Source organism: Glycine soja, chromosome 8 (genome assembly GCF_004193775.1).
Source record: "Glycine soja cultivar W05 chromosome 8, ASM419377v2, whole genome shotgun sequence".
Classification (NCBI taxonomy): Eukaryota; Viridiplantae; Streptophyta; class Magnoliopsida; order Fabales; family Fabaceae; genus Glycine; species Glycine soja.
Window position 1 is genome coordinate 40,121,134 of NC_041009.1, and position 57,096 is coordinate 40,178,229.

General features: G+C 32.2%; 5 protein-coding genes across 5 annotated transcripts; 2 read left to right on the top strand and 3 right to left on the bottom strand.

Moving 5' to 3' along the window:
• Nucleotides 1–6,482: 6,482 nt before the first annotated feature.
• LOC114424534 (uncharacterized protein At3g06530-like) lies at nt 6,483–15,573 on the bottom strand. Its single transcript, XM_028391392.1, has 14 exons — nt 15,474–15,573; nt 15,288–15,359; nt 15,061–15,116; nt 10,472–10,852; nt 10,134–10,228; nt 9,866–10,015; nt 9,581–9,737; nt 9,285–9,418; nt 9,005–9,086; nt 8,733–8,913; nt 7,258–7,329; nt 7,005–7,076; nt 6,795–6,863; nt 6,483–6,718 (listed from the first exon to the last, which is right to left on the bottom strand). The coding sequence occupies exons 4-14, from the start codon at nt 10,608–10,610 to the stop codon at nt 6,610–6,612; spliced, it is 1,260 nt and encodes a 419-aa protein (XP_028247193.1). The 5' UTR covers nt 10,611–10,852; nt 15,061–15,116; nt 15,288–15,359; nt 15,474–15,573; the 3' UTR covers nt 6,483–6,609.
• An 11,166-nt stretch (nt 15,574–26,739) lies between these two features.
• Nucleotides 26,740–27,782, bottom strand: LOC114422371. Its single transcript, XM_028388688.1, has 2 exons — nt 27,392–27,782; nt 26,740–27,319 (listed from the first exon to the last, which is right to left on the bottom strand). The coding sequence occupies exons 1-2, from the start codon at nt 27,668–27,670 to the stop codon at nt 27,062–27,064; spliced, it is 537 nt and encodes a 178-aa protein (XP_028244489.1). The 5' UTR covers nt 27,671–27,782; the 3' UTR covers nt 26,740–27,061.
• A 67-nt stretch (nt 27,783–27,849) lies between these two features.
• On the bottom strand, nt 27,850–29,386 carry LOC114424177 (protein ALP1-like). The gene is made up of 3 exons (XM_028391031.1): nt 29,285–29,386; nt 28,558–28,783; nt 27,850–28,479 (listed from the first exon to the last, which is right to left on the bottom strand). Exons 1-3 carry the CDS (start codon nt 29,384–29,386, stop codon nt 27,986–27,988), a joined length of 822 nt encoding a protein of 273 aa, XP_028246832.1. The 3' UTR covers nt 27,850–27,985.
• Nucleotides 29,387–37,147: 7,761 nt separating this feature from the next.
• Nucleotides 37,148–41,939, top strand: LOC114423160 (mediator of RNA polymerase II transcription subunit 4-like). The gene is made up of 3 exons (XM_028389790.1): nt 37,148–37,554; nt 39,066–40,558; nt 41,464–41,939. Exon 2 carries the CDS (start codon nt 39,349–39,351, stop codon nt 40,513–40,515), a length of 1,167 nt encoding a protein of 388 aa, XP_028245591.1. The 5' UTR covers nt 37,148–37,554; nt 39,066–39,348; the 3' UTR covers nt 40,516–40,558; nt 41,464–41,939.
• Nucleotides 41,940–48,879: 6,940 nt separating this feature from the next.
• Nucleotides 48,880–50,404, top strand: LOC114424168 (polygalacturonase 1 beta-like protein 3). Its single transcript, XM_028391021.1, has 2 exons — nt 48,880–49,114; nt 49,192–50,404. Exon 2 carries the CDS (start codon nt 49,324–49,326, stop codon nt 50,353–50,355), a length of 1,032 nt encoding a protein of 343 aa, XP_028246822.1. The 5' UTR covers nt 48,880–49,114; nt 49,192–49,323; the 3' UTR covers nt 50,356–50,404.
• The last annotated feature ends 6,692 nt before the right edge of the window (nt 50,405–57,096 follow it).

Consider the following 57,096-nt stretch of genomic DNA (forward strand, 5'->3'; position numbering starts at 1 on the left):
CTTCATTGATGTAATAATATGTCTCTTGTGTGTTTGTATGAACACACTCCATTAAATACTACCAAATCATTTCATTTCATGATTACATTTTCTTACTTCTTGACGTTTCTTAATGGAGGTTTGTTGTTGGTAGTTTGTATCAATGGAGATTCCTGAGAACCAAAGGTGGATGTATTAGAGGTTGGATGCTAATAAACGTTGGACAAATGAGTTTAGAGAATGAGTGTTTGAGTTTGTACAGTTTGTTACTGGTCAGGACATGTTTCAAATGCAAGGTGAACAAACAAGGTGTCCCTACAAGAAATGCTAATGTAAAGTTTTCATGTTTATGGATAATGTGATTAGGGATCTTTATGAGGAAGGGTTCATGCCAAATTATTATTGGTGGACAAACCACGGTGAAGAGTTACCACAATTTCCTCTAGTAGTGTTGCATGGTTCATACTACGAAAGTGGTGGGCATAGGGAAGAATTGAATCCTTATGAGCAAATGATCATGGATCATGCTGGACTATCAATTGGCCAATACATAGAACAAGAGGGTGTAATTAAGACAGAATGCATGAAGGAAAATCCTAATCCTAAGGCTCAAAAGTTCTTTGATATGCTTGCAATTGCGCAAGCACCATTGTAGGAGGGATGCGAACATCATTCAGAATTGTCAGCTTCTTTGGTTTGTCTTAGCTTGAAATCTGATTATAATATGTTAGAAGGGTGTTTTAATCGTATGGTTCAACTTATGGGCGACACCATGCCAAAAAACAATACTATGGTTAGTAATTTTTATCAAACTAAGAGGTCAGTGCAAAAATTGGGTCTCGGTTGTTTGAAAATTGATTATTGTCCAAATGGATGCATATTGTATTACAAAGAAAATTTAAATAAAAGCATAACTAATTGCTTTTTTTTTGGTAAAAGTGATCGATACTTGACAGTTAATAGGAGAGGGATTGAAAAGAAGTTTCCTGTTAAAAAAATGTGGTACTGGAACTCATTCCAAGACTAAAAAGATTGTACTCTTCAATGGCTATTGCATCTCACATGAGATGGCATAGTGAGAATCAGAGGGACCCGAATGTCATGTGTCATCCATCTGGTGGTAAAGCGTGGAAGTATTTTGATAGAATGCATCCAAAATTTAGTCGGGACCTTAGGAATGTCAGATTAGGGTTATGTTCATATGGGTTTAGTCCTTTTGGTCAATTTGGGAAGACTTACTCTTGTTGGTCGATTATCTTAACTCTATATAATCTTCCTCCTGGCATGTGCATGAAGAGAGAATTTATGTTTTTAATTGTCTTAATTCCAGGTCCATCAAATCCAAGGCACAAGATTGATGTGTACTTGCAACCACTCATAGATTTCATTCCCCGAATTGTTATCCTTAAGTTTATTATTGTTATTAAAAACATTGCTCTTATTTTTAGAAAAAAAAGGCTTTCTACCAAATTTATTTTTGTTAAACCCATGCTTTTTGAAGGATTTAGAGAAAGGTTTACTAGAGCTCTCAACAAGATAGGCCTTAGAGTGAAAATCAGATTTTTGCAAATATTTTTTAGATGAACAATGTTTATCCTCAATGCAGAGATAGACAAACAAATCATCAAAGGTGAAACTTTCATGTTTATGTTTTAAGATTCGAGCAAAATCAGTCCATGAAGGAGGCAATTTTGAAATCATGAAAGCCAAAAGCATAATGTCATGCAAAACAGTTCCTTTCAATTTCATGTCATAAACAATGTTTTCAAATTCATGGATCTGATCTGAAATAGATTTTCCATCAATCATTTGAAACTCAATCATTTTTTTCACAAGAGTATCGACTTAAATCTTTTTCAACAGATCCATATTTCAATTCAAGTGTTTCCCATAACTCAACAGAACTTTTAGTATGGCAAACAATTTTATATATGTTATCAGCCAAAGCACTTAAAATGCGTCCATGACATAAAATATCTTTATTAGAAACATCATGCTTAATGGTAGAAGATTTGGTAGCATCAATTTGAACTATATCAATAAAGGAAGTTGAAGTTTTTATTTCTCTTTTAGAAATCACAGTGTATAAATCCAATTCAGTAAGCCGGAATTTCATTTGTTGTTGCCAACAGAAAAAAAATTCACCCGTAAATTTTTCAGGAGGAACTTAATCATATCCATGACAGACATTTTGACAAAATAGAATGCTACTGCAGAAAATACTATACAAGAAGAAAGTGAATTTTTTCTCTAAGACTGTTAGAAAATTAAAAATAAAATAAAATAAATAAATGAGAAGAAAATGTGAAACCTTAAACTAAATAACAAAACAATAGTAATAAAGAACAGAACATGAATCAACAATGCAATATATCATACAATAAGCACAAAAGGAAATAATTTAAGGGAGAAATTTTAATTAGCTTGGACTGAAGCGCGCAAACGCTATCCTTAGAGAGCCCCAGTGCACTGGTAGAAAATTGTGATTGTGCTCCTCTCCCAATATACGACAACCCGTTGATTATGATTGTATGCAGCAAAAGGACCTCGAACCTTTTAAACACCAATGTTCTTACTCTCAAAAAGATAATTTTTATAAGAAAGTAAAAGACAAAATTTAGAGAAAATGAAAGCAAATTATTTTTTCTGCTTGTCTATTTTTGCTAGAGAGGAGGAGAGAGAGATATATAAGCATAGTCTCCCTTATGCAATAACAAAAAATCTCAAAATAAGACTACATGACCATTGGAAATCAACGTGTAGATCAAAACAAACGTAACAAACTGCATTGACTCACTAAAAGTAAAATCTTAAAAAGATAGGAAATCTAATTTTATGTAACATGTTTTAATTTTGTTGTGCATGTCTTTTTAATCTTTGTTTTTGTTTTTGAAAGGGACTTTAGTCCCTCACTCTCTAAAGTTCATAAGAGATTGGGTCGAAAGAAGTGAAGGAGATGGTTGAGAATGATGCCAATAGTTTAATGAGGAAGCTATATTTTTTATATGATCTGATTTTTTTACGAGTGCTTGCATTAACAAAGCAAGATGTGGAGATTCGACGAGAGGGCGATTGAGAAATAAGCCTTGAAAGCCTTCTTTTATGGGCATGCATGGGCCTTGAAGAATGGGAACAGGGAGATAATTTCTTTTCATAAAATATTCACTTTGTTTTATTCATTAATTGCAAGAATTTTCTGCTGAAACTTTGGTCTTTAGCAAAGATGGTTCTTAAGAAAGTTAAATGAATCTGTATAGCCAACTTCACACTTCCTAGAATTATACTTTGTTTTTGTTTTTGTAAGAATTTTCAGGTAAATTTAATTTTTAATTCTGGCCAACTTTTAAATTATGGCATGTACTAAAGTAGACGACTTATGTAAGTGTAACCACTATTTGTGAAATTGAGCGAGGAGATCTAAGCAATCAGTTAGGACAATGTCTGTGAAGATGCCATAATAAAAGGGAAAAAAACATTAAAATTCAATAAAATGTGCTTGCTTTATGTATTGTTATATTCTTAAGACTTAAAATGTTTAAGATTTTATGATAAATGACTGAATTTTGTTATAGATTTCTCATAATTTTTTTTGTTGTTTCGAATTTTTTATATATTAAAATTTTTATTTTGAATTTTTGTCATTAGTAAAATGATGATGTTTCACTTTACAAATTGTTATTTTCAACATTATTCACAGTCGTGATGATTTTACGTCATCACTTCAAAAATAACAATGATTCAACAAAAAATTTAATATATCATAAATTCAAAGCAATAAAAAAATTATTAAAAATTTAGAACAAAATTCGATCAATTTATTATGAATGTTAAACATATTTAAACTTATTTTTAGCAATTAAGATGCTTGTGATTTGAATCTATTCGGTGTGAGCATATATAGAGGAAAGCAAGCCATGATAAATGCAGGGTCCCGAGCTAGCTTAGACCATAAACAAAATAATCGCATGGTCATATATATAATGTATTCCTAGCCGTTAAGTACAAAAGAATACTGAATTTAAGTTAAATTTGTGATAAAACTTGTATGTGTAAGAGTTATAAATGACAATAAATAATATTTGTAATTTTGATAAATTAGTACAAACTTGATGGGTTGTTAAGAACCAGACATAATCTTGAGTTTGAGACAAATTAATATAATTTTTTGTATGTTTCCTTTTATTGCTTTACTTAATAAAGGACTTGAATTTATTTTTAGATCTTATATTTTGTTTTGATTTATCAAAAAAAATGTTTTTCTCATTGTCTGATAAAATTTGTATTAAAACCTTCTTTGTTTGTTTTTAGGTTTATCTACATCAAATAATAAACATGTTTTCAATCTTAGAAAAAGTTTTAAATTTTTAAAAACACAATTCAACTTCCTTCTTGTGTTATTTGTTTCTACAATACACACACATACAAGATTATTTTGGTAATTCTATGAGTAGCGGGTACTAAAATATTCACCCTCACCCCATTAACTAATGGATAGCTGAAATATCCGTATATGTGGGTAGCAAATATCCATATACACTACCCATTTCATATCCATTGAGGATTTTATCCACAACTAACTATCGATGCGGATTTTTTTGTCATCCCTACCTACAAGGTCCCAATCTGTACAACCCCCACTTAATATTGGGCCAGAGACGGCACTAGCCCAAGATCATAGTTTTTATCAACGGTCTAAAACATATATTTTTAATTTACTCGACAATGACTATGATTTAAGGATGACAAAACAAGTCCAACACAACATGCCAACTCACCAACCCATTTATTTTAATCAAGCCAAGTTAATATTTTCAACCTGTCAATCCACTTTAACCCGTCCCTTCTTGATATGTCAAAAATCAAGTTGAGGGAAAAACGGGGTGGGGCAACCCGTTTCTTTAAAAAATATTAATATATATATTTTTTGATATTTTATGCATATTATTAATTTTTATTCCATTTATTTTTTAGTCTAAATAAATTATTATTTAAAATTTAATGTAAGGGTAATAACGAGGGACAGCCGCACTTGGTAGTCTTCAATTTTATTACTAATATTTTTCTTTTTTTTCTTCATTCTTCCAATGCTTTTTTTTTTATTCTAATACTTCTTATATTGAGTTTCACTAGAGTTTTTCTTGGATATGCTTTTGAGATGTAGCATTTGTTTATTTTCCAATAATCCAAAAATGATTTTCTTTTTAATGGTTCTTGGCCATTATTGTGGTATAAAGATAATTTGGTGAGTGATATAAATCAATCTTAATTTTTTAATTATTAAGATTTTTTTTGTAAGAATTATGGTTAAAATATATAAATATAAATTTTTATTACAAATTTATGAGTATTCTTAGTGGTGAGTGCATGAAGCATAGATCAATTAATGTAGGGTCATTCAAATTTAACTTCTTAATTCCTGTGTTAAATATTAAAAGAAAGAAATTTATAATCCAATGGTGATATTATTCGGACAGCTTGACAAAAATTGTCGTCATTTAAAAATATTTGTGATTTTCACGCATACACACAAAATCTTTTTTCTTTTGTGACATATAAAATTGATTATTAACATTCATAATATTCACTCTTTAAAAAATTGTTTAGATTGTCTTATGTACAAATACATGTTTTTTTTATTATTTAGAAAAACATATAACCATGAATATTTAATATTAAATTTAACGGAAAATTAATTATTGAATTAACTCAGTTTATAGTTGTCCCCCAAGGTATCCCAACTCTATTTCTGGTAATGACTCATTCTCTCACATTCATGGAAAAGTGAAAAAAAAAAGGCTATTCAATATATTACAAAGATATTCCACCAATATGTGAAAATGTGGGTATCAGCAATGCAAAACTGAACCAAAATAGTGTGATGTTCTAACGGCCTTTCTACATCGGTTATGACGCGTGGTGGTAACCCGGGGTCGTTGAATCACAACATCGGTTTTATGACCGTCTTTGAAGGCCGGCTTTTCTACATCGGTTGTCTAGCTACAACCGATGTAGAATGGGTTGATATCTACATCGGTTATCAGTCAACCGATGTAGAAAGTGAAAGATTTCTACATCGGTTATAGTTCAACCGATGTAGAATGACTAGATATGGTACGTGGCTACATCGGTTATCAATCAACCGATGTAGAAAATAAAAGCTTTTTACATCGTTTATCATAAAACCGATGTAGTATGAGGAGATTTTCTACATCGTTTATCACCAAAACCGATGTAGTATGAGGATGTTTCTACATCGGTCTACAGTCAACCGATGTAGAATTTGAAGAGCTTTTACATCGTTTATCGCATAACCGATGTAGAATGAGGATATTTTCTACATCGTTTATAATTGAACCGATGTAGAATATGCTGATTTTTTTTTTAATTTTTGGAAATTTATAAACCCAGGTTAAATTAGTACAAGAAAAGCTATGAATTGAAATACAGTACAAATAATGAAATTCAACAAAATATTGAAAAGCTATGAATTGATCTATCTTGCTCACTCCTTTTAAGAATGTTTGTACCAATGATGTAAAAAAAATAAAATAAAAAAGACTGAATTTTTTTTACAAGGCTCTAATTTAAATCATGCCCCAAAGTTTAGACAAAAGTTTGATCTGCTCAAACCTACTTCTCATGGAGATCTTTGATTTGTTTTTCCAAATCACCATCAAGAACAAGTTTCTTCCTTCTCCTTAGAGCAATTTGAGATTCATATTCCATCAATTGCTCCCCACTGTTATGTCCAAGTAAACCAAGTATCAGAAACTATAAAATCTCAAGTAAAATTTGATGTCAAATTGTAAACGTACTTATGATCATCTTTGTCACTGTTAGTGCCAGAGGTAGGTGCAAAGCCTTTAATAACATCAAGCTTGTCTCTACAGAAGAAAGAAACAAAAATAAGAGTAGATTCATTTCAGATAATTCTTTGCAATGATCAAGAATAATTATGGACCAATCAATCATGAAGCATAAATTGAAAATTGGTCCCACATCAAGTAACAGTCCAAGTAACTTACAGGATCTTCAAGTGTTGTAATTGAGACAGAAAATCGGGAACTTCATCCTTTAAGCTATTATTTGATAAATCCCTGGAAAGCAAATAATTAAGTTGCCCCTTTAGATATATTTAAATCTTGACACATGTACCAAATGACATATTGATTGTTGACACATAATACAAAGCAAAAAAATAAATTAATTAAAATAAGAGGTTTTTTCTGCAGGTCTCATCATTATTGAATCAGGAAAAATAAAATAAAATAAACTCACAAATTCTCCAGCATGGTGAGATTTAAAATTGAAGGGTCTATCTTTCTTGACAATCCACTCGAAGATAAATTCCTGCATGTTTTACACAAATCCACTTGAAGATAAATTTTGTTTTACACGCCCAGTCATTATTATAGGTTAAATATGTTTTTATTTTTAATAAATATTTGATTTTTATATATATTTTTTAATAAATTTATGTTTTACATTAAATTTTTAGTAAAATAATAATTTTTATTTTTGATCTTTAACACTTATTTTTAATCCTTCATAAATTATATAATTTTGTATTTAATTCTTGATAATTTTTTTTATTGATTATAGAGAGTCTCTACTAGAGACTTGTCTTTATACCAGGATGTATTATGGTACATAAAGCAACTTCACCTGCCGGCTAGAACCTTCCTAGGAAGAGAGTATAATTACAATTAGTGTTTTTGCACTGACAACATTCATGGCTTTATCTTTATAGTCCAAAAGGAAACACCAGCCAAGAACTCTTATCACAATCTCGTCAGCGCTCAGCAAGGCAAAAAAGCAATAAAAAATACAACAGCAAGGCCCATGTAGCGGGAAGAGAAAACAGTTGGTCAAGTGAGTGGTTCAGTGAATCAATCCTAGCCTTTTAGATTAAAGGAGAAGCAAGGAATAGGATTTGGTGAAATATAAAATTTGACACTTAATGTCAATTGGTCATATATACATAACAGAAACACATGCACATGCACACCAAAGCCTAAAGCTGCAATTTAATAAAATACTCCAAAATAAAGTGTCATATTGCTTAGTTTGGAATTTATCATAATTTTTTATTTCATGTTTATCGAAGAATTCATCTAGAGGAAATAAATAAGGACAAGAAGAAAACAAGCAACCATTCTAGAACAATAATAATAAAAGAAATAGAATAACACATATCAAAACAGCTCTCAAGTGAAAACCCATAATTACAAAATTTATAAGCAATATAATTGATTAGCATTTCCATCTTGAATAAAAATAGGATTATTCAACTGTCAAGTTAAGGTTCCATCCTACAGTTTATGCATTGGTTCAGCACCATTTTAATTATCAGTTGTATATATTCCCTATATGCCATCTACCTAAATTTCCATTTCTTTCTCGTCCCACCCTTAATTTACTTTCCCCTTCCCTATATGACTTTATTTGTGTCATGCATCCCTCCAATCCTTATGAACTTTGAGTTTTGACAATGGGGACAATGAATAGAAACAGAACAGTTATTTCCCAGCAACAGCAACTGAACATCATTTAGATTTTAAAAAGGAAAGGGGAAAAACTCTGTCCAAATGCTTCTCTCCACATTAAGAAAATCTAGCTAATTTCATCAACAGAACAAGAAAGCATGGTCATATTGATAAGCAGCAGCTAAGACAATGAATATAACAAATAGTTCTAAGGTAATAATATTGGTGCCATTGAAATGAGAATTGTCATAGTAACATCATAAATACCTTTTTTCTATATCTTGAGGTACCAAGATGTTTCGAGGCTCCAAGATGTTTGGACAGGGTGAGCTAAAAGCAGATGCAAACAATGAAGGAAGAAATTTCTTGTCGGACAATATGAATGTTTTTTGTTGATCCATCAATGCCAAAACATCACCCAAAAAATGGATCCACGTTGCATTATTACCTGTTCTTACCAATTTAGAAATTTATAAAGTGACAAGGTAAAATTAATTAGGCATTGAGGGCTACATCAAATTATTCAGACAATAGAGTACCATTTTTCTTGCCAGAACGCTCAACATGACACCACAATGTACGCAATGAATCAATACAACTCATGGCAGCAACCCTTATAGACTGGAAGAAAAATAAAAAAAATGCAAAGAAATCATTTGAGCTGATAACATCTTTTCAAAAACAAAGAAAACGGCAAAAAAAAGTAATAGAGGATATACCACCAAGAAAACCATTTGTCAACAATTATAAATTGGCGGTGTGCAGAAAAGGACAAAAATATACACAACGTCAGAGAGTAAAGCTAACAAAGAATCATACCTGATTATCACTCGCAAATGGAACAAGAACAGAAGGAAATTCAGCTAAAAGTTCAATTTGCCATTTATCTTGCGACAGGCTACAAAGAAATGCATAACATTGAAGACTTTCAACCTGAACTGCAGCAGTAACACCTGTAGAATGAAAGATTCAACCAAAAAATATGCCAATTGAACTTTATCTGACTTCTGATTTTGAACGAAAAATGTTAACTATAGAATACCAAAACAATTTGTAAATATCAATTCCAAAGGAACACAACATTAGCCAAGTAAAATATAATAAGTGTAGAGCACCTTCATCTGTGAAAAACTTAGATAAGAGGCGGGGAGGTGATATTTTGCACTGTGCTGCTAAGTAATGGAGGTGTTCGAGGAATGTATGCTTCAATTTAGAGGAAGCAAAAAATACAAACAGATCCCTTATCTTGTTGACCCACTTATCATCATCATGCTGCATTTTGTAAAAGGTTAATATCCAACAAATGTTGAAGGTGAGAATCTAACAACAAATTCCAAGAAGGAAAGCAGGTTCATTAGACAATTGATAAAAGGATTACAAATAGTAAAGGAATTACTAACAAGCAGAATGTCAGAAGGTAGTACTGATATTAGTTGTGCTAGCCTCCAAAATATGCAAATCATAACCTTCACATTTAGATGTCTCAGCTTGACATACAAAAGCTCATTAAAGAATGCACTGCAATCCCAGTCTAACACTTCAGGCTTGAACTGCAAAACAACCCGAATTCCCAACAATCAAAACAAAAGTAAAAAATTAGCTTCTCATTACAAAAAAAATAAAAAAAAATGAAATAAAAGCACCAATATGCTAGTAAATCATTTGTACCTCATCCAATGAGGCATCACCAGCTGTCATTGATGTTTCCCACTCAGCCTTTAGAATAGGAAATACACATTCAAATAGTGTATAAATGTCTTCATCTTTGATCAAAAGAAAAAAGTCAATATTTACCATTCCTTGATCCCATCTTTTGTAATTTTTTTACAAAGAAATCTAATACAGAGAATAGAAAAGTACAACTAGGGGAAGTAAAATATACTTCAAACATTTATTTCTAGCTTATTTTTTTAAACATTACTTTTTTAGTCATTATACGATATAAGATATTTATGTATTAGTTATCAACTATTTCTGAAAAATATTAAAGAGAAGGGGAAACAAACCTTTTGGTTTTATCAAAAGAGACTGCAAAAGAACAAAAAAGAAGAGTGTCTTTGACAACTCCAAATCACTGCAGCTTTCAACAAACCAAGCAATATGCTCTTTGGGGTGGACCATGAAATTCTTAGCCATGTTATTCATAGTCTTCAAGTTAATTGAAGATAAACTTCCAGGTATCAATGTCTGCAATAATAGTAATTTATGGAACAACAAACTTACAATCCAAATAAAATTCCTATTAACTTACATACCTAGATAGATGGCTGCGGTAATGGAAGCTTCAAATACTATCAATTTTGTCGTGGGTTAACCAACAAAGTCTGAATTGTCCAATACAAAACTCGTAAATTGTAGCCACGGAAACCACAACAATGTGTAGACAGCTGTGAAGCACAACAGATTATACATCGTTTATCAGCAGTTGATGAAAATTTAAATCAAATCATACATTGCTAACTCAATTGACAAACAAATTTTATGATAATACAAGTGCTGAACCATATACAGAGGTGCATACTTTTACGGCAGGAGATTTGTAAGATGAAACTGCAAATAACATGACTTGGTATTGGCTTGTTTGTGTTAGCTAATTATGCTGTATATTTACCATGTCTTTGTCATTTCTTGTTAGTTATTATAGACATAGTCAACGTACATAAGAAAGAACAATAGTAACCAAACAAAAATCAGCAGGCTTTAAAAAAGTGTGTGGAAGAGATCAACTGTTCGGAGTGGGAGAGTTTTGCTTTCCATCCCAACCCTTTAATTATCCTTGTCTTTGAACGCTATATCAAGTAATTTCTACTATTTTGGGTTTTACTTGAAATGATTTTTGGGCATGGATTTGCTGGAGCTAAAGAGAGTACAATTGTTGGCAATACTTAAGGCAAGAGTGGGATGGAACAAATGGTCAAACTGAATGAGATGGTAAAAACTTCACAAGGTGTGCCAAATTGTATGCTTTATACATAAGTGTAATACCAATTCAAATACTAACATGTTAATCGTAAAATTAAATTAATAATATCTTAACTAAATGATAAGAACAACATCATTTTCACCCAAAAAAAGAGAACAAGAACACTATGTAAAAAAAATGGTTCATTATAATATGATTATTCATATACTATGGCACATTTCTTCACATCAGAGCACAGGCATTGTAATGTACAGGCAAGTAACAGAAGCCTAAACAAGAAAAGAAAACAGGAAACACAACTGGTAAATAACCTGTTCATAGGTGTCTAATTGGTTCTATTAGAAGAGACTAATAATAATCTTAAACTACCTAATAATTAATCTTAACAACACAATAACCGATCATGTCATTAACAAGTTTTGTGGGATAGTTATATATAATTTTTTCCGTAAAATATGTTTTTAATTTCTCATAAATTAGTATGATATTATCAACTAGTCAATGTTTCAATGTTATGTAATTAGGTAATATTGTTATTTTATAGTAAAAATTAAAAGTGGTAAAAAAAATAGAGATTTTGATCGGTTAAAATTTACATTAGGGATTAAAAACATAAATTCAAAAAATTTAAAAGAAAAAATATTATACTTTTTTTATTGCTTTTCCCCAGCTATCTCAAAAAATAATAACTTATTCATTTAAAATTCCACTTTTTAAGCATAGTAATAGAACGAGGTTTGAATTTATAATTTTAAACAAACTATTTTAGTTCAATTTTAGTAGCTTCACAAATTCTCCTTTTATTAACAATAAAACTTCTCGGTGCGATTAATAATTAAGAGGAGAATGCTTCAGCAATTGGAATTTGAAAGTTTGCAAACTATAATCATGGTTAGTTAAGCCTCGTGAATCCATTAATATAAAAAAAATGCATCTTTTTTGTTAGAATAAAAAAATATATGTATCTATTAGTAATCATAATTCTGAGAAAGTCTCATAGTTATATGTATTTAGCTAATGGAAAACTTCAATTTTTAATTAAGAAAATTGAAACTCAAATTTTGAGAAATCTTAAAGATGTGTTTGCATTACTGTCCATACATCGCTGGAGGCACTTTTTATATAGAAAGAAATTGTGTTATTGACGTTCAATCAAATTTTTTTAATAGAAATTCAAACTCGCACCTTTTAACTTCTGGAACCACATCGTTAACAAATGCCTGCATTTTTTTATGGTAACTTATTAACTTGTGCATTAATTATGTTAGTTTGGATGTGTGGAGGAGAAATGAATGGGAGAAAATTGAAAAAACAATATTTGAATTAAAATAGAAAAAAGAGAAGTGAGATTTAAATAAATTTTTATTTTTTTTCTTTTTATTTAAATATAACTAAACCATCCCTTAACGCCAAGGACACAAGTTTAATTTATTTTGAAGTTGAAAAGACTAATTTTAGTAGAATTAACTTTAATTTAAAGTAATAAATAATTGACATAAAAATATAAATTAATTTTTAAAAAGTGTAAAAGAATGAGCACAGAATCAATCAGCTGAAACATGATTATAATAAATAATCTTGATAAAAATATTTTACCCTATTTTCTATCTCTGTATAAGTTGCTTTGTAATAATTCTGATTTCTCATGTAGATTGTTCTATAGAATACAAATGGGGGAAAAACTAGAAGATTTTTTATTTTGAGATAGAAAAAGCTAAAAGACAAGCAGTTACATATACTAGGAAACCAGGTTCTAGTATGTGAAACTCTAATTAAGTTTCACCCGGATCAAATAAATTTCATTGTTATTAAGCAACACAACTAAGATGTGTCAACTAGGTTCTCTCTTATTCCCCTCAAACTCCAGCGGTTAACTAACAACGTGTGGTTGCAAAGAACCGACGATAGTCTAAACAAACAGGGATTTGTGTCAGTACTTACTGTCATTTTCTAACCAATAACTTGTCATAGCTTATTTTGCTTTGCGCAAACGAGAGTCACACCATTTCATTTCCAGCAATGTAAAATCTTTCTACTCCATTTTTTTCATTTTTTTTTGCAAAACATGGCAATCTTCATCGTGTTTTTCTCCACACCCTAGCAATCTTCATTGTCATTTTCTACACCGTCTTTGAAAAACCTTCCCATTTACGATTTCATTTCCCTTAACTTTCGCGTGCTCTTCCCGTCTTTGAAAAACACTTAATTTTCACACACTCTGCTATGTGCCTTACCTCATTCAGAACCGTAAGGTTATTAAAGACCCAACCTCTTACAATGTCAATATCAGAGGAATCAAATCAGCTGATACAGCAACAGATATCAAGAAGGCATACCACAAGGCAACTCTCCGACATCATGCAGACAAGGTTAGAATCTTATGTGCCTGCATTATAGTTATCTTAGTATGAGCTTTTGGGTATAAAGGCGAGCCACCCTCATTTTTAGCTTTCAAAACTATTGTACTTAGGAAACTTTATTTTATCTGTTTCTGGTTTGAATCTAGGCTGGTTAGTTGTTGGCTAGAAGTGAAGTTGGAGATGAAGGCCAACTTTGGAAGGAAATTTCACAGGAGGTGTACAAGGATGCTGATAAGCTTTTCAAAATGATTGGAGAAGCATATACTGTGCTTTCAGATCCAGCCCAAGGTTATACATATGATTTTTCTACTAGTTAATGAATCTGAATTCATTATTAAGTATAGTTTGAGAATACGAGCTGGGTGGGCAAGAGAGAGATAGTTGACAAATAATGATTGAATATATGAATGGCTTACTGTGCTATCTTCCTAGCATTAACATGCTCTATTAAAATGCTCAAGTTCACTCCTGTCTGAAAACACTTATTTTTAAGCTGGAACAAAAATATTATATGCTGCTAGCCTTTTGCAAACAGAGCTAACAAGTAGTCAGTTAGTAGTTTGAATTATGCTCAAGTTCACTCTTGTCTTAAAACACTTATTGGTATGTCTGAATGACTGCATAGTTAGATTGCTTCTCTATATTTCAGTTGTGGTTCAGGACAAAGCCTAACTATTGACACAAAATTAAAACTGATGGATGTATATGCAGATCCAAACATGAAAGCACAATTGGATTGGGAAAGTCATTACAAAGGATTATACTTGTCACTGGATTATCCCACTTGTAAATCATATAATTGTCACTTGTCACTAACAAAGGATTTTTATATATGGCGAGGATTAAATATAAGATTTCTAACTAAAAAGACAGTGGCATTCATCATGGGGAGAATGTTGAGGATCTACTAAGTTTCGTAAGTCTTCCTTTTATCTATTTTTTCTACTTTGTCAATTAAAAGTATGGATTACAGGATTACAAGCTCCAGAAAAATAATGTAAAAGTGGAATCCATGAACTAATAAGCATGTTTTGCAGGCATGGAAAAGTTGGAACGAGCGGACAACTATATATATTGTAGATCCATCATTAAACAAGAATTCACAAAATGAAATGATGAGATGTATCCATATTGGTTTACTTTGTGTTCAAGAAAATTTAGCGGACAGACCAACCATGGCTACCATTATGCTCATGAATGCTAACAATGTAACCCCAACCAAGGACAACACACAGTTGCTAAGAATTAAAATACAAAAAACCAGAAAGATTGTTGAGACACATGATCAAAAAAAGTGTGAAATTAGTCATACCTTATCAAAAGCACTACGAACAATGTTAAGCGAAGGAAGCTCACGATGTCATCCCTCTGCAATTACAGCACTAGATTAGACAAAAAGCACAACACTATAAACACAATAAAACAACCAAAAATGCTCTGAACCCCTGTTGCAGTAGTGTGCAAATCAAATCAATTAGCATAACCTATGATTATACTTTTAAAAATTGAAATCATTTTTAAAAAAAAAATTAAAACTACCTGAAGTTGAGTCAGATTGTTGAGCCTAAGGTGGAGGTTTTTGAAGTTCAAGAGGGTGGCCAACCACGTTATCTGCCTCATTTCGAAAGTTTAAAAACTAAGTATTTTTGTTAGTTAAAATTGTAAAAGGGGTACAGAACTAAAAGGAGTATTTTACTAGAAGCTGATCTCAGAAAGATGTACTACCTTTGTGAGTGGTAACAGAAGTTACATTGGCGGCATGAATGGGAACTCAGGCACAAACGGACGAGGAGCGCGGAGCACGGCAAACGGAGGAAGGTATGGTGGCAGAGGAGAGAAGTTGCTGCTAGGGCAAGCGTGTCATGGGAGATTTCGAAGAAGTGATCGAATACGTGCACGCCCGAATCCAAAAGACACACTCACGTGTGTGGCACGTGCAGGAACTCTCTCTGTACAAAGGCGGTTATTGGGTCATGACCGTCTTTGTATGTTTATGGGCAACATACAAAGGCGGTTTACTTGTCACACCCGCAGTAGAAGAAAGGGTGTAAATTACGAAAAACCCATCGCGCCGTAATAACAAAGACGGGTGTCCGCGACCGTCGTAGTAAGTTTCATTTTATTTACAAAAATGCCATCGAGACACATTCTAAGGCGGTTCTAGGGAACCGCCTTAGAATGTGCGACGTAAAAAAATGGCACCATTACCTTCTCAACAGGCAGTTAGTGATTAAAACAGATCATCGAAGTTTGAAGTATATCCTTGATCAGAGGTTGACCAATGCTTTTCACCAAAAGTGGTTAGTGAAGTTAATGGAGTTTGATTTCACCATTGAATACAAGCAAGGTCGTGAGAACGTAGCGGCCGATGCTTTGTCATGAATGGGAGAGGTTGAATGTCAGGCTCTCACTGTTCATTCTTTGGAATCTGATTTGGTGGCACTAATCAAACAATCTTGGGTCACGGATGCCGGATTGCAAAAGTTGATCCTGGAACTACAGACCAATGCAGGGTCCCAAAGACATCATACTTGGCAGAATGATGAATTGCGTAGGAAGGGAAGGTTGGTGATTGGCCAAGATGTTCAGCTCTGGGAGGATATTTTAAAATGGTTGCATTCTTCAGCTACTGGTGCCCATTCGGGCAAAAATGCTACTATCCAACGGAGGAAGGCAGTGGTTTATTGGCGAGGAATGAGTAGAGATGTGAAAGCATTCATCCAACGCTGCTCAATCTGCCAACAATGTAAATATGACACTGCTGCTTCCCCCGGTTTACTTCAGCCTTTGCCTATTCCAAATCATATTTGGCAGCATATAACCATGAACTTCATCGACGAATTACCTCCTTCTTATGGTAAAAATGTTATCTTTGTTGTTGTGGATCGATTAAGAAAAGCTACTCATTTCATGGCGTTATCTCATCCCTACAAAGCAAGCAACGTGGCTCAATCCTTCCTAGATCATGTCTTCAAACTTCATGGTTTTCCTGACTCTATCATTAGCCATAGAGACCCTATCTTTGTTAGCAACTTCTGGCAAGATCTTATGGCTTTTCAGGGTGTTCAAGTGCAACTTTCCTCAGCTTATCATCCATAAAACGATGGTCAGTCGGAGGTAGTGAATCGTTGCTTAGAAACTTACTTGTGATGCATAATGGCTGATTCTCCACAAAAGTGGTCTAAGTGGTTGCCATTGGCAGAATGGTGGTACAATACTACTTACCATACTTCTATCTGTGCCACCCCTTATGAAATAGTCTATGGGCAGCCACCACCAACCTACTTACCTTATCTTCTCGGTGATTCGAAGATTGAGCTAGTTGATAGAAGTTTACTCAAGCACGAGGAGATGTTAAAGCTACTGAAGTTTCACCTCCGAAGAGCTCAAGACCGAATGAAGCAGTTGGCTGATAAACATCGCAGTAATCGCCAATTTCAGATAGGGGATTTTGTTTATGTTAAGCTTCATCCCTATCTTCAAGTCTTTGTTTTTCATCGGGTTAATGCTAAATTGGCACCTAAGTTTTATGGCCCCTTCCAGGTGCTGGATCGCATTGGCACTGTGGCTTATCGACTTGACCTTCCCGTTGGATCTCGCATTCATAATGTTTTTGATGTTTCTCAACTCCGGAAGCATGTCGACATTGTGGTTACTACTACAAATATTCCTGCCAGCACTGATGCAAGCTTTGCTTCGCGTGAACCAGAGTTATTTTGGATAGAATGACTATCAAATGGGGCAACCGAGCTGTTACTAAAGTTCTAGTAAAGTGGAAACATCAACTTTCGGAGGATGCCACATGGGAGTTTTACTTTGATCTTTTGCAGCACTATCCTTCCTTCAATCCTTGAGGTCAAAGATATTTTTGAGGGGCGGGTAATGATAAGAGAGAATAAATAGCAATTATGAGAAAATAAATAGAGATTCAGGGAGACAAATTGGGATTGGATTGACAAATAAATAGAGAATAAATAGGAAAAATTGAGTGAGAGTAAATTCTGTCAGGGAGACAAATTAGGGATTGGATTGACAACTAAATAAGAATGTGTTTGGATGGAGAAATTTAAAATTCTAGAGAATTTTAAATTTTGAGAATTTCAAATTCTTCAATTTAAATTCTTTCATTTCTAAAATTTTGTGTTTGGATAAGAAATTAGATTTCTTCATTTTTAAAATTTTGTGTTTGGATAATGAAATTAAATTTCTTCATTTTCAAAATTTTGTGTTTGGATAAGGAAATTGAATTTCTTCATTTTTAAAATTTCTTATTTTGATAAAATAATCAAATGCATTCTCTTTTAAAATTTTATATTTTAATAAAACAAATTTTTAATAAAATAATTATTTTTTTCATTAATAAATTCTATGTACTATTTGTCGAGTGTGATATTCCAATAAATATGTACTATTTTAATCTATTTCAATTAAAAATATATAATTTAACTATTTAAATTATTATTTCATTTACGACACACTACACCACTCACAACATAAACAATATTTAGTATCATTTTACCTTAGAATGTTATTTAGAAGTCTATAGATGAAACTTGTTTTTTTGCCAAAGTCATTGGTCAGTAATGCAATTACACCAAAAAAAACTTAGACGGAAATAAAATCTAGTCACAAAATAAGTCCAACTTGTAAAATAATTCTGAATTTTCTAATTGCATTTGCTTCAACATAGGAATTCCTTCACATATTTTCTGCAAAAGAAGACATAATGTTAAGTATCACTAAACAAATCATATCTGTTAAAACATAATTTGTTATATAAAATGAAAGATATAAATGTAAAACATAATTATACAACATCAACATACTTGTCATGATATCAAATGTACCTGTAATTTGACATCAAGGCATAAATGATAAGATGTAATCCTCTTTCTCACCCAATGGAAGAGCTTTTATAATCGCAAACTTAATGGGATTTTCTGTCAACCAATCAATTGTTGTATGTCTAAGTGCACCATTAAAATTAGGTATATTATCTAGCTCACTCACCACTTCATGTACCACTTCTTGAGCTTCTTTTATCTCCATCTTTTTTTTGTTCTCCATCTTCTTCTTAGTCACTTCAACAAATTCTTTCAATGACTCGGCTACTTCTTTCATTGAGGAAATCATCCCTTCTTTCTCTCCACTCTTACTTGGGCGAATGTTTTTTCTCGTGGCAGAACTTGATCCCTCTAAGTCAAAACTCACACTATGAATTACTTCCTCTTCATTTGTTTCTTTGCTCATGATATCATCTGCATCTAATGCATTTTCTGCTCCGAGTCCAGTAGCTCTATCCTTTGCACATAGGTCAACAATATCATCCCAATTAGGAATGACTTTGAATCGAAATCGTTTGGCCTCTTCATGTAACTTGAAAAAAAAATAGAAACATGTTAATAACAACATAAATAATAACTACTATTGAATAAAATTAAAAGATAATTGGCTACCTTAACATATTCATTTCATGCAATTTCATTTTCAACGGTAATCATGTACTTTGTGCTATCCCAATCAAATCCACTTTGACTAAGAATGTCACTCACAATTCCATACCATGTTCTCCAAAGCTTAAAACGATTCTTAACATTATCTGCCATGAGGTGAACTCCAAAACGCTTGGACAAAATTTGAGCTGCAGTACTATATGCTACTGCTTTCCAATTTCCATCACCTTTATTGCCCAAATTTCTTTAATCTCTAAGCACATCAGCTAGCACACACTCCATTTCCAAGTTCCATGCGAAGTAACTTTTTGTGTCCTCACTAGACATCTTTCTTTTTCCACTTGACTTGTTCTTCACATTGCTTGATTCCATTTCTCTAGACAAAAAAAATAATCTCACATATATAATTACATATATATAAAGGTGAGACATGTCAAATTAGCATTCTACGAAAGTATAAAATTAACTACACATAAAAAGAAAACAAAATCCAAAGTATTATGAAATACAAAAATCCAAAGTATCACACATACATGAGTATAGAGTCAATTACACATAAGAAACAAAATCCAAATCCACTAAAAACATCTCCCTAATCAAAGTTTCTTCTTATTTGATAGGTGGCAAGCATATTCATTGCTAAAGTATCACGAAATCTTGTCCATTCCTTAGTTGCTTGGATAGTTGTGACTTCATCTCCAATATTATTTGTGACTCTTTCCATTTGTTGATTGATTAACTCATTGTCAACAACGGATAAAAGTTCCAAGTCTTGGGCTTCCAAAATTGGATCACTATGTTGTTCATCTCTTATGAAATTATGTAGCATGAAACAAGCATTAATAATTCTTATTTGTGTTTTTATATCAAAAAAAGAAGGAGTTTTTAATATACTCCATCTTTTCTTCAATACCCCAAATGACCTTTCAATAACATTCCTTGCACTTGCATGACGAAGATTAAATAACTCCTTATAGTTTTGAGGAGTGTTTCCGATCCACTCATTAAGATGATATCTAGTCCCTCGATAAGGTGCTAAAAATCCAGAGCCATTTGTATACCCCACATCCACAAGAAAATATTTACCTACAATGGTTAAAAAATATTATATATAAAAATGTGCATATTTCTTTTATATGTTAAATAAAGTTTCATCATTTCATGATATTACCATTTGGTATATGGAGACAATTTTGACGATGCAAAGCATCTCGCAATACTCGAGAATCTCCTGCTGACCCTTCCCACCCGGGCAACACATATATAAACCTTAAATCTGGACCACAAACTCCTAAAACATTTGTAGAGATATCACCTTTTCTATTACGATATCTAGGTCTATCTTCTGTAGAAACTGTTACTGGAATATGTATCCCATCAAGTGCTCCAATCGAATTCTACAAACATTTGAAAATAAAAAATAAGTCACAGTCACTTAAAGTACCTTATAATTACTAACAAATGACAAACTTACCTTAAACCATCTCCATTTGTTTTCCACCGAGCCCTCTATATTATACTCATGGAACTTTAAATATTCTTTGCTTACTTTCATTATAGCTCGCAGGACATTCTTGAATTGCCTACTAATTGTTTCCATGGATCTACAATAACTAAAGTGCACAACTCTATACTTTAGGTTGTGAGCAAGGATATGCAAAAACATTGCCACAGCTTCATCTATAGGAACATTTTTTGTTTTTACCAATTGCCCTTTCTCTTGTAAAATTCTACAAAGCTTAAAAATGCCTTTTTACTGACCCTTAATTGTTCAATGCAATCAGTTTCTGTTCCCCTGTATAGACGATTGAGGAAACTATGCCTTTCTAATTCCAAATTTCGGGCAGGTTCCTTAACAAAGTATTTATCATGATACCAAGTCAGTGCATCCAAAAGCATAGTGACAACACTAACAATAATGAAAAATACTTGTTCAAGTTCTTCTTCCTCCTCTTCATCTCTTCTACGTTTTCTTGAAGCAGCCGAAGCATCAACTATACTACTTTCCATTTCTTGACTATCCACATTATATAACTAAAAGAAAAGTAATATAATAACAAAGGATGTTATTAACTTTAATAAAATATTCACAAAAGCTCTATGACAAAGAAAGAAAAAAAGAAAATAACAAATAATATATAATACAAAAAATTATGGGTAAAGTTTTCTTTCCCCTACCTATGAGGCACAACAGAATTTGTATTGAAATCCTAGTGGAACAACAAATTTATTATACATTAAAAAATCCTAGTGCTGACAAGTTTATTATACATTAACTTTTTTATAAAGACAAGCAGCATGGTTATTAAGAAAGTGGAGCATGGTTATTAAGTTTCAGCGGTAATTTATTAAGTTTATTATACACATGACAGTCTGATTTTGTTAACTTTTCCTTGTAAGTTGAAAATTTTGATTAAATGAAAGGTTTTAAAACAACTTCGTAATTATAATTTCAGCTATAACGTCAAGGTTTTTGGATTTTATTTATTTATTTATATTAAGAAAACAAAATGTATCTACAATTTCTCACTTACAATGTCAAAACTCGCGACAAAATGATGATCACAATTGAAAACCTTAGTTATATGCCATGTGGAGATTTAAGCAAATTATAAACACAATCATGACCCACCAATAATTTCTCATCAGCTTGGTTCTGATCTCAGGGTAGAAGTCAAAGTCAAATCTATTTTTTTTTAATTTAAAAATAAACCAGTTGGGTTTCGTGAGTTGTCCTACAACTTGTTTATTTGTTGACTAATATTGCATACCACCGGCTGGTTCAATGTCTCTAATAAACAACCACATTTTGAATATGTATCACGAAGAAATTGACTAAGACCATAAACACATAATGGTCTAAAACTTCCTAATAATTTTTCCTAGCTATGTAGATCAAAATCTAGGGTGAACAAATGTTGGTGTATGAGCACATTCCAAATGGCACTTTGATGGATAGTCTCTCGGGTACTTTCAATTCCTTAACTACTCCGTTACCATGCATGCTAACAAAAACTAAAAAATTAACTATTGACATTTACCCGATAAAAAAAACATACATACTGTATCAGACTCAAATATATAAATAAATAGGGATGGAGTGAAGAGAATTTTTTTTCTATAAATTTATACAATCTCATTTCTCTTGACTATTAACAAGCAAACCTCTTATATGCCCATTTCATTGTAAATCACCACAATTGTTCTTAATACTAAGATGGTTTAACATTCAGTTGTCAATTATAAGCTCCATATCTATTTACCAGATCAATATACTAAAATGGACCTGTTAAGATCATGATTTTAATACAAACTTGTAGATGAATAACAATGGACATACTATTGAGATTTTAATACAATCTCATTTCTCTTGTCAATTATTCTTTCCTAAACTAAAGATATCAAACATATTCTCAATAGTTAGAAATACAAAGTAATGGCTTCTTCTTCATGAACTTGCTGACCCACCTATCATAACTTATTAAATACTATTCTATTACCAGCAAGAGCTTTTACAAAGAGTATGGGCAATCTTCTAACACTTTTTCCCAACTAGACTTTGAACCCTCTCTTCCAACACAATAAGCCCTTTACCCTTCTTCCATCAACATTAATTTAACATTAACATGAAATAAAACGAACCCCACTTATTACAAATAAAAAATATATTCTTAATCATAGATTTAAATATAAAAAACTTCCCCTAAACTGCTTACTATCTTTCACTGTTTCTTCAACTAACAGATCCTAAAAGCTACATCTCTCTCAAAAAACTGGATGATTTATTGCCCCTAAAACAAAGTTTCAAAATGTATAATTTTCGGTTTTGGTTTTTCGTTTTTCATATATTTTAATTTGGTTTATTGTATTGAGAAAAGAAAAGAAAATGATTCAACAATATTCTAACATGATTCCTTCTTTTTTATTGTATCTTTCCCATGCAGGTAAATAAATTAAATTAAGCTTGAAATTCAAAGTGGCATGAGCACATGTCGATCAGTTTTCACTAGTTGCCCTCCCAATCTCCTGTATTGGTTTGCTTTTGTGCCTCTTTTACTTTTTTCTTTTATTTTTCTTTCTTTATTTTTCTTACTCTTTTTTTGTTTCAAATTTAAAATTCAATTCGAAAGAGAACTTTGAACATTGAGGAGGATACCATATGAAAAAAAAAGAATGTACAATGAACATTTGTATTTGAAATTTTGAATAAAATTTTGTGCTGTCTAATGTCTCATTCTTGTGAAGAAAAAAAGTGAATATATTATTCTTTTGTTTCTTTAAAGTTGTATAATATTTTTGCTTTGCTTTTCAACCTTATATGCGCCCACGAACTTTTTGGACGGTTACTTAAAATTTGTACAAGATTAACTAATCGGTTTAATGGTACATTAAAACATTGCATGAATGATTTAACAAGGTTTGATTATTGTACAAACACACTTGAACCACAACTAAGTTAAGGAAAACTTACTCTACCACGAAGAAGTTTATACTCTACCTCTTTGACCTAAAATAATACTACAATACTAGTCAAACCAAGGATCATTTTGCAGATCTTTAGTGTTTGTTTAGCTTGTCAATGACCTCATATACTGCAGCAAACCTCTCTATCTTAAATGATTCCAGTCCTAAGAATTTTTTTAAAAAATGACAATATTCTTTTTTAAAACTCACAAGTCACAATTAGCTCATGTACCTCACTTTGAGATATCGGAACACTGTCTCTATCAATAACGTACCTGTGTTTGTTATCCGTGAATGAAAGGAACAAAAGTGTAACATGGGGAATGGAATTATGGAAACTTCCCATAACTTGAAAGAGCTATATAGTCTTCCTGTTGATATATGGAGTTTGGGATGCACAATTCTTGAAATGGCAACATCAAAGCCTCCTTGGAATCAGTATGAAGGGGTATGATTTTGGATATTTAGAACTAGAATGTATTTGCGTATTTGCTAGGAGCCTATTTGAAGAGTATGAAGGGGTTTTAAATATCACTATAGAAGCAGACCTTGGCTGCTATAGGGGATGTTGTAGTAAATAGCAACTGTAGTTGACAGGATAACAGCTCTATGTAGTTGATTCTAGAAAAGCCCTCTAAACAGAGAGGTTAGGCTTTTTCGGGGGGGCTATTTTTGGGGTTTCAATTTCTAAAGTGAAACCAAATCTACCTGTAGTAGTGAAAATGATAAATAACAAGACTTCAATTTAGAAAATGATGATTGTTGATTGATAATTCTAATCTTGAAAACTTGTATTTGACTTTTTTGGTATCTTCTTCTGTGTTTTGCTTAAGGCACCTACAACTTTTCCTTGTTGTTTATGAATGTCATGAATTTTGAGTAATTTGATGATTTATATGGATATATAGTATATGTAGTAAAAACTATATAAAAAAAAAATTCAAAGTAGTAGCTATCCTGTGATAACAGTTTTGGGGTCGGCTGCTACACACTGCTGCTATCTCTGGGTTTTAAAACACTGATTTTCTCAAACCATATCACCTACTATTTTCTTAATAAGAGAACATGAATAACTAACAATATGTTAATATTATTGCTTGTCGATGTGAATCTTGAGGCATTTCAGGCATATCTCTACTGTTACCAATTTTAAATAAAAAAACTTCCCCTAAACTGCTTACTATCTTTCACTGTTTCTTCAACTAATAGATCCCAAAAGCTACATCTCTCTCAAAAAACCGGATGATTTATTGCCCCTAAAACACATTCTTGAATCTCATATTTATACCATAAAAAAACTAAAAAAACCAACTTCCCTATCACAAACCTACTAATTTCACTAGCTTTCTTTCTTCAGCAAGGATTAACTTATAGGAATTGAATCTTGTTTGAATGAACTATTATCAAAGGAGTCAAATTGCAGGCATCAATAAGAATTAGAAATTCCAGCACAAACTACATAACATATGAAAATAGACAAGAAATAAATGAACACCGTGATTTTTAGATCTACGCCTTATTACGCTTAGATTGAACAATAAAGATAGAAATAGAAATAATAATCATAGGAATAATGAAAAATGAACCATCTATTTGAAAAGTGCATCGATGGAGGCGAGAACTAACCTTGCTTATGATCGGCACCTTTTTCGGAATAATGCAGAGGGAAAAACTGCTGCAAGAGAGAGAGACAAGAGTGAGAAACTTTGCAAGAATGAAGGAGGTTTCCGATGCTGTCAAACTTTCCGTTGCAGTCAAGAATGAAGGAGGTTTTTGATGTAGTCAAGAGTGAGAGTGAGAGAAGAGGCAAGAACTGACCTGTGACCAGCACAAACTTTCCGATGCAGTCATCGGAAACCACCGTCGACAGCTGAGTGCGGAGGTTTTCGGGAGAAGCCAAGAGAGAGAATAGTGAAAGGATGAAGGATGTTTCGAGAAGCTGGGGTATTCTGGCATAAAAGAATTTCAAATTCTTTCATAAAAGGAAGGAATTTGAAATGTTAATATTTAAGTTAACTAAAATCCCTTATCAAAATACTCAAATTTCAATTTCTTTTCAAATTTTTATCCAAACATCTTATTTAATTGAAGAGTAATTAAAATCCTTTAAAAAATTGAATTACCCTATTAAATTTCTCCATTCAAACATACTCTAACTATGTGTTTGGATGAGGAATTTAAAGATTTCTAGGAAATTCAAATTCACAGCATTTTGATTGCTTTGATTTAAATTCCTTTCATTTTGTAAATATTTTGTTTGGATGAGGCAATTCAATTTCTTCAATTTCTTGTATTTTAATTTCCTTGTTTGGATAAAGTAATTCAATTTCAATGAAATTCAAATTTTCATTTTTAAATATTTATTTAAAAATTAAAATTTCAATATTGAATGAAAATAAACATGAGTCATTTTTTAAATAGTTAAACATTCAAAATAAATTTAATGTTATAAAATATATAATAATAAATTTTTTTAATACTTAATAATTAAATAATCAAAATAATTTTAATGCTAAACAATTTTGAATCTTATACAATATTTTTGTAGTAACACAAAAAAACTTGGATTAAACAATAATGCAAAATTAAAAGATGAATGATATGTAATTCTTTATTCTTGTTTAAAAAATTAATTACCAAGTCTTGCAATAATTTTAAAAAACATATTAAAATTAAATAATTATGTAATTTAAGGACAATTATCTCGTACAAGATTCAAATGATATTAATTTCATTGTTCGCACGGGAAGAAAATTCAAATTGTTAATAACGCATCAAATTGTTAATAACGCACTAACGCATAAACACGAATCAACACAAGCATTACAAGGTCTTAATTAATCAAGTTCCAAACAAAGATCTTAAACAAGAATTACAAGGTCCAAATTGAAAAAAAAAAAACGTTCTTCATTCCATAATCTTCATTCATCATCAAGAGTAAAAGGTTGAGGAACCTGAATAATTAACATCCAATGCTACCATTTAGGGGAGAAGAAACAAGATAATATAAGTCACAAGAGGAAAGACAAATAACTAAAGTGAAAATATGAGCTCAATTAGGCATAAAAAAGACACAAATTTATAATTTGAAAATTGAAATTGGAAATGTAGACAAAAGGTTACTCACCAAGTTTCATTCTCCAAGATGTGTTAAAGCATAATCTGTCTTTTGGTGAATTGGAAGGGCTTTCACAATAGCTAACTGTTTTGGATCGTCAGCTAACCATTTAATAGCTTTAGCCCATTGTTGTCTATTAAGATCTGGTATCAAAGCTGCCTCACGTAATACTTCTTGAATATCTTCATCATCAACTTTACCATCCATTTTTTCCACCATTCGGTTAAAAGAGTTCGCCATTTTATCCAAAGAAGCTGTTATTCCTTCTTTTTCTCCCATCACTTGTGAGGATGTGTGCCAGAAGAAGTCGAACCTTGTCTTTTTCCTTTTGTATTAGAGCTTGGTTCTTCTAAATCTATGGCAGTAGCACCTAACCCCATGAATTCCACTTCATTTGTTTCTCTACTCATCGCTTCATCAACATCCATAGCAGTTTCAGCTCCATGACCGGTGGCTCTATCTTTAGCACACAAATCCACTATATCTTCCCAGTTTTGAAGCACCTTGTATCGAAACGGTTTAGCCGATTTATGCGACTAGAAAACAAAGAAAAAGTCAAATCCAATCTACTTTGAATAACAAATAGCAACATATTAAAGAATACTTACAATGCAATATTCATTCCAAGCATTTTCATTCTCAACTGTGATCATGTGCTTAGTGCCATCCCAATCAAATCCACTCTGGCCAAGGATGTCACTTACAATCCCATACCACGATCTCCATAATTTGATACGGTTTTTGACATTATCTGATGTGACATTAACATTGAAGCTTGTAGATAACACTGCGGCTGCAGCATTCAATGCTGACCTTTTCCAACCTCCGTCACCCTTGTTGCCCAAATTCCTTTGATCTCTAAGTACATCAGCCAATACACGTTCCATTTCCAAATTCCATGTAAAATAATTTCTTGTTTCCTAATTATTTTTTCCTAAAACTTTTCTTTTGTCCGTCATTTTTTCATTAAATGACTCCATTGAAGTTAATGCCACTTATTCAACCTGCACATAACAAATAGTAGATATGACCTACTTTATTCATTTGACTAGTCCACTGCACAATCATAGAAAATATTTCAAGCAAAGTTTTTATGCAATAGCAAAGTACATAAAAGTCTATCTTCAATAGAAAAGTACAATAGTAACAAAGCACACAAAGTTTGTCAGCAATAGCAAATTACATTTAAAAAAGAACTATCCCTAAGCAAAGTTTCTCCTAACTTGATAGTTAGCAAACATATTCATAGCTAATGTATCTCGAAATCTTGTCCATTCCTCGGTAGCTTGAATAGTTGTGATATCATCTATGACATTATTTTGAACTTCTTCCCTTGATTGATGGACTAACTCTTCATCAACAACAGATAAAAATTCTAAGTCTTGAACTTCTAAAAGTTGATCAGTTTGTTGTTCGTCTCTTATGAAATTGTGTAACACAAAACAAGCATTGATAATTCTTATTTGTGTCCTTATATCAAAAAATGAAGGAGTTCTTAATATACTCCATCTTTTTTTCAAGATCCCAAATGACCTTTCTATTGCATTTCGGGCACTTGCATGACGAAGATTAAATAACTCCTTATAACTTTGAGGGGTGTTTCCAATCCACTCATTGAGATGATATCTAGTCCCTCGATATGGTGCTAAAAATCCCAGACCATTGGTATATCCCGCATCCACAAGAAAATACTTACCTACAATGTTTAGAATAACAAACATAGACTTAAACTAGACCAAAAAAAAAGAAAAAAATTATTTCTAAGAAATATTACCAGTTGGAATTTCAAGTTTGTTTTGACGACGTAATGCATCTCGTAATACTCGAGAATCTCCTGCAGACCCTTCCCACCCAGGTAACACATAAATAAACCTTAAATCTGGACCACAAGCAGCTAACACATTTGTAGAGACATCACCCTTTCTATTACGATATCTAGGTCTCTCATCAGGAGAAACTGTAACCGGAATATGAGTCCCATCAAGTGCTCCAATACATCTCTACAAACAAGACAATTTTTTTAGATTCTAAGAAAATTTTATAATTAACTAATTTCTCCTAACAATTGATAAACTTACCTCAAACCATCTTCACTTGTTTGCTTCCGCACCTTCTAAAGTACAGGGTTGAAAATTCAAATAGTCTTTGCTCACTTTCATTACCGCTCTCAAGACATCATTGAATTGCCTACTTATGGTTTCTTTAGATCTACAATAACTAAATTGCACTACCCTATATTTTAGGTTGTGAGCAAGGATATGTAAAAACATTGTTATTGCTTCAGTTGTTGGAACATTTCTTGTTCTTACTAATCCACCCTTTTCTTGTAAAATTCTACAAAGGTTAAAAAATTCATTTTTACTAAGCCTCAATTGTTCAATGCAATCTTTATTTGTTCCTCTATAAAGACGATTAAGGAAGCTGTGACGTTCTAGTTCCCAATTACGGGTTGGTTCCTTAACAAAATAGTTATTATGATACCATGTCACTACACCAATGACCATATGAACAACACAAGCAGCAGCTAATAAGATTATCTTTTTATACTCTTCTCTTTTACGTTTTCTTGAAGTCATTGCAGTGTCAACTATGCTATGATCCATTTCTTCTCAATCCAAACTGCATGATAATGATATAAGATAATATGTGCATATATTATTTGGAGATTTAAAACAAATATCTAGGTAAAAGATGTAAAACAATAATACTAGTGCAATACAAAGATGATCAACTAAAAACAATGATACTATTAAATAGGATATGAATATGAGGTGAAAAATGATTGAGGAGACATGAAAATGTTTCTCAGAGATTGGATTCAAAATGCGTGGATAGTTTTTTGTTAATAAAAGAAAGTGTACAGTTCATTTAGAAAGGATAGATGGTAAATTTCTCTTCTTTTTTCCTTGGGAAGTTGGCAATTTCTTGTTTAATTTGAGATATTTTGGAGACAAGGTTGAGATATTAATCAATTAACAACTTAAATGCTTCCTCTGTCAAATATAATACAGTATATAATTGGAAGGCAGAGAAAATGAATACAGTATATAATGGATCACAATATCATGTTCACAAACAACAATATTTATCAAAGCAAACCAAATTACTACTTCAATTAAAATATAGGAGTATTAATAAGAAGCATGCATCAAGGAATGTAAGTAAAAGAGAACATAAGTTATGTAGAAAATAAAAGACAACACACAACAGTCATTCCAATGAAAACAACTTAGCCCACGCATTTCATATTATTTTGTAAGATTAATTAGATACCTCTCCAGCGTTCACCGTAATGACATGCGGAGTAAACCATGATCCTGGCCCTGCAAAAAGATTCCATTAGAGGATACCATAACATGCACAAGAAATTCAACCTTTAACTTCATGAGTGAAACAAAGGAGATTGTGCACATTTTTTTCAAATAATATAACATGTAGATATCCAATAGAACAGTGGACACAAGCAAATAAGAAATTAGCATATTCAGGACAAACAAAAATAAAATAAAATACACATAAGAAATGGGAACAGCAGCACATGACACACGGACAAAAGAGTAATTTTGAAAATCAGGGAATCGATAACCCGATGGAAAAGGTCCCAACTCCAAAATTACAGTTCAATCATATAGATAAATAAAAAAATATTTAAGTACAATAACAATTAACAGGTATCACAAAAAGGTAGATAGTTCCATTGCATTCATTTGATTCTTTTTTTGTTTTGCAGTTGTCAATTGCAAACCTGAAAATTCCAGCATTGTTACTAGTTAGAAGAAAGCTCTACATCTGCCAATTGAATAGTTAACATTGTTACTTGTTATTCCAGAATTGCAAATTAGTGATAAAAAATAATTAAAAATAGTGGATAAGTTAGATGATAATTGAAAATTTAATAGTTTATAAATATAAAATGAAATGAAAAGATTTTTAATTTTCTTACTGAATTTCAGAATTCGCTACTGTACATATTTTTAGAAGATAATTATTTTATCCTAAAAATTAGAATTGTAAATTTTTTTACTTCTAATTTTAATTTTTTATGAAATTAATTAAATAAATGAATTTATACTATAATTTATTGGTTTTGTATTGTAAAAATTATATATCTATATAAAAATATATAAATGGGGCATTTACTTTTGATATCCATTTTTATTTAATAGATTTTGCTCCAAAATTAATTAAGAAATTATTAGTTCCTTCTCTTCCATTGCTCATGCACCCAACCTCAATTGTTATCACAGTAAATAAATTAAGGAACAAGTAATTTATCTAATATTTATATCTTGTTATATTTGTGGGACCATCAGAATTTCCTCTCTCCATTATAGTAGCAAGACCTATTCGTTACTGTTTGTGCTACTTTCATTTTCCAATCTTGTTCAGGAGGCAAATTAGATGAATTCCAAATTGTAAGTGTTACAACATAATGATAGTTTATGAATTGACTTAACCTTCTTTGTACTTTTGAGGTTAAGCTGACTAATTTTATGTTCTTCATGGTATTTTTGTTTGGATAAATCTCTCCATAAATACTTATGAGAGAAGAAAATAAAAGAAAAAATGAAATAAGCTTCTCCATAAACTAAAACTAGTTTATGCATAGGTTAAAAATTACCTTTTGGAGAAGTAATATCAGAAAACTTCTACTCATTAGCTTATGGAGAAGCTTTTTCTTTTTAATTTTCTTCTCCTATTAGTGCTTATAGAAAAGCTTGGCATTGTTGGTATTTGGAGGAGTAGGGGCAGTTCTTGGAAAAACTTCGGTGACAAGGTCTTGTCGTAGGGTTCTGGTTGGAGGTTGCATGGCTATGGCCATAACATTTGGCCTCACCAAATTGATTGGCTCTGCTGATCTTTGAATGTCATTGTTTACTAGTCATTTAAGTACAATCCCATATTAGTAGTAATGTTTTTTTTTGGGGTCGTGCTGTGAGTAATCACGGTAGCTAGTATTACTCTTTGATAGATCAAACAACAGAATTCTAATATTTCTTAAGCATACTAGCTAGTATTACTCTTTGATAGATCAAACAACGGAATTCTAATATTTCTTAAGGTCACCACTGTTAACATTGTTGTCCAATTCAAATCCCATCAAATAAATTGACCTTTCTTTCCAATATGATTGGTAGAAAAATGTTCAAATATTATTTACTAGTTACCTACTATTAATAATGTACGTTTATAACAGTTTACTTTGAAGATTTTTAATTATTTTTTTAAAGTAACGAAGAACTAAATATGGATCATCCTAGCAATATGACCTTTGGCTGGAGCATAAATAATACTAACAGAGGATTTCTTTGTTGCTTTCATTTTTCTTTTGTGAGTGCCATTTTTTCTTTTCAGTCTTTGGAGTGGTCCTTGATTGTTACGCTTCAAGATGATGATGATCATGATGAACTATCTATACAACCCAGGCCAACTTAACTTTCAAGTTATCCAAGAGACATCTGTAATTAGACAAGTTTTTTTTCTTTCCCTTTCAGTTAAAATGTGGACTTAATTATTATTTTTTGTTTGAAATAAAATGTAAACACATCAGTGTCAAGCCGGCTACCTTTTCATTACTTTAATTTCTCTTTAATTTTTAAAATTATCGTGGCAATTAAAATTTTATCCTAAAGTTCTTTTTGCCAGGTTAGTTAATTAATACAACCAGATGAAACATTAATTAGCACATATCAATTATGACTTCTGTAAAAAGGGAATTCAGAGTCGGGGAAAAATTCAAATATTCACGATAGTGATTTTGATGAATACTAATATTTTTTACTTCAACAGGATAAACAAATGATTATTTATGACCAACCAGTTTATAAAATCTTCAATATAAACATATACTATTAAAATAATTTTACATGCAAGTGATCCCATGAGATGGATTTCAACCAATGATAATTATGAAAGGCACCAACAGGTAATACAACAACGGAGAAATTTAGACCCTAAAATTAATACAACAACGGAAAATGGCATACTAGCTTAAACTTACTGTTTGTGCAGACAGTTAGGTTGGGATTCTATATCTAGAGAAGATCATTCTATTTCACTCTTGAGAGGAGAAGTTTTTCAAGCCTTGGCTACCTTTGATCATGATAAAACACAACAAGAAGCATTACGCCGCTTTCAGATTTTGTTAGATGGCAGAAATACTTCTCTACCTCCAGCCAACATTAGAAGGGTAACATTCATAATTTTTTTACAAGACATTGCTTCATTGCTTTGATTCTACTTATTTTTTACATGTAGACTTGAAAAATACTTCCAGGTTGCTTATGTAGCTGTAATGAGGAATACTACCACAGAAAATAGGACTGGATTGGAATCCCTAGAGTTTCTATAGGAGTACTGATGTATTGCAGGAAAGGGAAAAATATTACGTATGACACAAGCATTTAAACTAAATGCAACTTCTCAAATTCCATAATCCCCATTATAGTAGCCAAAGCGCTAAGTCACTTGATTAAATGTTGTTATAAATTCATGCAGGTTCTATAGCATCAAGTGCAGATCCAAATGTAGTTATAGAAGTTCTGAATCTTTTGTTGTCTGATGCGGTATTATAATTTTCTTATGCAATTTCTTGTTATAAGAAGCTGAAATTCCTTCCTGTTTGACCTTTTTTTATTTGATTTCTTCTTAGATTCCAGATCAAGATATTATTTATGTACTAGCAGGAATAAGCAATGAAGGCAGTGAAACTGCTTGGAGATGGTTGAAGGTATGTGCTTCCATGGTAACAAGTTCTTAGTTGCTCTTGTGCTTTCATTACTAATATACCATATAATGTCCATAGGAGTAGATCGGAAAATAGTTCTGACTTCTGAGATTCATCTAAAACCAGTGAGGATTTGATAAAGACCACACTGACAGTGCATGCAAAGAAACCATTGCAATTCAAGGTCAGAGTTGTGGTGACAGTGAGGAATAAGATCAAAGAGGATTTCAAAGAGACTATGTTGAAGCATTTGGATGCCATCAATGATAGCATAGGAACAAGAAATGTTGTGCTGGAGCTTATCAGCACTGAGATTGATCCAAGTAAGCCAGCCTTTCTAATTAATAATTTTCTTTTCCTAGCTAGCTAGCTAGGTGTCACAAATTAACCATTTCTTTCTTCCATCATTTTAATGAATTGGTTCTACTACTTAGAAACGAAATCTCCAAAGAAGAGCAGCAAAGCAGCTGGTCGAAGAAATCCAATTTCAAAGCAGAGAGAGTTAATTATACAACTGAATTCATTGTGGACTCGAATTTTGGAGTCCCTGGAGCTATTACTGTGACAAACAAACACCAAAGAGAGTTCTTCTTGGAAAGTATAACCATCGAAGGGTTTGTCAGTGGAGCAGTCCATTTCCCCTACAAGTCGTGGGTACAAGGAGAGAGGATATTGAGGAAACAAGAAGACACATTCATTGAGGTCAAAAGATTCATTTTGGGCATGACAAAAATGAGCAATTGATCAGTTGATTGCAAATAATTTTCAATTGCAGTCTTGGGCCAGGCAGAACTTGTTATGCCCATAGTTGTGCCTCAATAATAGTATCATTAGTTTGCTACAGATATCTAAAGATTTATTGCAGTAATGCTAATCTCTTCTAAAAATCAAAGGATGTATTATTTACTAACATATTTTGGTGGATAAATTTTAACTCCAAATCATCATGTCTTTTTACTATTCCTAAAAATACATAATCAACAAGTAAATACCATCATATTTGAGTAAGATGCTCACGCTACCTTCATAGCATTGCAGATTTATTAATGGCAACAGAAGCCCTGAGATAGTCATGGGTGGGATTATAATTAGGAAATAAGAATAAGCAAAAAGCTTCCAATAGATTAATTTGGGGATGACCATCTTTTTAATTGTATACAATGTGGAATATATTTGTTATGCATATAGGTTACAGTTTTAGTGGTTTTAATGATTTTGTCAACCAAAAGTATGGATTAGTTGCTCCTCAGAATCTATGAAATTATCTTTTAACTAGATAGTACTGTTTTGGTTTCTTTCTAAAGTAGAGTGTACATCAACTCTATCAATGGATTTTTCTTTTTTTTAGCTGATGCCTATTCAACATCTTTTTCTCCATCTAAACAATTCAAGGTTTCTCTCTTCTCCTAGCTCATCCATCTATAAAGACAATTTAATACAAACAGTACTCAATGCAATTAAATACCTCAAGCCCTTAAAGAAGGGCTAAGGGTGTGAAGTTGAAGTAGAGTCTCAGAATGTTTTTTAAGAAAATGTTGAACTTCAACTTGATCTAGGAAATTTCTATCTATTAACAAGATGGAGTAGTTATCTAAGTTGCTTGAAGAAGCAACAACAAGAAACCAGACTGAGGGAAATAAGGATCTTAACCACAATGAGAAGGACTATTTGCTTCCTAAAGTAGTTGAATTCTCTGAAGAGAATAGACATGGGGGAAAAGACACATCTAAGGTAGAGCTTTCAGCCAATGAAGGACTTAACTCAAACAAAGCTTACAGGAATAAATCATTGATGACAGAGAAGTGGAACCTTGGAACCAGAGGAATAATTCCTCCTTGTCTTTTACCCCTTGTCTGCAATCCATGGTAGCAACAGGGTCTGTTCTGCCCATAACGCAAATAATTATAATGATGGGCAGCATAAAATGGAAGTTGCAATCATGAAATCGTTGTTTAGATAAGAAGAGATGCTTCATAAAACAAACAGATCCAGAGTTGGTGGCAATGGTTTGCTTCATAAAACAAACAGATCCAGAGTTGGTGGCAATGGTTTGCTTCATAAAACAAACAGATCCAGAGATGCTTTATAAAACAAACAGATCCAGAGAAGTTTCAATATAGGCTTTCAATCTCATAGAAAATGAAACATAAATAAAAAAAATAAGCAACCCTTATAACTACAAAAATGAAATCAAAATCAAACAAACATAAAGTTGAAAAAAGAAAAAAAATACAGAGATGAGTGAGGGAGAGAGGAACTTACCAGTGAGAAGAAGAAATGTCACGGAGAGGGACGCTGCTGAGAGGGAAAGAGAGAGAGAGAGTGGTGTGCTGAGAGGGAGAGAGCTCGTGCATGCGATGAGGGAGAGAGCTCGTGCGTTCGATGAGAGAGAGGTTCGTAGCGTGGTGTGAGGGTTACGGAGAATTTTAAATTCTTTGCTTTTTTATGAGAATTTCAAATTCTCTGAAATTAGCATATGAAAATACTTTTAAAAATGACAGCATTTTAATTACTTTTAAAATATCTCATCCAAACATATTACATTATTAAAAGACAATTTAATATCTTTATTGAAATACTTTACTTAATTAAATTTCCCCATCCAAACACAGGGTAAGAGAAATTGGCTGAGAGTAAATTCTTTTAGTACTCTGGAGCTGTATACAGGGGAAATAAGAAAAGGTTTTGTCAATCATTCACCTAGTAATAATTTCTTCTACTCCAGTTTCTGAATAATAGAATTTCAAAATCCTCTCTTCATCTCAGGATTTCCTATTTCTCTTTAATTCATCGAATTTCTCATAATTCCTTGAATTACCATATCAGGTATATTAATTTCAAAGACTGGGGAAGGGAAAAAAGGGTGCGTAGGTGGAGTTGCGGTGCCATTGCCACCATTGCAGCGGTCATCGCCAGAAATAAGAGCAGAAAGACACGATAGGAGGAGATGTAGGAGACCGAAAGAGAAGGAGAGAAGAAGGAAAGAAAGAAAACAAAGGGATTTGATGAACAAATGAAACTGATGTTGCATGAGAGTATGTTTCATTCATGGATGGGGTGTGTATTCAAACTCTGAAAGATGGAGTGTGTATTCAAACTCTGAAATTGTCTCATGTGCCGGAGATGAAGGGGGAGGCACTGCCACTATCGGCGGTGATGTTTGATGAAGCAGGAATCGGGAAAGAGAGTGGGAAAGGGATAGAATGGGAAAAGGGAAAATGAGAAAAAAATAAACAATTTAAAAATCAATATGTCCAATGGTGTAAAATAACTTTTGCATTATGGAAGGCCTAATAGATAAGCACTGAGAACATTTCCCATGACAATCTTGCCTAACATTTTTAGGTCCCACGTTGTCATATCAATCTTAATAATTTTGCTAATTTTTTATTCCAATGATAAACTCTCAAAGAACCTTTAATGTCCAACCACATGTTTCTATTTTTGTATTTAAATTCTAATTTATTTGTATTTTGAAATGATAAATATACTAAAACATATATATTCTTGAAGGTTAACTTGTTTCTCTGAAAATTAAAAAAAAAAACATTACATTGACTTTGGGTTCACAATAAATATATTCTTGAAGCATAACTTGATGTTTCCTCCATCATCTATTAATTCTATTATCTTCAAAATAATTACATTGTGTACAATTGAAATTACCTCTCAATAACCTCTTCTAATTTTTTTACACCCTTAATTGTGGAGTTATTTTAGAAATTTAGCAGTACTTGATTTGGGATTAGAAATAGGAAAAGGCTCGGATCTCAGAAAGAAACGGAAAGGAAAGATCTAGAAATTTAGGAGTTTTAAACTTTCTCTTTCACAGAATACAAAACCCTAAAACTACCAACGTCACCCAACCACCACAACCTCCCTTAATAGCCGCCGCACCACCATAACCACCAACTCCCCACCCGCGACCAACCTCCGACCACTACCGCCGCGCCGCATCGTCTCCGACGCCAACCAGAACCATCTCATCCACCCTTCATCCGCCATCTTCATTCTTAGGAACTTTGGCTTCGAGCATTTATAAAGGTAATATCTCAATTTCAAATTTGTTCTGTCACATTGATACTAGAAGGTATATATATATATATATATATATATATATATATATATATATATATATATATATATATATATATATATATATATATATATATATATATATATATAAAGATAATAAGTCTTAAGAAAGATGTGAGCCATCAGAGATTAGCATATTGTACAGAGATCAAACTTTTATATTTCGTAGTAACCAATTACTATATATTGTCTGGAATAGATATTGAGAAGAGTCTAATTTTTTCTTTTGTTGGGAAGGTAACTGATGTTCTCTGTCATGTAGTGATCTTTCTTTCAATCTTTTTGAATTGCTTTATGGCTTGTGTTGCATTACATGAGTTACTGCAGTGTAGTTTTGGTTAACTTATGGTGCTCCAACTTAAGAGAATTGGTCAGATAAAAGCTTACTGTAAGTTGATGTATGCAAATACTGTTTGGTCCTTTTGCTTTGACATTCAATGTGCTGCTTAGTTTATGAATTGGGATTGCTATTCAATTTCAGAAATCTTTTTATTTTTCACATTCTTTGACCATGTGTGCTACTGATTTCTGTAAAACAGAGTGGGTTTTCCTGTTGTTGACTGAAATTGAACTTTATATCAGTACAATAGCATCTAACTGCGTCATCACTGATGCAATTGAGTTTCCATCTAACTGCATCGGTTAATTAGTCTTAATGTCAAATATGTTTAATGCTATTATGGTTTAATTAGCGAATATATGTTGCCTGCAATCAAGCACTTGGATGTAGGAAATAAAGGTCTTGGTTGGTGTAATTTTGTATACAAAACTAAAAGGGAAACATGACATTTATAAAAATTAATAGCTTGCAGGCATATCAATGAGCATGCCTTGGCTATTTATATAAAAGTCTTGAAAGAACATTGAATGAGTATTGATTCTGTGTTTGTCGGTTTGCTTGGGATTAAATGATTCTGAGATTTAATATGAGTTTATTAATCGTTGATTTTCAGTGTTGATTATGTTCTTTGAGAGTTAATTCAGAATGATTTGTTTTACTTTTTTATTCTAAGAACCAAGTTTGTCGGGATGAACAGTTCTCCACGCTGGCGATCTGAGACCTGCTCTCCAAGGGACGAACACGGACGGGTGGCTTTGTCCTTGTGATGCTTTTAGTTCCTGAGAAACTCTTTTATTTATTTTTATGATGCTTTTCAGCTTTGTGCTTCATTCTTACTTCTTAGTCGTTCGTCTGTTTGATTACTTAGTATGTTTTGGTAGCTATATGTTTTGATAGTGTTTCTGAATTGTGATTTTGTTGATTCTTCAGCATTTCACATTTGTAGATTTGTGATTCTATGATTTCCAGCAATTCATTATGCTACAGTTTTACTAATTTTCTCAATGTTATTGCTTTTTTTTATCGTCTTGCATTATCGTGCTACAATTTGTTACTGGCTTAAACATCAAGGTTGTGTTTCAGCCTTTTAGTTAACATCAAGGTTGTGTTTTCGTTGCAGGTGCAGAGACAGAACATTAAAGCTGCTGGTGCTTTGATTCTGCTATGGAACATTGAGGCAAAGCTCAGCATCTTAAACCCTGTAACTGTGAGAGTACAGTCTCTTGCTTGCGCCTTTGCAGTGAGAGTGATGTCTTTTATATACCATGGTGATTCGGTGAATGGAGATAATGCTTTGTGCGCCTTGAACCACAAAATTAGTATTTTCAACCTCTACACTTAATTTTCCTTTCTTCTTCCCTTCATTGCAATCTGTTACCTATAGTATTTTCTAGAACCACAAAATGCTTCAACACCAAATTGTTCAGTCCCCTGCTAGGCTAGGCCTCGCAAATCCTAACTCCCCATCAATTCCAAACCCTACCCCTCCGAAGCTCCCTCCAACACAGACCCATCACCCCCAAGACCGCAACTCCTCAACCCCTTCTTCAGCTCTCTTGTCTCTCCTCCCACCCCTCCCCAGAGCCCAAGCACTTCTTGCCCAAATGGCTTCCTTAGCTTCCAAGCTCTTTGATGTTTCCCCTAATCGGTCCCTTTGGGTCACCGCCTTCCGTGGATCCCTTCCAACTTTCCTCTCTTCTCATTCGTCTACCCCACTTGACACTTCTCCTTCTAATGCCAAAGAAATCATCTCCCTTTTTACTGTTCTCCAAACCCAAATCTTTGAAGCTGTTGCTGAACTCCAAGAGATTCTTGACCTCCAAGATGCCAAGCAAAAGATTGACCGCGAAATTCGCTCCCAAGATTCAACACTTCTTGCATTTGCCAACAAACTCAAAGAGGCTGAGAGCTGCCTCGATATCCTTGTTGACGATTACTCTGATTACCGCCGCTCCAAGCGATCAAAATCTGGAGATGATGATTCCATGACTTCATCAACTGTCTCGTCTCAGCTGAAGCTGTCGGATATATTATCATATGCCCACCGGATAAGTTACACCACCTTTGCACCACCAGAATTTGGAGCTGGCCAAGCTCCTCTCCGTGGCGCACTGCCACCTGCGCCACAAGAAGAGCAAATGAGAGCTTCGCAATTGTATAATTTTGCTGACCTTGATGTTGGATTGCCTAAAGAAGTTGAAACCAAGGAGAAAATTGTTGAAGCTATTGTTGAGCCTCCACCACAGGTGGATACCAATGCAGTTCCGAATTTGTCTGCATTTCAAGGAATGTTACCTCCGATGCCACCTGGCTGGAAGCCGGGAATGCCTGTGCAACTGCCAATTGATTTGCCACTGCCCCCGCCTGGGTGGAAACCAGGGGATCCTGTGCCATTGCCTCCCATGGACTCGCTTCAAATACCGAGATTTGCAGAGCAACAAATGCAACCTCACATTCCTCAGCCCAAACAACCAGAAGTTATTCAAGTGCAACCAGTTAATTTGGACCTTGGAGGAAGTGATACTAGTGATTATAGTAGTGATGATGCCAGCTCTGATGATGAAGATTGACAAGTTTGCAAAACTGATCAATCTCAAATTAAATACTCTACAGGTGAGGGATTTTGCACTTGATTGTTATGTCACTGTCAAGTGTCATGTTATGAATACTTCTGTCAATTGTTTCCTAAGCATTGAATTTTAATATGATGTTTTCAGCATTGAAAGGTTGAGTTGATTGAAGTAATGACATAACTTTTCATCACCTTGTTGGCCTTTTTAGTATTGTATAATGGGGATATATCCTCTGTCTCTGCTGGGGGCTTAGTGTTTCTGCTATAGGCTCTGGAAAGCACAAAGCATATCTGTGCTTTTATAACCGTGAAAATATCAATAAGCTTTGCACCTATACTAGTGGAGGGTTGTGTTTTCTACCTGGTTCTGATATAGACAATAATGTGAGCTGCTAATATATTACTATGAAAAAGAATATACATCTTATCGGCCTTGTTTACATTTTTTTTGTGTGCCATAAAAATAATTTTTTTTTAAAAAAGCTTTACTTTTTCAATAAATAAAAGAATGTTTTATTCTCTAGAATATTCCTCCTCCTATATGCTCATTCCTCACTTAATAATTCCTCCCTCATCCGCACGTCATAAATTTACATGGAGTGGTAAATAGTAATCATTTTAAACCACCATTTTTAATTCTTTCACCCTCTGAAAATGCTGCACTCATTGTATTCTGTTTCACCTTCATTCACCAAGAAACCAATGCACTGCAGTACACCAATGCAGCACACAATTAATTTTTCCTGGTCATCCATTTTTCACACCCTTCTGCATCCATCTTCACTCATACAAATACACATTAACTTTCTCATCACACATATTTTGGACGTGGCACAAATCATGAGACTCTCTCATGATCATATTCATTCGCAGCATACAGCACATGAGCACTCACCTGATTTTTTACTCCCATACTCATTGATGCTTTGATACATACTACACACAGGAGGGCTATTGAGAGAGAAAAGGACTAAGAAGTATGAGCAGTAGGGGCTGGAATTGAAGCATCCCTAGACATCTAGCTACATCAATCAATTTGAGAAAATAATCCATTGCCCATTGGTAACCCACCAAGATTTTGTTTCTTACTTCATTTACTTTTTTGTCCAAACTCAGCCTGTAGAAGCTAAATTTTTAACAAGTTAATTCTGATATTTTTCTGTGTATATATTGTTCTCACTTATTATTACTGCATTCTGTAGAGGTAGCTATTGAGTTCAATGTTTTGATTTGAAACCTCTGAATTAACGGAAAAAATAGGTTCATGGTTCTTCTATTTTATGCTGTTAGTTTGGAAATTTTTATTTGTAATTACAGCATAATGCTGTATCCGTAATTACGGTCCTCATTTACGGTGTGTTTGGTAGAGAAAGAGAGAAATAATATTGGAGAGGAATTTTGTACTTTTTTTTGGGACCTACACATTTTACACTCTACTTTAATTCAAAAAATTATCATCTATTTTTATTCTCTCTATTTCCATCCTCTAAACCAAAGACACCCTTAGAGTTGACTGGTGTGTTTGCATCAGTGATCACTGGCTTAGACTTAAGGGTTAGGGTCTTTTGAGTGATCTTAAATGTGTTATGATAAGATGCATCTAGTGCTCTCTGTTTAGTGTTTCTGTTTTGGTCTTGAAAAGATTAAATTATTGCTCATATGTTGTTGGGAAACTTGGCATGAAACTATCTTGAAGAGTGCTTTGATTACATGTGAATAAAAAAAATGTTTGGGAGTAGAGGGCTCAAAGTGAGCCCGAACCCTGTGAGCCAACCTGGCTTACCATGGGTTTGGGCCTGGCTGGGCCCAAGAAATTGAAATTTTCACAATATTAGCAGAAAATTAACCCAGCTCACTTAACCGGTAAACTAGCATTCATGATTCACCTAAAGGTGAGTTGAGGTTGGCTTGGTTGTTTAATGCTCAACCCGTGGTGGATCAACTTGGCCCAAGGATTAAGGATTGAGCTGTTTTGACACCCTTATTTGGGAGTTTATGTCTTCTAATTTATTATAATTTGTTCTATTTGGCAGAAAGTCAACTAGAATTTGACACCTTTCATCTTAAGTTCTCTTTTTCCTTTTTTTTCTTTTCTCTCTACCACTAATTGTCTTTCAACATTTTGATTATACTTTTATTTTGTTTGGTATTGAACGATTATTGAAACAATTACATTTCTCCATAAATATGTAATTGGCTAAAATATAATTTTGGTTCATTATTTAGATTTTTTTGTTTCAATTTGGTTCTTTAATTATATTTTTATTTTATTTTAATCCCTTTTTTTGGTTTCAATTTGGTTCTTTAAGTTGAAAATGTTTCATTTTGATCATTCCATTAGTTTTTTGTACTAATGGATGATATCTCTCATATTGTGTCAAAATAAATTCAAATAAGACCAAAATTTTATTTTAGCCTATTTTATTTCGATTGCTAAACACTTGTTTCTAATATAGATTTATTTCGATTTATTTTTTCACTACCACAATGGTTGGGTTGTGAAAGATCTTTTCACCATTATTATTTTTAGCTTTTTCTAAAGCTTTTCATTTGAGTTTTTACCATCATCGTGTTTTCAAGTTTTTAGAGCAAAAGCTAGTATTCCCAAATATCCACCTTAATAAATACATTGAAAATGTAACACTTTATGTACTTTCTTTCCACAAAAAATAGCAGGCACTTGCTATTTACACATCCACTTTTACTAAGTACAACCCATCAGTTTTATTTAATTTTAAACTATCCATTATACCCTTTTTCCTTAAACCGTACACAGTACACCCCTTGGAACCCTCTTTTTCTCTTCCGTAAACCCCCTGGAACCCCGCATTTTTCTCTTCCGTAAACCCCCTGGAACCCCGCATTTTTCTCTTCCGTAAACCCCTCTACACTCCTGAAAAATTCTTAGCACATAGAGTGTGGTATTATTGAAAGCCGTAGATACGTTTATGGTGGTGGGCTAAAGGTTCGAATGGTTCTAGTTTTATAATATGTGAATTGCATCACATTTTATCTGGAAGGTTTTTAATTTGTTCACTTTAACCTGCCATGTATGGATGCTGGAGTAGTACTCGAAACTTGGTTAAGATAGGTGGTCATAATATAGTTGAATTTTAGTGATGGATACTTAATCGTTTTATAGCTGTATGGTTTTGTTGCCATAAATACGTTATAGAATGTTTCTTAGGGTTTGAGAAATTACGGGAAATGTATTGATTTGGAAGGGTTGTTTTTTGTATAAGTGGTGCCACATGCCTGTTTTGTTTTCTTGCAACTACAAGATATTCTCTGCATGTTCTCTAACTTTTGTATATAGAAAAGAACAAGCATCATCTGGTGTGTCATGAAATGAAGGGGGCTTCTCCATCTATTTTTCCAATGCCTTATTTTGTCAGGTCATATATATAAGGGGCTGATAAGTTGTCTTTGATTTAGTTAGACAGCATATGGTAGACAACTTAAAATGATGCTTTAGGCTCTAAAAGTGCCTATCAGTCCTATACGGTATCAGCTGTCAACTTTTATACAAGGGTAATTAACACTCACTCGCCTCAGATTAGGAAAAATAACTCTCCACCCCAATCCCATAAACTCTGTTAACTTGAAGGTTTATTTTAGCCATATTGTAAACGTGGTTAGTCCAATATCTCCTAACACTTAACTAAGGTGCACGAGTATATGGTTGTCCCTCTCACACACAACCAATCTATGCTAGAAGCATTAAAGCACATTCATCTCTCTATTGTGATGCAACCTTTAAGCATAGTGTTTTCTAATGCAACCTTTAACGCCAACAAATTGTTTGAAGACGCAATATTCACTTTATGGACGTGGCTCAGGCACTTTGAGAAAGATTTTACTACCCATTTTAACCAATGGTCAAGTAGCATTAGACAAGGCTTTTGCATTAGTAGAGGATAGCTTTTTTGACTAATAGATGTATATTACTGTACCCATATAATGGTTCCCTCTCAGACCTGTTTGTCTGACTTTGGAACCATTGCTATGGTACTCATACTGCTGTATTACAGTACCTCTGGTACTCCTTTCCTTATCTATAAAATATTATCTTTGCTGATAAAAAAAAATCTCTCTATTGTGATTGCATTCAAAGCACATTCTTCGGGAAGCATAATTCTGTAGGGAAAGTGCTTTTTATTATTTCAACTAAAAATTAATTAACATGGCAAGAAATCATTCAAAGCCATATTTATAATTAAGGCGTATAATAGGAGTTAATGATGCATGTATCTTAAAATGCAGTGTCACATGAAAGAAAGCACAAAATAATATATAGTATTGATGAAATTATAATATTATACAATAACAAAGGGGGAAGATGATTTAAAATTAGGGTTTAAAGAACAATAAAGATAGGAAGAAAATAGGATTTTAGATAGGGTTTAAACATTACTATTAACCTTTATCTAATAAAGACTATCAAATATGCATCATCTATCTAGATTATATTGCTATCTTGGTTTACAATAATTCTATAAACAAGAATAATTTAAATTTAAATTATAAAATATAAAATATTTTTTTTTTCATTATCAAATCTTTATTATGATGACAAGTTTGTAATTTTAATCAAGAATTTGTTGAAATAATTTAATAAAATAATAAATAATTCTTTATCAAAATTGATAACATGATTTTTTTATTAACAATAACCATGATTACTCCTTTCTCCTCTCCAAGAGTGTATTACACGAATCAAACTCAGATCTTTTCTACAAACTCAATTTGTATTACTAATTGAACTACATCCATTGAGTATAACATAATGAATTAAATTTTGGGCATATACATTTATTTTCAATATTATTTTAAGATTTTTAATAAATAAGAGATCAAATTACAACCTAAAATAATATGTGACCGTGTAGTTTAGCAAAAAAAAAAAAAAAACATCATATGGGTTCAAAAGACATTATGGTACTTCTTCCGTTCCTAAATATAAGACTTTTTCAAGTTATCTTTTGTATTAATTATTTTTTTTTATCCAAATATCTTTTATTACTTTATAATAAATTTTATATATTTAAAAGATAAATACAATTATTCTCTCTTATAAGGATTCGATAAGAAGGATAACACAAATTAATTACTTAGGTGTGAAAGCAATTAAGTGAAAAGAGAGATTGAGTCCCAATAAACTGAAGGGTATTTGATAAAATAATGCAAAATTGATAACAAACTTAATACTACTAAGGTTATGTTCAAAAAACTAGCTGAAAAGTTAGTTGAAAGTTAAAAAATTTGCTTATTAAAATAGAAGTGTTTGATAAAACTAATAGTTGAAAAGTATAAAATGATAAAAAATTATAATATCATGATTTATTTAAAAAATGTAACAACTAAATACATAAATATATCAAGGAGAAAAGTGAAAGAAAATATAAAAAGTTAGAAGCTAGCGTTTTAAAGAACGTTACTTCAAGTAGCATTTAAAAAAATATTGAAAGTTATTGAAAAACTACTAAAAAAAACTTATTTACTGAATAACCAAATGAATTTTTTAACTAGTAAAGAAAAAATAAAAACAAGCAAAAATGTCTTGTCGAACATAACCTAACTTTTTAACTACCAACTTTCAAGAACAAAATAAATTTTCCGTTAATTTTATCAAACATAATCATAACCTAACTATATTAACCAACTCTTTAAGAGAGTGAAAATTAATTAAAAGAATTTTATATTTTGGGATGGAAGTAAAAAAGTAAGTTCTTAAATTTTGCAAAAAAAATATATATCTGGATATTTTGTTTGTAAATAACAACCAATCTTTATCAGACTGACCATTTTGTTTCCCCTAATCGACCATTCGATCATATATGTTACGGAACTGAACTGATCAATTTAGGCATCGTTATTCTTTGAATCACTCAATGCCCTTAAATAATGCACAAAGTTGATATAAAACAAAGTTTTCTTTGGATGTGGGGTTTCTATATTCCAAAATGGAGCAGGGAGAAAGGGACATGAACCATGGATGGCTTCAATTTAGGCATCGAGGTAATTAAGTTGCATAAATGTTCATGTTCCGTTTCCTGAGGGAAAATGATAATAGGCTGTTGTTCCATATATTGTGAAGACTAAGATATATGAAATTCGTGGGAATCAATAATGCGAAACTGCAGATAATCGTGGGAATCAATGTATGAAACAAAAAGCTTTTATGCTAACAAAAGGTGTAATTCAGTCGGTTGAGAGGTGCATGAATTATTGTAAACGTTAGGTTTTTATCTTCGATTTCTTAAGAATAAATTTTTTTAGTGTTAATTAATCTGGTGATTTAGGCATACCCTCATGTTGTTTGTCTGAATGCATGCATCGTCATAATTTCATAATGAAAATGTTATAATTGAAGATAGCAGAGCAAGAAATGCTAAGAAAGTACGTAGTACAATATATATAATAATAATAATAATAATAATAATATCAGAGCAGAAGAACTATAGGTGACCTCAAATTCCAATCACCAACTCATAGTTACTAAGATTGCTCTAAAGCTAACTGGGGACCTTGCATTTATTTAATGAATTCAATTTTATTATACGGATATATAGATATTTTTTTTTATATAAACGGATTGATATTTATTGTTCTTAGATGCTAGGAATTAGTTATATATATACCCATTCGATTACTTTTTTCTGGTCTAAGCTACTAACGGGGACGTTGCATTTATCATGGCTTGCTTTTAATGAATTCCAATTATGATGATAAGGATATAACCAATATTGTTTGTTTATTAGTAGTAGAATTGGATACAAGCCATAAGCTCTTTTGAGAGCTTCTCTACTGGATATATACTCTATATTTTTAGTAGAGAAGCTCTCAAAAGAACTTATGACTTGTATCCAAACAAGCACTAAAACAAATATTATCAGGAGTTATTGAGATATTGGTTAAAGAACTAAAAAAATAAATATTTTTTAGTGAGATATACAAAATTTTATTGTCATGTAAATGACATAAGATCTTATATCGGCATCAATCCTTTGAATTTATACTACTAAAAGCATTTAAAACATACACTTTCAATAGTTACTATAAAATTGTCTGATCAATTGCACTCAACCACGTATCCTGATATGCTACCCTCTCATCTTTTATTTTTCTTTTGCATTTTAAAATACAGATCACCACTGTTTTGCTTTTACCTCCTGTTCAAAGCACGGGCCAACTTCTCTAGTTTAACAAAAATTTGTTCCCGAACCATTTGATGCGGTGTTTCTTGTATAAGTTCTGTTGTTTATACTTTTCACTAAAAAAAATTACTTTCCAGACCAAGGATTAGTAGAAAACAAAATAAACTAAGTATTTACTTTAGTAATTCTAATATTGAGTGAATTTTTATGTATGATTCTTAAATTTATATGGTATTATAGAATCCATATAACTTAAGATAAACAATGATGTAGTATTGTAGATGCTTTAATAAAAAGATGGATATACATATCATACAATTTGCTTAAAAACCACCAAATCTTTGTTAAAAGACCAAATCTTAGCAGGAAATTCTTACATATTAATTAATTAAATAGAAAAGCTAAATGTTTTATTAAAAAGAATTATTTTCCTTGCTCCCATTAAAGGTAAGGGAATAATGGGTTGGCCCGTTAGCCGCTCCTACTACTTTTCAGGGCCCATCCGAAAAAATTAAGAGTTTTTCACGGCCTATAAAGCACTCTGTCCACATTGCTTTAATTCGTTCGTGCAGATGCAATCACTGCGTCGTCAAGAAGCTTCATCATACCATTTTATATTTACACTGATAGATAGCATTAACGTCCATCTCTTTCTCCATTCCCATTAAACTATTAGCATCACAATGAAGCAATGACATAAAAGAAAGATGATTCAAAACACCAAAATGTAGAGTTTTAAGTAAAAAAATAAGGTATATGTGAATTGAATTTTTATTATTAAGATTTAGGTGACTTAAATGGAAAGTAAAAGATTATATTTTATTAGATAAATTTTAGTTGAATGGATGCATTGAAAATTATTTTTGTTTCAACTTTTAAGATAGCTTATTTATTATAGTTGGTGATAATCTTCAGTATAAATAGAAAGCATAATTAGTGGAGAAACACAACAAATGAAGAGAGAGTGTGTGAGAAGAGAGATTGTGAAACAAAGTCACTTTGTTGAAAGAAAAGTATTTTTGTGTGAGTGTGTTATCATTTCTTTTATCTATTGTGGGTGGTACTCAGGTTTGTAGAGTGATACACTATTTGGGATGAGTTACAATCTTATAATCATTTATGTAATAATGAAACGGTTTCATGAACGTAGTCAAAAGGTGTCGAATCACGTTAAATTCTTGTGTTTGTTATTATTTTTCTACTGTGTAATCTTTATTGTGTTCTTATCATATTTTGTGAATATAGATAATTTTATTTGTGAGAATATGGATTATCCAACAGCATTCTCAACCCTCTCCTTATTCTCTTCTTTCTCTGGTCACCACCCATTGTGAAAACCAAAGGAATTAAAGTTCATTCATTTAAAAAATAAAGTAAAGATAAAAATAACATGCACAACCTCAGCACTCTTTCTTCATCCTTCTTTCAACACTACTAACTGTAAGCATAGTTTCTCTTCACTCTCAGTGCTGCAACACTCATTTTATGATCAATGTAATGTGTGTTTATCAATGCAGGTTGGTTACGGTGGTCGCAACTTAGGAGATAAAAACCCGTTCACCCCGAAGGCTTACGTGGCACGTTATTGGGACAAACACGTCCTCAACAACTTGCCAAAGCCGTCGTTTCTTCTCTCAAAAGCATCCTCAATGAGCGCTTCCGACACGACGTCGTTTGCCAAGCTCGCCGCCGTGAACAAACTCTCCACGCGCCTGCCGGAGTTCTGCTCCGCCGCGCACCTCCTCTGCTTCCAGGAGGTCCGGCCTAGCCTCGAGAAACACACCAAAGATGCCGGTTTTGAAACCTACAACGACGGCCAGAACTTCACCAATAACGGCATCTACTTCGCCGGCGGAATCGACGCCTTCAAAAACTACTCCAAAACCATTCTAGTGAACGATTTCCGGCGCTACAGTCGCAGCTCAGCCGGCCACGGCGAGAGCTTCACTGGCTACGGCGAGGACACCAACGTTGCCGACAAGAGCTTCCACACTTACAGCACCAACGCCGGCGGAGGCTCCGGCGAGTTCAAAAACTATTCCAGCAACTCTAACGTTCCCGACGTGCGATTCGCCACCTACTTCGATAGCATCGGTGGGAGAACACAATCGTTCTCAAGCAACAACGAGGACGACAACTACGACAGGCAGAGTTTCCAATCCTACGGCAAGAACTCCGCCGACGCGGCAAACTCATTCGCCGGCTACGGAACAAACTCCAACGTTGCCACGTTGGCTTTCATAAATTATGGCGTTGAGATGAACGTTCCAGAAGTGACTTTCAAGAGCTACGCTGTTAGAACTCACGCTAGCACTGAGAGTTTTGCTAATTACAGAGACCAGGCTAACATAGCTGATGACTCGTTTCAATCTTATGCTAAGAACACCAAAGAAAGGACCAAACTGGATTTCAAAAACTACGGGAATTCTTTTAACCCTGGTTCGGATACTTTCAAAGGCTATGCTAAAGGCGCAGAAGGGGATCACAAGGTTGGCTTCACAACCTACAACGTTAACACTAATGCTACGTTTAAGGATTACGCCAAACAGGGCGTATCCTTTGCTAGTTACAACGTATCTTTCTCTTCCTCTTCAGAATCTAAAACTATTAGAAGCAGTTTTTCTCCTTTTCTGATAGAGATAAATTGTTTCACCCTTTGGAAGAAAACCGTGGGTATGTAATAATCACTGAATTATATAAGCATGTGTTTGTAAGTGTGTATTATATGTATATCGTTTTGCCATATGGTAGGGTTAGCATGATTTCATTTTTTCAAAAATCTAAATAAAAAATTAAACTACCATAAAATCATCAGTTTGAATTTAAAAACTCAACTTTTTCTTTTTAAAAAAACTATCAATTTGAATTTTTCGAAAACGAGTTTAAAACTAATTTTTAAACCAGTTTTAAGCTCAAAATAAGTGTTAATTAAAGTGTTGTAATTGCAGATGCATAAAGTGTGATGGCCATTACCCCCATACTTTCAATTCAATAGTATCGGTAGTATCCTCACCCTTTTTTATGTTTTTAAATTATTTGTAGGGGTGGAGACGTGGAGTGGTGAAGCAAAAGTAGAGAGTCATAAAAGAGAGAAAAGAAAAGCAAAGTTTCAATAAGCGAACCTTTTCTAATAGATGAGCTCAGAAAATTTGTGCATGCCTTGTCTGTTAAGACCTTGTGTTCAAAATGTACTGTAGCGGTAGCTAGTGGCCATTCTTTGTTCACAACCAACAACAAAAAGTTGTCAAAGTCAAATTTGCTTAAACCTTTGACCAAAGTTTCATGATCGAAGACAGTCCTAGCTTAAAAAATCAATCTTTTAAACAAGAGAGTTTCATAACTAAAGAAAGTACTAGTGTACTGCTACATTAAATATATTATTTTACTCTGACATGTGCATGACTCATAAAATCGACATCCTATTCAAGAGACCACGTTCACGGCATTTTTACTCCATTGGCATTGATCTTCTGAGAGGAATTCATGTTTTTAACGAAAACCAGCTCAATGACGATGAAGATGTGAGGTCCACGTACACTTCAAAGAATAACGTAGCACATGCCTCCTTCATAATCGCTTTATTGGTTTGGGGATGGAGAGAAAAAGTTGTTGGTCTCTATTACAACAATGCGTTGTGAATAAAAAGTGAGACCTAAAATAAAAATGAAAAAAAAATATTTTAAAAGATAAAGTGATATATGAAATTTTTTAGTTAATATGTGTAACTTTTTTATGTTAAAAAATTAATATAATAAATGCTGAAAAATCTATATTTCAAGATTTAATTGTTTTATTCTTAAGTCGGTGTCAAATATGTATTTCCTTTAGGTGCATGGAATGTCATTCAATAGATATCACAACAGCCTTTTTGAACTTGTGTTAAATTCAGATTCATGAATTCAAATTCCAGCTCAATTTGTTAAATTTAAATTCAAATTCATGTAATTCCTTTGCACATTGTTGTTTGTGCTAATTAAATGTACTCGACCACGGTACGTACGTGCAAGTTGATGGTCAGAAGGGGCCAGGAAATAGGAATTATGTGTAGTCTGCAAGTAGATATAGTTGGATGGACATAACTCAATAAACATGTGACTAATTAGAGGCAGGGATATAACATAAGTTGAAGGAAAAAGCATTTAACATTAAGGAGAAAGAGCTCTCCTTAATGTTAAATGAAGGAGAAAGAGTTCAAGTTAGAGACGAGAGTGAAGGAGAAGAAAGAGTTGAAAATTCAAATCCTCTTCAAAAATACATCTACTATGAATGGTACACAACTACATGCAAGACCATGAATAATTGTGTTATAAAATTATAGAAAAATATGAACTCCTTTAATGATGTTAGTGAAAGTACTTGATTTTGTTTTAATTTGTAATTTATTAATTATGTCATTTTAATTAATCATATCATTTTTATTATTTTAATGTTGGTTTTTTATGTTGTGATAATCGTGTGATTTCAGTTATTTTCATAATTTTAAATAAATTTGGAAAGAATTTTTTTAAAGAATAATTTAATTATATATTTTTAATTTTATTTCACAAAATAATAATCTAGATAAATCTCATAATTTGTAAAATTTAATCATTTTATAGATAAGATATAACTTAATAAATAAATTATTGATAAAATGTAAGAGAATGATTTTTTTTAGTGGGATCCATTTAAGAACCCAAGCAAAGATGTTAAGACGTTCGAGAGAATATGTGCTTTTATTAGCAAAGAGTCAAAAAATGAGTGATGTTTGATGTATATAAGTGATGTCCATTTAAACACCAAAAAGAGTTTCTCCAAAGATACTTCAAGTGTGATTTCTAAGAATCATTCTCCTATATATCCAAAAATTAATATCGTCGTAAGTACTTTTAGTTTCCACCATTTCCACCATAACTTTTAGGTTTTGCCATGAGTGGCTTCGTTGTGCACAACAAACAATCACCAATCTGTAGAACGTGGGGTGGGCTATAAGATCAATTGGCTCCACCCATGCATACCACCATCCAAAGTCTTTGTTTCAGTGAGATTCAAGCTCCATAATCATGAGCTAGGGAAGCTGGGTCACCCACATGGCTGGTAAAATGATGAAGACAACAGAAAAAAAAAGAAAAGAAAAAGAAATATATATATATATATATATATATATATATATTAATTAAGAATTGAAGAACACTAAAGATTACAATTGATCTACGTCATGAGAGTTATATTGATAGTGTCGGTGAGAAGTTAGAAGGAAGCCAAATTGTTTAATTAAAATATGCAAGTTTGTATAAAAAAATTGTTAAGTAGTATTAGATTCAATTTTCTTAAATAAAATTTTGGATTTATTTATTGTGAATGAAAAAAAATATAATTAAAAGTAGAGATTTCATGATGACAAATCAAATTCTTCAACTAAAAAAATCATGAAACCGACAAAATCATCTCTAGCAATAGGGTTTACTATTTATGGCAGAGATGAGATCTAATAGGGAGTAATTTGCATGCTGAGTTAGGATACACAAATATTGAAAAAGTTTTTAAATATTATTTTTTTTTCTTTTGTCTTTATTTGATTTTGAATTTGAACCTAAGCCAAGGTAATCAATAATTTTTTTTATCTTGTTTTTGTAATGATAATGATAACATAAATAAAAATATCAGCATGTATTATTTTAAAACATTAATATATATCAACTAAAATTTGTCAGAAAAATCACAAAAATGGTATACTTTTTAAAAAATTTAAGGATTATTATTATAATTTTGAAAATTTTAATAAAATTTCACTGATAGAAAAAAGTGTATTTAAGAAATATATGTTAATTAAAGTGTGTTAAACACTTCTCCTAATGCAAAACAGCAAAAGTAAACAAAACAATGCAAGATTGGCAACAAATTAAAATACATAGTTAATAAATCCCTCCTATGAAACCAAATTAACTATTTAATGACATAGTCTACAATAAAATTCATTTAACTAGTTATTGCATTGATTAATAATTAACTGCTTACAAGAACTTCTGCAATTAACTATATATATATATATATATATATATATATATATATATATATATATATATATATATTCAAATAATTAATCATCATTTTATACGACATCATCTGTTGTATGAATAATCCTAATATTCTAATTTAATGAGTTTTTGGATTACAAAAATAATTTACATAATCTCTTATGGCAGTATTTTCATTGCATCATCACCAGTACTATCTAACGGGAAGAAATAACTTCTTATGAAATCATAAGTTTTACAATATAAAAATAAAAATAAAAACAAAATATGGTCGCTTTTAACAAACAATATAATAACTTTTTTTTTAAGAAAATAATTAATTAAACTAATTTTCAGGGTACATATTTTATGTGAATATATTAGATGTAGAGTTTCATTAGACAAAAAAAAAAAGAAGCAAAATTTAAGATTTTAGATCAAAATTATGGGTTTTTTAAAATGAAAACTAAAATTGTGAGATAAAAAGCTGAAAAACTAAAATTACATGAATTATAGAAAGATTAAAATTATAATTGAGGTTATATCTAAATAGGTGTAATGTTGTTCTTACTACGCCAAAATTTACGCATCTGAATAATATTTCGGAGTTTCTTAAATATCTATTAAGACTTAAGATTTCTCAGCAAGTGATGTTTTCTAGGGTGAACACATATTATACATTATCTAATTATATTGGTCAAGGTAGTTTAGCTAGGATATAAAATAATCCCTCTCGTCTATATCCGCTTTTTCTTTTTCCTTTTTTGTCTTTTTGAAATAGTCACTCATCAATTATGTTTCTCTCGTGCGCGAATTAGTGCCCGCACTATAAATTCAAAATATTTAATATCTCTGGTCAAGGATCGAGCTTGCCTTTGTTTTTTTCTTGACACAATGATCATTTTATTATACCCCACACTATAAATTCAAGAAATTAAGCTATACATTAATTGCTTCTAAAGTACTTATATATATTGGAACCTTCACAAACTTTGTTTTACATTTATTCTTATAATTTTATATACAGAAGTTGTTGCAATACACATAGCAAGTCTCTTCATTATCTAAACCCTAGTACCTCAAATCTCTACAGCTGCTAAATCAAAGGCAAAAGAACTTTTGTGGCCCATGCTTATCTAATCTAACCTCAGCTCGTAGGCAATTGCAACTTCATTTTGAAGATTACGTTGTGGTACGTAAAACAAATGATAAATCAAGTTTTGAGAATATAAATCATTCATACACTTTTTTTTTCAGTTCAAGGCATTATTAATATTCTTAAACATGTCTTCATTTAGGGATAGAGATGCTTGGTTTTATTTCTTACTAGCTAGTAACTTCTCATTGGCTTGCACTTCAAGCTCCATTTATAGGGGATTGATCAGCTTCCCCGCATTACTTAGCTAGCATGGGTACTTTTTTTTATTAGATGAATTGACTGTTTGAATTTTTTTTCTTTGATGCCTTAATTAAATTACTTCCCTTGACTAAAAAAATATAAATAAAAGACGTGATAAAGAATGTGATAAAAAAATAAAAATAGAAATAATATAAAAAATATATAAAAGACAAAATTAAATTTGAAATTCATCACTGCTATTTTTAATGAAAAATTATTAAACTCGTGATTGAATTGCCTACGAATCTTTTATTTTCTATAAAACTTGCCTACATGTAAACGTTTTAGAACTTTGTTTGAACATTAATGGCTCTACTACCATTCCCGTGGACCATTTTTGTTTGCATGATGTTTATAAAGTAGTAATTAGCTAGTATTTTAATTTTAAATAAAATTTATAAAAAAATAAATCAAAATTAATTTATATTTTTTATTGTATATTAATAATTAATATTTTATTATATTAAATAAAAATAAATTAAAGAAATTAAAAATAATGAAAAATTATGAAATATTAATAATCAATACATTGTCTTTATTGATATAATGCGTTCAAATTCAAAATTTAAAACTTAAATATAATTTATGGTCAATATTATAATAATTTTAAAATATATTTTATTTAAAATAAGAATTAATTTGATATAATATATCTTAAACATAAATTTAAATTAATTTTAAGTATTAATATTTAAAAGAAATAAAAAAATAATATTCAACAAAAAAACAACTGTACGTCCTTATCTTGCAGGAGTGCTAATGCATGTGCCCTCACTCTTCGCTTGCTTCCAAGGAACTTTATTTTAAGTATTAATTTTATATTTAGGGTATTGTCTTACTATTATTTATTTTATTATTTTATAAAAAGAAACTTTATTTTACTCTTTTATTAAATAAATAACCAATTAAAATATCTTTTTATTTTCTAAAACATCATTTTACTCTATTTATTTTTTAATACTATGAAATCATTATTTTAATTAACAAAAATCATTTCCTCTCATTTATTTAATTTCTAAAACTTCTATTAATTTTTAAATAAAAATCTTTTTTTTTTTACGAAAAACTGAATATTACAACTTCATCCCCCTTAAAAGAAGTTTTGTCCTCGAAACTTCACCGAAAGATCAAGAAGAAAGAGATTACACACATCTGATTTCCGATATCAGGCTGTGTACTTGAAGCGCTCTTCAATCACTCGACTCATTTGCACTTGGCGACTAAGCTTGATGATTCTTGATGTGAACCTGACTAGGAACGGATCACTTGATACAGGCTACGAAGATTTGGATGACGCCACTTCCAGTGAAGGAAGATAAGTCAAGGTAGACGTCACTTCCGGTGAAGGAAAATAAGTCAGGGTAGACGCCACAAGGATTTACCTTGATAAGTCTGATAATTGGTTCAACAAGGAACCCAGAGAGAAACTCTCACCAAATTTTATCAAATGCCAAAAGTTTCTTTATTGAAAATAAAAACCAATACTTATAGTGTATCTGAACAAAAAGATAAAAATAGACATGAGCCTTCTAAATAGGTTGGGCCAAAATTACAATAAATAAAAATTATAACTAAAAACATATTTAACTTGGGCCTTCAAATTAGTTTGGGCCTTCAGCAACTGGGCCTTCATCCTTCTCCACTTGGGCCTTCATTCTTCTCCACTCGGGGGCTTTGTCCTTCTCCACTTAGGCCTTCGTCCTTCTCCACTTGGGCCTTTAGCCTGTATTTGGCCAGTTTCATGATTCCCATCATTCCCTCCTTCTTGGAAAACATTTGTCCTCAAATGTCCAATATCATCACCGGGTTCAAGTACCACTTCCTTCCTTTTCTTGTGGGCTTGCTTGGCATAGGTTTCATTCTTCTTTGCAATTTGCACCTTCACTTGGTCATCCAATTTTTTTACATACTCAACTTTGGTCTGTGCATCCTTATGCTGAGTCTCTTGGGGCTTGCTGTTGTAAGTTGGCCTGTTAGGCAATGAAGCTTCTGGAAGGAGATCAACTTGATGTTCTATGCCTCTTGAA

Bases quoted from the DNA above. Each gene is read 5' to 3' on its own strand.
- LOC114424534 (XM_028391392.1), bottom strand. From the start codon at position 10,610: ATGAATAACATGGCTAAGAATTTCATGGTCCACCCCAAAGAGCATATT. The intron at 9,419-9,580 runs GTGCTCTACACT...TTCATTCTACAG, and splicing joins TAAGTTTTTCACAGATGAAG to GTGTTACTGCTGCAGTTCAG. The intron at 7,077-7,257 runs GTGAGTTTATTT...TTTGCTTTCCAG, and splicing joins CTCACCATGCTGGAGAATTT to GGATTTATCAAATAATAGCT.
- LOC114422371 (XM_028388688.1), bottom strand. From the start codon at position 27,670: ATGGAACGTGTATTGGCTGATGTACTTAGAGATCAAAGGAATTTGGGC. The intron at 27,320-27,391 runs GTAAGTATTCTT...TTTGTTTTCTAG, and splicing joins CTTGGAATGAATATTGCATT to TCGCATAAATCGGCTAAACC.
- LOC114424177 (XM_028391031.1), bottom strand. From the start codon at position 29,386: ATGGATCATAGCATAGTTGACACTGCAATGACTTCAAGAAAACGTAAA. The intron at 28,784-29,284 runs GTCATTGGTGTA...TCTTGTTTGTAG, and splicing joins CTGCTTGTGTTGTTCATATG to AGATGTATTGGAGCACTTGA. The intron at 28,480-28,557 runs GTAATATTTCTT...TAAACATTGTAG, and splicing joins CAAACTTGAAATTCCAACTG to GTAAGTATTTTCTTGTGGAT.
- LOC114423160 (XM_028389790.1), top strand. From the start codon at position 39,349: ATGCTTCAACACCAAATTGTTCAGTCCCCTGCTAGGCTAGGCCTCGCA.
- LOC114424168 (XM_028391021.1), top strand. From the start codon at position 49,324: ATGAGCGCTTCCGACACGACGTCGTTTGCCAAGCTCGCCGCCGTGAAC.